The 72089-nt window shown below is 42.0% G+C and overlaps 2 protein-coding genes across 3 annotated transcripts; one reads left to right on the forward strand and one right to left on the reverse strand.

Annotated features, from left to right (window-relative positions):
* Window positions 1-12905: 12905 nt before the first annotated feature.
* Window positions 12906-13988, reverse strand: GPR15 (G protein-coupled receptor 15). The gene has a single exon (XM_075543415.1). It carries the CDS (start codon window positions 13986-13988, stop codon window positions 12906-12908), a length of 1083 nt encoding a protein of 360 aa, XP_075399530.1.
* A 9593-nt stretch (window positions 13989-23581) lies between these two features.
* Window positions 23582-31977, forward strand: CLDND1 (claudin domain containing 1). Of its 2 annotated transcripts, none has more exons than XM_075542430.1 (5): window positions 23582-23710; window positions 25088-25397; window positions 28829-28939; window positions 30308-30445; window positions 30603-31977. In XM_075542430.1, the coding sequence occupies exons 2-5, from the start codon at window positions 25106-25108 to the stop codon at window positions 30821-30823; spliced, it is 762 nt and encodes a 253-aa protein (XP_075398545.1). In that variant the 5' UTR covers window positions 23582-23710; window positions 25088-25105; the 3' UTR covers window positions 30824-31977. The 2 variants fall into 2 exon arrangements, with proteins under 2 accessions (XP_075398545.1, XP_075398546.1); XM_075542431.1 differs by lacking the exon at window positions 23582-23710 and adding an exon at window positions 24815-24858.
* Window positions 31978-72089: the final 40112 nt, after the last annotated feature.

Here is a 72089-nt window from a genome sequence, read left to right on the forward strand (position 1 = left end):
TCTCAAGCTGAAATAACTAAAGAAAAAAGTTCAAGTCTTGAGTTCAATTATTGAAAGTTTCTATGGACTAAATAATGAACGATGCAGGAAGCATCCAACAGAGATGTAGAGAATGCACAGAGTCTCTGTACCAAAAAGACCTAGTCAACATTCAGCCATTTCAAGAGGCAGCATATAAACAGGAACTGATGGCATTGAAGGAAGAGGTCCAAGTTGGACCGAAGGTACTAGTGAGAAACAGCTCCAGGCGTCGACTGTTGAAATGTTTCCACCCACTGAGGTAACTTTTGAAGACAGCTTCAAAGGTCAACCAACTGCAAGAGATCCTATTTGTGCTCATTCCAAAGTAAGGTGTGCAGAAATTATTAAAACAATATCATAAAGATCACATACAAAAAATTGCTGAAGAGAATCCAACACAAGTTACAGGCACCTCATCAGAGCGCTGTGAGAAATGCAAGCCAGATTCAGAAGAGCAAGTGGATTTAGACTGAAAACAGAGAAGGCCCGAGCAATGTGTGCTTGTCTTTTATTGCCTATGCAAAGGTCTTCGATGGTGTGGATTAGAATGAACGACAGGTAACATGGAAAGGAATGGAAATTCCAGGACCTCTGCTGTGCGCATTCTGAACTTATACACAGGCTAAGAGGCAGTCATTCTAACAGAACAGGAAGTAATACTAAGTGGTTAAAAATCAGGAAAGGTGTGTGTCAGGGTTGCATTCTTTCACTATATTTATTTAGTCTGTATGCTGAGGAAATAATCTGAGAATTTTGACTATAGAAAAAGGAACAGGGCATCAGGATTAGAGGAAGACTTATTAACAACATGCCATATGCAAATAACACAACTTTGCATGTCGAAATGACCTGACACATTTACTGATGAAAAAAAGAGAACAGCTGTTAGTATTACTTGTAAAGAAAACCTAAATCTTCACAACTGGATCCATAAGTAACATCATGATATGTAGAGAAAAAATTTAAATTGTCAATGATTTCATCTTGGTTGGATCCACGTTCAATGCTCATAGAAGCTGCAGTCATGAAATAAAATGACATACTGCACTGGGCAAATCTGCATCACAAGACCTCTATTAAGTGCTGAAGAGCAAAGCTATCCCTCTGAGGACTAAGATATTCTGTGTTAGTCTAGGTACTTTAGAGAAACAGATCCACAGAAACTCATATGTGTAAGACAGAAGTTTTTTTATATAAAGGTTAAGTTCATATTCAGAAAACATCCCAACCCAGTGCTTCCCAAGCCCACAAGTCCAACATTAACCTATTAACATTTCCAACAACAATCCACAAAGTCCTCCTCCATCTCACAAAACACACACCATGATACAACTGCAGGAGGAAAGCCAGTCAGTGAATGTGTAAGCATCTCAGCGCTGGCAGGGGTCTCCACACGGCTGCTCCAGCACCCAGGCCTGCATTGGAGTAGGTCCATGTGGCTTCTCCTCGGGGATGTCTTGCAGGAAGTGAGCCTTTCCAGCTGAAGCAGGGACTTGGCTAAGGCACCTGGCACCCTGGTCAGACCATCAGAAAGCAAGAGACCTGAGAACTAGAGAGGCGAGGCTCACTGAGTCATTTATCCCGCTGCCCTTCAATGAACCCCACATGTGTTTATCAGCTAGGTTGGCACAATAAGCTAACAACCTCAATCCACCCCTTGCCAACCTGGCACCTGTACATAATTCTTCAGCTTCACTACTGAAATTAAGTAACACCTACACCTTAATCCTGGGAATATGTTCCCCACCTATGAAAGTTTGTAAGCCAATGACTTCATGCCTTTATACCCCCAATTTTGAGTACCCAATTTATAGACTGCCCACTTACATCAACCCAGTTCTCTGAGAAGACAATCATATTTTTCCACATCAAGAGTCTTCATTCCAGTTGGAACCTTGTGAAGTCTGTATCCATAAGCAAAGTCAAATCCGGACAGGCTGTCCATGTAGTCAGCAACAATATGCACCAGTTCACAGGCTCAAAATCTCTATCTGGTCGGGTTCTGGTCAACTAAATGTAAGCTCTCTCACTCAGTCTCTACTGGGTTCCCATTGGTCGCCTTGCCTTTAGACCATGGGTTATCACCAATACTCAACAAGCCTAGCCTCCTCATGCTAGGTCATGAACTTTAGACCAGTCAACCTGCTCTCATCTTCTCTCTCTTTTTTTTTTCTTTTCTGTAAACCAAGCCCACAGGTGTCAGTGGCCAAATTCAAGCTGTCTCTTTATTGATGCATTTCTCCCACTTCCACTCAACAAGTAGATCCAGGTGGTCACCTAGCAAGCATTTCAGCCTGCTCTCAGGCTCCCTTTAACACTCAGTCCCAGAGAAGACTTTTCTTCATGGTTCCAGACTTTTTCCAGCTTCTGACAAAGACCACTGGTTCCTGAGTACTCCAAAGCACTGGGTGCAGCATATCTTTCCAAAGCTTTCTTTGCAGCCGTGCCCTAACCCCATCTAAAGATCAAATTTTAATGGCTGAAAGAAAGTGGATTTACAAACTTTCTATTTTAATACTTCCCATATACCGCCCCCCTAAAAAGAAAAACCAAACCACACACAAAAAAAACCAACAATGGAGTAAACAGTGTGGCTTTATCAGACCTCTGGCCAGACAAAAGAAGAAAAACTCTTATGATTTCTTTCTCCAGTGCCCCACTACCAAGGTACCAGAATGTGTTAGTCTGGGTATATTAGAGAAACAAACCCACAGAAACTCATATGTGTAAGACAGAGGGTATATATATATAAAGGTTATGTATATATAAAGGTTATATATATATAAAGGTTTATATATATATAAAGGTTTATATATATAAAGGTTTATATATATATATATATATATATATAAAGGTTTATATATATAAAGGTTAGGTGCATATCAAGAAAATATCCTAACCCAGTGCTGTCCAAGCCCACAAGTCCAACATTAACTCATATGTCCAACACCATGTGGCTTATCCTCAGGGATGTCTTGCAGGAAGTTAGCCTTGCCAGCTGAAGCAGTAACTGGCTAAGGCAGCTGCACCCTGGTCCAACCATCACAAAGAAAGAGACCTGAGAACTTGAAAGGTGAAGATCACTGAGCCATTTTCCCCTCCGCCCTTCAATTAACCCCACGTGTTTATCATCCAGGTTGGCACAATAGACTAACTACCTCAGTGCCTGCCTCCAGCCATTGTATTTCCCATTGCCTTATATGCGTGTGAAAGCTGAACTGTGATTTAGGAAGACAGGAAAAGAACTGATGCATTTGAATTATGGTGTTGACCAAGGCTACTGAAGATATCATAGACTGCTAGAAAAATGAACTATCAGGAAGGCCCTGACCTTGGCGAAGGGTAATATGATTGGTAGAGGGACAACGAATAAGGACAAAGACTTGAAATGAGATGCATTGATCCAATGGCTGAAAAGAATGGGCTAAACATAGCAGATGTGTGGATGCCACTGGACAAGTTCGTGTTTTATTCTATTGCGCACAGAATTGCTGTGAATTGAAGCAACTAGCAGGTACCTAACAGCTGCAGCAGCATTTACAACCACTGCAGTGATAAATCTGCATTCCCCTGTATTTGCCCATGGCCATTTTCCCAGGGTAAAATCCTCAAAGGGCAATTATTTTTGACATATGTTCTAAATTTCCTCTTGGAGGTTTAATCATTTCATAATCCATCAATAATTCAAGAAGCCTCTTCCATATTCCTTATCAGCAATTCTGGTCAACCTCAGTATTCAACATTTTAAGCTCTGTCAATTTAATGGGAAAAAATTTATTTAAAATAGTTTTTTTGTTATGGTTGATTAAAATTGTGAACTGCTAATGAGTGCACTGCCAATATTTTTTCATTGTAAAAATGAAATGATTGGGTTTTAAAACCTAATGATTGAGTTAAGTTATGTGGTTTGGCATTAATGCTTTCTTCCTAACCTCACCCCTAATTCTTTAATAAGTTTCTAATTTTAGACTATTTTTAATTAATGCATTGATGTAGTTAGCTTATTGTACCACCCTGGCCGATAAACGCATGCGGGGTTAATTGAAGGGCTGAGGGATAAATGGTCAGTGAGCCTCGCCTCTCTAGTTCTTGAGTCTCTTGCTTTCTGATGGTCAGACTAAGGTGCAGCTGCCTTAGCCAGTTGCCTGCTTCAGCTGGCAAGGCTAGCTTCTTGCAAGACATCACTGAGGAGAAGTTGCATGGACCTACCCTGATGCAGCTCTGGGCACTGGAGCAGCCGTGTGGAGACCCCTGCCAGCGCTGAGATGCTTACACGTTCACTGGGCCGGCTTTCCTCCTGCAGTCGGCGTCATAGTGTGTGTTTTGTGAGATGGAGGAGGACTTTGTGGATTGCTGTTGAACATGTTAATGGGTTAACGTTGGACTGTGGGCTTGGGAAGCACTGTGTTGGGATGTTTTCTTGATGTGCACTGAACCATTATATGAAACTCTCTCCTATCCATGTTTCTGTGGATTTGTTTCTCTGAAGTACCCAGACTAACACATGCATGTAGGTCAGACCTACATTTCGTGAACATCTTTCTCATTAGAAATACGCTGGTTGTTGCCATTCTCCTTCACAGACAACGTCTCTGAATCGGAATGTTTGCCTTAAACATGAAACCACAGGCCAAGTTTCATTTCTCATTTACCACTTCTCCACCTGAATCATAAGTTTTGGTTTTGCTCCAAACTGAGGGTAAATGAGAGGGCATCTCATTAAATCACTGTCTGTAGGCAAGGTGGATGGGAGTTACCGACTGCTTTGCATGCCTTTTTTTCAGTTGGCCCTTTGAAAATAAATTTAAGCTAAAATCCTGTTCAAGATATATACTTGTGTTTAAGTAATCTCTGGAGCTAGAAAATCTGCAGGGCAATTAAGGAATTTTCTTTGGGAGAGTAAGGTAAATATTTAAAGAATATGCTTTCTAAATAACTATATCAGAAATGAGTTACACTTATTAAGTGACTTGTATATGAACTACCCACCCACTGCCAGCAAGTCTATTCTGACTCAGAGGGACCTTCTATAGGATTTCCAAGACTGTAACTCTTTATAGGAGTCAACAGCCGCATCTTATAACTAGGTTAAGCCTTTGCCTAAATACTGAAAAAGACCAAAGAAAGTTATTTGACAGGATTTTCTTTTTATGTATCTCTGGTGCCAGGACTCATTCTTTGATTCAACAAAATATTTTATGGATTGTAAATTCCATGATGACTCAGGTCCTACATCTTTACTTAGAGCCTACTTCAAAACCCATGCACTGCCATCGAGTTGATGCCGGCTCATAGTGACCTGATAGAACAGAGATGAATGGCCTCTGTGGGTTTCTGAGACTGGCTGTAAATCTTCTTTAGAGGAGTAGAAAGCCTCATCTTTCTCCCATAGAACATCTTGTGGTTTTGAACTGTTGACCTAGTGGTTAGTACCCCCACAAACTACCACTATGCCAACAGAGGAAAATAAAGCCTAATACAGAATAATTGACTGTGAAGACTGCTATATGTTCAACCTCTTAATAAGAAATTCTAATCCATTTTGATTTCTGTTGTTATTGTTGACATGCTTACACTTTAAAAAAAGTTTTGTTTTCTATTGAATGTGTTTTTACATTTCTGGACTTTCTGATTGTCTGATTGTTGCAAAATAGCCATATTCCAATCAACTGCTTTAGACTTTATATTAGCAATAAATTCAATATATAAGCTGTGTTTGCATACCATGCATTTGCCTGTGTGTGTGTGTCTCTGTGTGAGGGAGACAGAGACAGAGATAATATGTGCAGACAAGAATAGAAGCATGAGATCATGTGAGTGCATATGTAATAATGTGCATACAATATGCTTGCCTCAGAATCCATCTGTAAAATAAGGAAGTTTCACCAAGTATGGCTGTCATGAGGAGTTTGGTGTCACAGTGGTTAAGCACTTGCCTGGAAACAAAATGTTGACATTCCCATCCAATGGGGCAGTTCTATTCCGAATCTACTTGATGCAGGAAGTTTTTGCTTTGTTTTAGTTTTGGTGAGGTTGGAATAGTGCATATTTGATGGCTACTTTTTATTCACCACACAAGAAACAACCCAAACTCACAGCCATTGAGTTGATGCAAACTCAGAGCAACCTTACGGGACAGGGCAGAGCTGCCCCTGTGAGTTTCCTACACTGTAACTCTTTCTTTCAGAAATAGAAAGCCACACCTTTTTACTGGGGAGCAACTGGAGGGTCTGCAGTCAGCAGCCCGACATGTAAGGTGACCTAGGACAGGAGAAAGGGATGATGTGTAAGGTGATCTAGGACATGAAAAAGGAATGACTGAAGTAGTCACTTCCATGCTCAGGATCGGCGTCTCCCTCACTCTGCTGTTGTCTACACATTATGCAGTAGCTGTGAAGAGGCCACTCTGTACGACTGGATACTTTTAAAGTTATACTGCACTTTGAAAATTTAGAGACTTTTGAAGGTTTTTCAAAGGACAGGTCTTAAATGTCAAAGTTCTATATCCTACAAAGGAAAAAACTTTCATTTATTGGAAAATTGTATCTATCTATCTATTTATTCTCAGACAAATTCCTGCTTTATTCAAGTGTCTACTTTAACAAGTTTTACTGAATAAAATACTTAATAGTTTCTAACATATACTCAGCTATTATTAATCTTAACTTTTTCATTACATTTGTAGGTCTATAGAAAAATTATTCAATTGCTTTGGATTCCAATTTTTTTCTTTATTTTTTATCATTTTATTGGGATTTCAGACAACTCTTACATAAGTCCATACATCCATCCATTGTATGTCTAATGCACTTGTACATTTGTTGCCATCATCATTCTCAAAACATTTGCTTTCCACTTAAGCCCTTGGTAACAGCTCATTTTGCCCCTCCCTTCCTGCTTCTCCCTCCCTCATGAACCCTTGAAAATTTATAAATTATTATTTTGATATATCTTACACTGTCTTATGTTTCCCTTCACCCACTTTCCTGTTGTCCATCCACCAAGGAGGAGGTCATATATAGGTCCTTGTAATCAGTTCCCCCTTTCTAACCCACCCTCCCAGTATCACCACTCTCACCACTGGTCCTGAAGGGATCATCCGTCCTGGATTCCCCGTGTTTTCGGTTCCTACCTGGCCCAGTGTACATCCTTTGGTCTAGCTGGATTTTCAAGGTAGAATTGGGATCATAATAGTGGTGGGGGGTGGGAGGGGAGGAAGCATTAAAGAACTAGAGGCAAGTTGTATGTTTCATTGTTGCTATACTGCACCCTGACTGGCTGGTCTCCTCCCTGTGACCCTTCAGAAACAGCGGCGTCCCATTACCTACAAATGGGCTTTGGGTTCTCAATCTGCACTCACCCTCATTGACAAGCTTTTATTGTGCACTGGGGAGGGGGTTTTAGAATTCAGATGATCGATTTTCTATTGCATAGTTTAAACTTCTCCCAATCCTGCCACTAATTTATCCCCCCACTCTTCAATCTCTTCTTCTTGTGGATTATTCATCTCTTTCACTCAGGTTAATACCTGTCAACCTTCCAGTTTATCGCTTCATCTTTCCTCTTACCCTGCCCACTTTGGTACCCTCTGAAGTCTCTTCCCTGTAGCATGAAAATATTTTGTTGTTTTCCCCCCTTGTAGCTGTGGTCTCATACAATGGTCTTCCTGTTGTGATTGACCAGCATGCTCTCCAGCTTCACACATACCAGAAGGTACTTCTTGGTTTCGTGTGTGTACATAGCAACGATTCTTTATCCATTCTTCTACTGATAAGCATTTGGGTTGTTTCCATCTTCTTGCTATTGTGAACAGTGTTGCGATGAAGGAACATGGGAGCACATGCTTGTTGGTGTTATGACTCTTCTTTTGGGCATATGCTCAGCAGAGGGCTGTATGGGATTTCTACTCCTAGTTGGTGAGGTAGTGCCATAACACTCCCCACAGTGGCTGTCCATATTGACAGCCCCACCGGCAGTGTGTGAGGTGTGTGTTGTTTTCTGTTTGGTTTTCTTCAACATTTGTTGTGTTCTGTTTTGTTGTACTTGGTTGTCATTGCCAGTGCAAGGTAGGATCTCATGAAAACTCCTTTAATATTTCATTTATAACTAATACTAACATGGAAATGGAAAGTTTCTGATTGGTGTTGCTAGGAACAAACAAAGAGAAATATTTAATTTCTCAGTAACATTGAGAAGCATGAAGCAGGTCAGAGATGAAGCCTAATTCTCTTTACGGAGAAAATGACAGGAAATGAAAAATGTTCTTAATAAGCATTGGAAAGTGTCAGGCAGGTGAAATCCTTAATTAGCTTTTCAAAAGGCTTATAAACATTATGCAAAAATTGTACTGTTGATCTCTTAAATGTAGCATTTATTTTTATTATCTTCAATTCAACCTAACCACATGCAGCCAGCTAAACAGCTTCACTCCAGTTTTAAATGATACTTGGTTCTTAACAATGTGTACCCACAAAACTTAACCAAGAACTTATTAATAGTGTCTGCCAACAGAATATCACCCCACAAATGTGGAGCTCAATAAGTAGACATTTTTTGTGAGTTTAGATTTTAGTGTGAGTTAACTTATCAGAAAATCTGATTAATAGTTCGATACATGGATAACTGAAGTTGGGTGTTTTTTATGATGTAGAAGGTTTATGTTATGTTTAGATGTAATTTCCACTACAAATAAGTTTAGAAGAGCATTGTTATTAAGGGACTAACAAAGAGAGCAGGAAGGTTGCAAAGGCAATGCCTCCTAAAGTGAATTTTTACATCTAACATAACATGAGGACACTGGAAAGACAGTTGCTCATTACTTGCTACATTAGTATATAAAATTTAGTCATAATTGTTATTCCTGAAATTGATCAAAACAAACATGTTGACTGGGGAAAAAAACCAAACCCACTTGAAATAAGACCAGGTTTTTTTAAAAAACATTTTATTCGGGACTCATACAACTCTTATCACAATCCATACATACATCAATTGTGTAAATCACATCTGTACATTCTTTGCCCTCATCATTTTCAAAGCATTTGCTCTCCACGTAAGCCCTTTGCATCAAGTCCTCTTTTTCCCCTCCCTCGCTGCTCCCTCTTCCTCTTGAGCCCTTGATAATTTATAAATAATTATTTTGTCATATCTTGCCCTGTCCGGCGTCTCCCTTCACCCCCTTTTCTGTTGTCCATCCCCCAGGGAGGAGGTCACATGTAGATCCTTGTCATCGGTTCCCTCTTTCCAACCCACTCACTCTCTACCCTCCGAGAATCGCCCCTCACAGCCCTGAAGACCAGGCATTTTTAAGGGACAGTCCCATTCATGCTAAGATCCTTGGCAGGCAAGTTGTAATCGCTTGCAAGTGCTGTGTCTTAGAACTACAAGTCACAGTGTCAGAGGAGAACGGTGCCCCGCCGGGTTTCTCTGGGCTGATTGTGTGGAAGCATCATCGCTGGGACTCTTTTCTGAGGTGTGCCTGGATGGACTCAATCCTAATCTTTCTGTTAGACACTACTCAGGAACCCCACCCTCCTGCTTTTGTTCTGATGGCCCGTCTCTGTCCCGGGAACCGGAGGCTGGCATCTCCTGAGCCGTCTACACCAGCGGCTCTTCTTGCACTGCATTTGTAACTCTCTTAGTGTAGCCTGCCTTTTGTGAATGAGCTCTGCGGGAGGGAAAAAAACCTTCCTGTTCTCTGTGGCCCACACATTTGACAATTCATTTCTTACTTCTGAGATCCCTGGGGCGAATAGAGAGTGCTTTGAGAGGAGGGATGAATCATAAAGGGAAGGTTTCTTGCACTCACTTTACCACCGTAGCGTGCATTAACTTGTGACCTCTAGTAACACTCGACCCGCAGTCACGCACACAGCTTCCCTCTAAGGCAGGTACCCTCACCGATGCGATGCTGACAGCAGAGGCGCTTTTGACTGTGTAGCGTGGACACGTGAAACGAGCCTCAGGGATGTCAGGTCAGTTTTTATCTTCTCAATATGGTCGAAATGGAGGAAATCGGTGTCAGCAACAAAGTGCCTTGAAAAAGTGTCTTTTATAAGTTAGTTACATAATCTGACATCTTATCCAGGGATTAATGAGAGAGCTCTTCTGGGGTAAGTTCCAGAAAAGTTGGGGGGCAGGGTTGAGAGCTTACTATCAACCACACGGCAGGTGGTGTTACTCTGCAGTGATTTCTTTAGCTCCTTACTCTTGATTAAAAATTTCTTCCAATTTAGGATGTAACCGGAGAGCACGATAGTATTCAGATTGCAGCCGAGACTAACCTTCTCCTTTCTGGACACTCTTGGCAATGTGCGTTCATTTTTCTCTATTAAAAAATAACACAAAGTAAGATAAAAAATCGAGTTTCTCTCCAGTTCATTCCAACTCATAATGACTCCACGGGTTATTCTAAAATTATTATAAAGTAATCCTTAGGGTGAGTTAATGTAGATATGAAAACTCATTAAAATTTGCAAATGTATGCTTGTTTCCACACATATGTTTTATGTATGTATATAAATAGAAACTGTTCATATTAAGAGAGGACTTCAAAAACTTTGTGTAAAATCCCATTTTAAAATATTCCATTTGTCTAAGCTTTTTGATGCTTACTTGTATTGGTACTATAAAAAATATGAGACAGGCCCAAATAATTGATAATAAATGCTTCAATGATATGCTGTATGAACATACCAGCAGAATATGCTACACATGAACATGGTCAAGTTATTATATATTTTTATCAGAGTTCTAAAATTGCATCAATTATTAGAAAACTGTGACATAAAATATACATATAATAGCTATATCATATAAAATATACTAAGGTTTTCTTAAGGCGCAAAATTACCATATCAATTTTAAATATTACAAAGGTCAATAATATGTATATTTGCATGCTAATTTAAGAATTCACAGTGAAAACCAAAGGGATAAAATGGTAAAATAGGTAATCAATTCATTGCTAAATGAGAATACTTAAATATCATTTGACATTCTAATCTGGGCATTTTAAAACAACATTCAATAGTTAGTCATAGAAATTTAATTGGCTTATATAGTCAGTTTAGGTATTTTAAAAATAAAATGTTGAATTTCTCAAAGACTGTTGTTATATGACTGACAATAATGCTTTTGTTGATTTGTTTTAAAGAAGTACACACCTTCCATTTCTGCTTTGTGTTTTTGTTTTAAACTGTGGAAATCTATTCAATTACTTTGAAATTAGTTTTAAAGTTTTCCAAAACACCTGATTTGTTCCCCCTGCTCCACAACCATAGTTATTTATTAATATGCTATTAGAGTGTTAGTGGTAGTTTTATAATACGGAATGATACTCAAAACATGTAAGGAATTATATAATTTTTAATAAATGATTGAGAAATTATCCAAGCAAAGCTATACTTTATAGGTTATCTGTTTGGCTGCTAACTGAAGGGCCAGCAGTTCAAACTCGCCCGTGGCTTTGCAGAAGAAAGATGAGGCAGTGTGCATTCTGTAAAGATTTACAGGCTTGGGAACTCTATTGGGACAGTTCTATTCTGTCGCTATGCCTTAGCATCAACTTGAGGATAATGCGTTTCATTTATATATGATAATACCAGAAGATGGTCAATATCTGAGATTTCTCTTACTGTGATGTTAATGAAATTTACTTGGCTCTGAAAAGATTCTAAGTTTCCTTTGGTTTTCACATTTAATATAAATACATTGATAGTTCTTTTGGGCCATCCCTGGGGGAAAAACATATACATCACCCACTTTCTTTTGAATTGAAAGATGTTTATAGCAGGGTGTTTGTGGTTGCTGCTAAATCCATGTTTTCCTGCTTCCGAGTTTTTAAGAGAGCTATAGGTCCAAATTGACTCAATCAGTATTTATTCGGTGAATGAATTCTGAAAAGTCTCTGGGTTTGGAAAAGTGAGAAGTCTCACTATCAATTTCTCTGGGGCTGAATACAGATAATGATTTTGTCCTATATTACTGAATCACTTCTCAAAATTTTACACACAGAACAAATGATGTTGTAGAGAATGTGTAACATTAGCATTTTAATTAAATGCACAAGGATAAATTTACAGGGGGGTGGAGCGAAACGTTTGATGGCCTCTAATTAGCTTAGTAGTAATAGTTTCATTTGATGAGTAGTTAACTGAATAATTAAAAACATGTAATTAAAGTGGAGTCATATCCTAATTTATAAACACAATGAAAACAAAAGAACATAGTAAAACCCCATTAAAAAGCAGTTACTACCCTAGTAAATAAAATAATTTCAACCATTATATCTTCTAAGGCGAAAAAAGGGCAAGCCTTGCCTTCTGTTTACTGGTTAAGATAATCTAGACTAGAAGGTGGGAGAATAAGCCCCACATCTTAAGCACAGTACAAAATGTTTGTCCCCAGGAGCTTTTCGCCAGTCCAAAGCATTGTGAATGGCATCAGATGAAAGCTAATGTTGGGTGACGGCGTCTTTCCCTTGTTGTTCAATTTGAAACCCAGTATGAAAAGTGGACGTGGTGTGCATCAGGGTACCAGGTTCTTGAGAGAAAAAGGCCAAGCTGTGTATTGACAATTATAAAGAAAGCAATTTATCTAGGCAGGAGACTGTGTCTAAATCAAAGGATAGATCTGTGTCATATTTTGCCTGATAAACCTGCTTGGCAAAGGTCAAATAAGATCACTTAACCAAAAAGACCAAACAAACAAAAAACCAAAAAACCCAACCCCAAACAGAACATAGTTTAATTATATCCACAAACATAGGGGCCCTTTCTTTTAAAAAAAAAAAAGAAGTCGTCCTTGTATTTTGTAAACACTGACTCCCATCATCAATCTTTTTCTTCTTTGTTGCTGACATAAAGCAATTCCCAACCCCCCCTTCAGAGGGACACAGATCTCTTCCTTCTTCTGGCAAATTCCTCTGTGTGGATGAAGTTGGAAAAAGCCTTCGTGAGGTGACTATCTGAGGTCTCTGTACCGCTCCCAAAGTCATAGTTCTTCAGACAGGGACACAGGCAGTGCACGATGGCCCGGTGGATGTAGCTGTCGAAGATATAGTAAATGAAAGGGTTGACACAGCTGTTGGTAAATGCCAGGGCGCCACTCACCTGCATGCCCAGCTGGAGAGTGGCTGAAGAAATGTAGACCTCTCTCTGTAACTTAGAAACAATGGCCAAGAGCTTGAAAGTATTAAAGGGCAGCCAGGAGCAGACGAAGGCGGTCACTACAATAGAGATGATCTTTATGGATTTCCTCAGTTTTTTGTTGTGTTTCCCTGACTGACGGTAGTGGGCACACAGTCTCCTAGTAATGCAGCAGTAGCAGGTCACAATGCTCAGCAGCGGGGCGAAAAAAGTGAAAATTAAGGCCACCAAGGCCCAGGTCAGCTTAGTCGAAGTGGCTTCCTTTTCTGCACATTGTAGCTTATCATCAATCAGGGTAAGCTCCCTGGACAGAAGCGTCGGCAGTCCCAGGAGGCAGGAGATGAACCAGATGACAGCACACGCTCCATATGCACAGTCTCTCCTTCTGAATCTCCTGGATGCGGCTGGGCACATGATGGCCAGGTAGCGGTCAATGCTCATGCAGGTGAGCAAGAAGACACTGCAGTGCATGTTGACCGAGATCAGGTAGGAGCTGCCCTTGCACAGGAAAGAGCCTGTCCTCCACAGTCCTAAAGATGCTTCTTTATCCACCCAGAGAGGCAGCGTGACGAGGAAAATGAAGTCGGCGGCAGCCAGGTTGACGATGAAGATGTCAATCAGTCTTCTGCTGCCCCGTTTGAAAAGCAAAGCACCAATGAGGACGAGGTTCCCCAACACTCCAGTCAAGAACACTACCGTATATAAGACGGGCAGCAAGACAGATGTGAAAGGAACCTGGGACATGGCATCCTCATGATCCGGAATTGGGCTTGCAGCATAGGAGTAATCCACAAAGGTGGAGGTTGCCTCCGGCTCCATCGTTAAAGGTCCAAGGTCAAATCTGGCAGGCTGCTTTACCTATGCGGTCTGTGTAGGAATTTTAGAAATCTCAAGGCAGTTTCTTATGCACAACGTGTCTCTCTCTCCCCTCTTCTTTCTCCGCCCTTTACAGGTCTTGGCACAAACACAAAAACATAGATCTAAAACGGCAGTTTCTACCAATCCTCAGAGGGGCCCTCCAAGGAACCCCACTCTGATTGGTGTTGGTTTGGTTGTGGTTGTGGTTTTATTTATTTGCATTTGCCCTTGAAATTGAGGTGTGTTTCAACTTCTTTCTTGAAGATACCCAATTTGTTTCTTTAAGTGCAGAAATTGGAAAATGAATTGATTTCTTTCTTGCCTTTCCTACTTTAAATACGTTTTGGTTGCTGCTGTTTTTTTTTTTTTTTCTCTCTCTCTCCTGACACCAGCTCTTTCATTGAACTTGCCTTCTGTTTCATATCCAGAGTGTGGTGTATTTCTTTAATTGTAATGGAATGGTGATGAACATACACTTTTAATTTACTTGTATATCTTTGGTGAAAATATTAAGGAAGCTGATCTTTCATTGCAAAAAGAGAATGGAACGTTTCTGAAAATACACTAGTTCACATCTGTGACAAACGAAAAGATTCCAAGGAAGGCATAACATTCTTCCCAGTTATTTGCTTTGTGTCCCCTGCCCTTCTCACAGACAATCGATCCTGCCTCACTCAATACCGTATTTTCAGAGCCACAGACGGCTGGATGACATCCTGTAACTGAAGCTTTTAGACTTCTCATTACTCCTAGGACAGTGCCGTACACATAGATTTCTTTGGAAATCTTAGTATATTTGCTGCAGAAAAATCATGGCTTTTGATTCAGTGTCACTAAGTTGGGATGAATCCAGTAGGGAGTAACTGCAGGCATCCTTGTTATTTAGATAGCTTACAAACCCGGGTTGAAAAATCACAAGCTTTGCCCTCGGATTCATTATTGTAATCAGGGCAATGAATTCACCTTTTGATATGAAGTAACATCCTTGATTAGGAGATCCCTCTTAGCTTCTCCCTTGCACTAGTGTTGGTGCTAGGTGCTACAGAGTTGGCTTCAACTTATAGTGAGTGGCCTTACGGACAAGAGAACAAAACATGCCCACCACACTCACTATCGCCATTTGATCTCATTGTCGAAGCCTCCGTGTCAGAATCATTTCATTGACTCTTTGCTTGTCTTTCTCCAGGGATTGGAGTCAAAACATGTTGTCCTTCTCCAGGGATTGCATCCACATGATGACACATTCAATGTAAGGGAGATGTAATCTTACGGTCCTTGGTTCTAAGAGCATTCTGGCTGTCCTTCCTCCCAAACTGGTTTACTCATTCTTTGGCACTCACTCCACGGCATCTTCCACACTCTTTGCAAACACCATTTCTTCTTTGGTATGTTTCATTGTCCAGCTTTGGCATGTATATGAGATTGAAAAGTCCCTGGCTTGAGCAGGTGCACCTTAATCATCAAAGAGGCGTCTTTGCTAAAATGTCTATGGTCTTGTCTAGCAGATTCCCCCCTTGAATTACATCATTTGATTTCTGGACTGGTGCGTCTATGGGAGGAGATTGTCAATACAAGTAACATAAAATCCTTGACAACTTGATGTCTTCATCCATTATCATGCCACTTATGGGTTCAGTTATGAGGAGCTTTATGTTCTTCAGGTTCAGGTGCAATCAACATTGAAGACCACAGTCTATTAGATTCATTAATTAGGCTTCATTTGGGGAAAGCAAGATGGTATCCTCTTGCACATCACAGGTTGTTAAGGAATCATTAGGAGATAGTCTCCCTCCCCAGACTATCCTTCTAGGTTCAATCTGATTTTTTTCCTTTACAGCAGTGACTTTTCAGCTTTTGACCCATGATTTTTTTTGTCTAAGTATTTCTGTATATCTGTGCAATTTGATTTTGGAGTTATTGATCTGGCAGGAGGCGTACCTATGCTTAATGATGCCACAGTGAAGTTGCCAGTGCAGGTACTTATAACAAGGGCGTTTCCTAATTCAATCAAAACTCTCAGAAACAGCTTAAAATGGAAGAAATACTATATCTTTTTCTCTCCTTTGTTTCCTTTTTAAGTTAGGAAGGCAATAGCAAAACATGATAAATTTTGAAACTGGTTTCTTCGAGTATTTCTCTACTGGCAGAATTAGGTCAAAACTCTCATTCTCTCCTCCCCCTCCCCCTCCTCCCTTTTTCATTTATTCTCTTAAATTGCGCTTTCAATAGACACCAGGGTTGCATAGAAGATTGCATGTTTATAGATAAATAAAACTGTTAAACTTGTGAAGTCCTCCTCAGTTTTTATGTCTTCTACAATGGATATAAGGGGCCCTGCTGGCACAGTGGGTTATGTATTGGGCACAAGATCACAAGATCAGGGGTTAGAATCCACAAGCCACTCTGCAGGAAAAAGATGAGGCTTTTTGCTTCTGTAAAGATTTAGTGCCTCCGAAACCCACAGGCACGGTTCTTTCCTGTCATATTGGTGGCTGTAAGTCAGAATCTACTTGATGGTAGTGAGTTGAATTCTCTGAGTAATTAATATATTCAGAAGAATGGTCCTGCCTTCTCTACTCCAATGCCCCTTAGCCTCAGGAATGTGGGTCTGGGTCATGGAAGAAGGGTCCCCTGATCAAGGGTGGCTCTCGGAAGTCACTCTAGGGGTTGATGTAGGAGTCTGAGCCTATATTCCTCTGGGTTCCTGGTGGTTCATTTAGCTCTTGAGTGACATGTCCTTCACTAATAAAGGTGGGCTGCAGATGAGAGCTACTAATCCACAGATTTGATATTTCTGGGAGAGAAATCTATCCCACAAGGTAAGACTTAATATTTATGAATGATTCATTTTGTTAAATAGTTTGAAGAATATATACTTGAAAAGGATTTGTGGGTAAATATAGCCCATTTAAATGCTACATATTTATGTGTATGGAGAGAGAGAGGGAGAGGGAGAGGGAGAGGGAGAGAGAGAGAGAGAGAGAGAGAGAGAGAGAGAGAGAGAGAGAGAGAGAGAGAGAAAGAGAGAGATTGACCTGGTGGTGCTGGGGATTAGACTTCGGGTCACTAACTGCAAAGTCCTCCGTTGAGCCCAAACCAACCAGTACTCTGAGGGGGGAAAGGAGGCTGTTTGTTCCTGTAATGATTTGTAGTCTTTAGGATTTCTATATGATTTGTAGTCTTTAGGATTTCTATGAATGGGAAATGGCTCGATGGTTTTGTTTCATTTCATATATATATATATGTATACATATATGCATTTTAATTGAAATAATGGAGTTTTTGACCTTGCAACTAGAAGTTCTTTGGGCATTTGAGAAAACAAGATGAATTGTGGGTCTAAGATATTAAAAATGAAGACTGTACAGATGTGCTTTATACAATTGATGTATGTATATGTATGAACTGTGAAAAGAATTGTATCAGCCCCAATAAATTGTTAAAATAAATAAATAAATAAATAAATAAATAAATAAAAATAAAACAAAACAAAACAAAATGAAGCACAAATACTTTTAGATATGACTCAAGAATTAAGCATACAAATATAATATAAAGGGAAAGAGCTCACGCTCTAGAGGAAAACATTGAGTCATATATTTATTCTGTAGAATTCAAATTTTCTTTGCATTTTCAAGTTGCATGTCTGCGAACTAAATCTGACTGCCTCAGCAAACTATTGAAGCAGGTTTGCTCTATCATATATGGTCGGTTTTAGAATATGCTATTTAGTGGTAGAATGCTATGATGAGACTACCCATCACAAAGCATTAACATCTTGGAACAGAATTTAGAAAAAACAACTCAATGCCTATGCCACCCCCTCCCCGCCCTCCCAAAGGAACACAAGGCATAGTAATAGGCCTTTCGTAATCCAAAGGGCACAATGCTATCAGAAGACTGAACTCTAATCGCTGACTAAATAAAACAGCAAAGGTCATATCACTAGTAACTAAGCTGGGTGCAAAAGTCATGTTAAGAACTTTGAAGCTCCTTTAAGTAAATATGGGGATAATAATAAAATATCCAAGTACACATATCATAAATCAGAATAAACAGTGATAACAAAAAAGGGATAAGACATTGATATTAAAAAAATCATTTACAACCCAAACAAGAACATCAACAGCAACAGAAACAAAAAGACAAAACTTCTTTTTCTGTATTCCAGTTCCTGAGATAGCTTCAGAAATGGCTTCGATGTTGAAAATTAGGCAAATGATGTCTTTTTTTTAACTAAGACATCTGGTCAAGTAAATCAACTATCACCCATTGGAGGGCCAGAGTGCTCCTTTGAGGCGAGGGTGGCAGGACTTCGTCTTATACACTTTGGACATGTCAGGAGAGACCCGTTTCTGGAGCAGGGCAGCATGTTTGATAAAGAGGAGGGGCAGCGAAACAGAGGAAGGCCCTCAAGCAGATAGACCGACACAGTGGCTGCAGCAATGGGCTCAGACACTGGAGCAATTGTGAGCAGGGCTCAGGACTGGGCCGTGTTTCCTTCTGCTGTGCAGGGCACCGAAGGGCAGTGACATATGTCTGTAGTTGTGGTTTGCAGCCTCTTGGCTTCACAGGCTGAAGTGACCTTTTAGCTTTTAACCCTTGGTTTTAAAGGAGTGACTTTGGTTTGTAAAGAACCATCCCAATTAGGTCGTGACCCTGGCATTCTCATCTAGCACTTCTGCCTTTTTCATACCAACTTCTCTGGCCCCCTGTCACGAGGGAATGGATCAGATTATGTGACAAGGCAGCGAGAAATCCCCGAGTCTGGGCTTCTGTTCTGATGTGCCAGGAAATGAGCAGGAAGCAAGCTGTTTCCCACTAACCTTATCAGCTAGGCAAGGTGTGATCACGTGCGCCTATTCATTTGTTGGAGAGAAGCACTTTCCTGTCCAGTTTTCCCTTGAGCACCATTTACATGATGTAGGTCCTTAGCCTGCACACTCGGCTTGTACGTGAGGACTAGCCTAAGGTTGCTGGGTAGAAGCCAATCAGCAGCTCCCCAGAAGGCCCGGGAGAAAAGAAAAACAAAACAAAACAAAAAAGGCTTGGTCATCTGCTTCTGTAAAGATTAAACGAAAAACCCAAACCCATTCCTGTTGAGATGGTTCTAATTGTACCCCCACCCACACCCCACTGCAAACAACTATGATTAGAAACTAGAAAACAGTGACATGCATGATACATTAGAAATGGTCTGTGAGCCCAGTGGAACTGGCTGGGATGAGCCCACTGGGGTCCTCTGTGCTGAGAGGGTGAGTCTGAGACACACTCCTAGGTTCGTATTATGTTGGTGAGCTCAAACGAGTCCTGAGGTTTTCTGGGCATTTTCTGAACTTGATAGTAAAGCCACCCCCTCCCTTGACATTCTCTCCAGGAAGTGCCCTCCCCTGAGGCTTGCTGCCTAGTACCAGATAAGAAATCGCTCTGCAGGGCTGAGCAATGATGTCTGAAATTCAGGGACTGGCAAGTCTTTTGGATTCATTCTTTAAAAAAAAATCATTTTATTGGGGGTTCGTACAGCTCTTATCACAATCCATCCATCCATCCATTGTGTCAAGCACATTTATACATAGGTTGCTATTACCATTTTCAAAATATTTTCTTTCTACTTGAACGCTTGGTATCAGCACCTCATTTCCCCCCCCTCCATTCCCCACCCTCCCTCCCTCATGAACCCTTGATAAGTTATGAATGATTACTATTTTTTTCATGTCTTACACTGACCGATGTCTCCCTTCACACACTTTTCTGTTGTCTGTCTCCCTGGGAGAGGGTTATATGTAGATCATTGTGATTAGTTCCCCTGTCTCCTCCCACCTTCCCCTTACCTTCCTGGTATTGCTACTCTCATTATTGGTCCTGAGGGGTTTATCTGTCTTGGTTTCCCTGTGTTTCCAGCTCTTATCTGTACCCATTTACATGCTCTGGTCTAGTCAGATTTTTAAGGTAGAATTGGGGTCATGATAGTGGGGTGGAGGTGGGAGGAAGTATCAAAGAGCTAGAGCAGTGGTTCTCAACCTGTGGGTCACAACCCCTTTGGGGATAGAACGACCCTTTCACAGGGGTCACCTGATTCCTAACAGTAAAAAATTACAGCGATGAAATAGCAGTGAAAATAATTCTATGGTTGAGGGTTTACTGTATTAAAGGGTCGCGGCATTAGGAAGGTTGAACTAGAGGAAAGTTGTATGTTTCATCGATGCTATACTGCACCCTGCGACCCTTCTGAAAAGGGATAAGGGGATGCCCAATAGTCTACAGATGGGCTTTGGATCTCCATTCTGCACTCCCTCATTCACACTGATGATGTTTTTGTTCTGGGTCTTTGATGCCTGATACCTGATCCTTTTGACACCTCATGATCACACAGGCTGGTGTGCTTCTTTCATGTGGACTTTGTTGCTTCTCAGCTAGATGGCTGCTTGTTTATTATCTTCAAGATGCTAGCTCTTTTCATAGCCAGGCACCATCAGCTTTCTTCACCACATTTGCTTATGCACCCGCTTTGTCTTCAGCGATCATGTCAGCAAGGTGAGCATCAGGGAATGCCAGACTATGAGAACAAAGTGTTCTTGCGTTGAGGGAGGACTTGAATCGAGGCCCAATGTTTTGGACTCATTCTCCACTTGATCCAGAGGGTTGGAAACCTGCTCAAAGGAACTCTGGCGCCTACTCCAATAAATGACTAATTTCCAGTCTCCAGGGGAATCCAGAAGTGTTGAATGGCTGTCCATGTGCTCCCTCCAGGAAGCACAGATTATAGGCATTCAACAAATATTTGCAAAGACGAATACTTGAGTGGCTCTTTCCTCTGCCTCAAGTTTTCTATTCATGCAGAATTTCCGTTTCAGAAACCACAGGGGTAGTTCTACCTTGTCCTATAGGCTCCTCCCAGTCCGAATGTCCTGGATGGCAGGCAGAGTGAGTGTGAGTTCTACTCTGCTTCCAGTCCTGTAGTGGGCACTTACTATATACGTTCTTCTTGAAAGCTCACAATGATCATATGAGATCAGTGCTGTTGTCAGCATTCATATACTGGAGACAAGAAAACTGGGCAAGGAAAGGGTAAGGAAATTGACCAAAGTCAAGAAGCTAGTAAATTCACTTTATTTAAGCTTGGCAAGACGGTTACCCTCTACAGGCCAGGTTCTTTTATCTGAGGTTATTTCTTTATCTTCCTCTTTTGAACTTCCCTTTTATCTAGGGTGGCTTACCCGTTTGATCCGTGGAGTTGTGTACTCCAAGAGAGAGAATTTCGAAGTAAGGTCAATGAATGAAAGCTAAATGCACTCAGGCATGCTAGTTCACACGAACCATTTGCTGAGCGGTTTTAGCTGATACCCTGAAGAAAGTTCCACTTTGGATACTTTGGAGAGGAACATTCAGAGGCATGTTTGAATATCATGAGATACTTAATTATTGCCTTCTGTTATGTCTGCACTGGAAATGAAAGCCACTTTACCAAGTCAGGTGAAAAACTTTAACTGTAGATAGAAAAATGGACAGATTATACCTCCCATCTGTCAGGGTGGTAGGAATTTAACCCTTTTGTGACCAGTGGGACAGCGTGCCCCACCTATCTTTTCTGCCTGTGGGCCTTAGTGAGAAGATCCTATCCTACTTTCAGTGCATGCTGCCATTTGGCAAGGGCCTGTATTACTCTGTGAATCTGAAGAGATGAGCCTCATAGCACCAAAGACCTCTTGGAACATGTATGTCCCACTAATTGTATAAAAATCCATATTACTTAAAAATGTTGTTGTCATCACATTCAAAATGCATCCCATTACTGAAATTAAAATCAGAACATCATACAGATTTTAAAGAGTTTGTTTGGATTTTCTACTCTACAGCCTTTGGAGATTGGTGGGAAGGGGCTTTTGAAGTTTGCTGCCCCTGTAGGTATCTCTTGAGAAAACTCACTTGCTGGTACTGAGCCATGCCACTGGTACGAATTCTCGTGCGATACTTGAGAGTTCAGAACCATTTGGCTTCCACTGTTTCACTTATTGTTGTTAACTGTCAAGTTGGTCCCTGATTCAGGGTGCCCAGTGGGATCATACTATTGTGATCCACAGGGTTTTTATAGATAGTCACGCTTGTCTTCCTAGTTTGTCTTAATTGGGAAGCTCTACAAAAATCTCTTCAGATCATAGCAGCACAAGCTTCTGATGGAAGGTGGGGGCTGCATACTAGGTGCATTGACCAGGATGGAATTCTGGTCTTCTGCATGGAAGGCAAGAATCCTACCAGTGAAGCAAATTATGGGAAGTCAAGAGGTCAGAGTAGAATTGCCTCGAAGATTTCCAAGGTTATAAATCATTATGGAAGTGATAAATGACTGGTGGGGTCGAACTCCTGACCTTTTTGTTTGGCTGGCAGAGAATCACTTAACCACTGTGCCATCAGGGCTCCTGGAACCACCCCGACTGAAACAAGCTGCCATTAGGTTGACGCCAGCTTATGACACACAAACTCAACTTGCTGCCATTGAGTTGGTTCTGACTCAGAGTGACCCTACAGGGCAGAGGATGTAAATCTTTATAGAAGCTGGTAGCCTCATCTCTCTCCACAAAAGCAGATAGATGGTGGTTTTGAACTGGTGACCTTGAGATTAGCAGTCCAATGTAACCTCCACAGCCACCTGGGCTGCTTCATTCATGGCACTAGTCACCTCCAGTCTCTGACACTTTGACCTCATTTGCATTGTTTTGCACACTATATTGTTATTCATATTTTGACATATACTTTCAACAGTATCATTAAGTCAGTATTCTTCTTTAATAGACCTGAATTTTAAAAGTAAACTTCATACTACTTCAGGAAATGGAGTTCTAATATCACTTGCCTTAAAGTAGCGGTTCTCAACCTGTGTGTTGCGACCCCTTTGGGGGTCGAATGACCCTTTCACAGGGGTCACCTGGTTCGTAACAGTAGCAAAATTACAGTCATGAAGTATAAAGGAAAATACTTCTATGGTTGTGGAATTACCACACATGAGGAACTGTATTCAGGGTCCAGGCAGTAGGACGGTTGAGAACCACTGCCTTAAAGAGCAAGTAAGCTAGGAAGATAAACTATATGAAACTCAAATAAGATCACCTTCTAGATAGACACAATCTGTTGGATCACATCCCTCTCTAAATTTTAACAATAAGACCAGAAAGACGATCTGCTCCAGTGGCAATGGAGTTGGGGGCAAGGGAGAGGAAGGCTAATATTTCCATAGGAGAGCCTTCGCATGTATTTGCAGAGCTGTTCGCGGGCATATTTAGATTTTAGAAGCAGGGCGGCGTGCTGGGAAGAGGTCACAATCACTAACCGACTGTGACGCAGGACAGGTCGCTGTACCCTTAGGACCCTCGACTCTGCCTCGTTAAACCCAAGGGCTGCCTTTCGCACCCCTGGGCGCTGACCGACCGGTCTCCCGGACGGAACCACATCCCCCACAATGCGCCGCGCGCGACCCTGGGCACGGCAACCCGGGGCGCCCGCCGCACTCTCCGATCTCTCCTACAACTCCCAGAAGGCCCCTCGGCCCCGGACTCGGGCCGGGCCCGGGGCGGAGGCGCGGGCGGAGGCGCGGGAGTCACGGAGGGGGCGGGCCCTGCAGGGAAGTGCGTCAGAGGAGGCGCGGAGCGAGGCTCGCGGGTGAAGCCGGCCGAGCAGGAGGATGGGCGGTGAGTGAGCGGGGCCGCCGCGGCGGGCGGGGGGCGCGTCGTCGCTCCAGGTTCCCGGCGGGTTGACGAGGGGCGCTCGGGTCGGAGCCGCGGCGCGGCGGCGGGGGCTTTCCCTCGCGGACGGTCTGGGGAGGGGCCTGGTGGGAGACGCGGGGGCCTCGGGCCGGGGTGGGGAGCCGCGCTTGGCCGCGGCCCCGCCCCCGCCCCGGTCCACCTGGGCCTCCTCGGTTCCGCCCGCGCTTTGGCCGCCGCGCGTCCGCCGCGCGCCCATCGGCCCGGCGAGCCTCCCCTGCTGGTGCCCGGCCCTCGAAGGTCACTTGAAAGCACGAGATGAAAGAGGATTTAAAATAATTACACGAGCCCAACTTGTGCACTTAGGGCCAATTATTGGGTTGTCCCGAGCTGTTCTGAGTCACTTCCCGTATTCCAAACTCAGCAGCCTCAGTTTGCGAGCCTGTTTTCGGGGCGCCCTTTGTAAGCTGGGTTGTGCGGCCCCGGTTACAGACGTGCAGCGTTGGGTCCGCCTTGAGTCATTTTACTGCGGCCATTTACCGCCGTGGCCGTGCAGCCTGTCGGCACGCCTTGGGAGCGGTCATGATGTTGCTTAAGTCAGAGTTTTCTCTCTGGGTGTGGAGGGATCACGGGGGTTTTGTGGGCTGGTGTTTCTACTTTAAGGAGCAAAGTTGCAGATGTTCTGAAATGGGGAGACTGACAGTTCAAAGAAGCATGGTTTAACTTCAGTGGACGCGCTTTAGTGAATTAGTGGGGAGATTGTATGTAGCGTTCCTTATGTTATTGGTCTCTTTGTTTTTCGTGCCTGTTCCTGGAACAACCCCTGGGTTTAGCCAACAATTACAACTGTCTTAACAAATAGCGCCGGATTCTTACCCTTGCTTTACAAGGCTTCCCAATTGCATAGGTAACTGAGTAGGCGCTGCTTCCTTTTCCTATGACTTTTTTCCGAGAGCATTTCGTTTTCTGCGACTTGCTAAAAATGCAGCCTGTGATTTGTAATGTGACCACCGGACCCTTCTGACTCTGGGCTTGTCTGTTTGTATCTGTAATGTGTATGTCCATTTCAGTGTTGTCTGTTTTAGTATGCAGGTGATAGACTAGAGAACAAGACCTCTGTCTCCGTAGCATCCTGGGTACGTGAGCATTCCATAAGTACTTTCTTGATATAATGAGTTTTGTTTGTAACTTAACCAAGACCTGCTTACCTTTTCTTTTGATACCTTCGTGATTCGATTATGTTACTTTTCAATACCAAGGGAGGGGATGGGGAATGGGTTTTTTTTGAGACATTCCTTCCAAAATCATCTTTCTTTATTTGTCCTTGAATTCTAACTTTCGTTATTTTTGCCCTGTTTTAAACAGAGCAGTCTGAGTGCCAGAATGGATAACCGATTTGCTACAGCGTTTGTAATTGCGTGTGTGCTTAGCCTCATTTCCACCATCTACATGGCCGCCTCAATTGGCACTGACTTCTGGTATGAATATCGAAGTCCAATTCAAGAAAATTCCAGCGAATTGAACAAAAGCATCTGGGATGACTTCACTAGTGATGAGGCAGATGAGAAGACTTACAACGATGTTCTCTTCCGACATAATGGCACAGTGGGGCTGTGGAGAAGATGCGTTTCCATCCCCCAAAGCACACATTGGTATAGCCCGCCAGAAAGGACAGGTATTCCTCTTATTTTAACGTCTCTCTCCTTTTCTTATTCTATTAAAAACAAAAACAAAAACAAAGTTCCACGATAACGGCACAGCTACATGTAAGCAGGCCTGAGAGTTTCCTCTGTGAAAAATAATGCTTAAACGTCTCCTTTTCTGAGCCTGCCCCCTTCCTTCCCCAACTTCCATGAATTACCGTGATAGTTCTTAGTACTGGTTGGACAATAATTGTCCCGTTGTGGGAAACCTGTTTAGAATATTTCTGTGCATTTATCCACTCACTGAAAGGCTTTAAGCTTATTTCACACATACTGCGGTGAAGTAGTTAGTACCATTGGAAGAGTTACATTGAGTACCCGGAAAAATAAGCAGTTTCCAAAGTCAAGTTGACAAATACAACTTGCTAGTTGTTTTATGGTCTAGGGGTATTATAATATGGAGCTCTGGTGGCGCTGTGGGTTAGGCATTGGGCTACTAACTGCAAAGACCATAGTTCAAACCCACCACCTGCTCCTTGAGAGAGGAAGATGAGGCTGCTACGTACCTGTAAAGATTTGCACTCCAGGAAACCCTGTGCAGGGTTGCTATGAGGTAGAAGGAACTCTGTGACAGTGAGTTTGATGTTCGTTGGGGTGATACCATAGATAACTATTATTTTCCCCTTAAATCATAGAACATAGCCTTTGACCAGCTCCATATTTATATCTGCATATGTTTGAGATTATTTTCTTACAATCTTGATTTCGATTATGTAGAGTAAGTGTGTGCATTACAGAAGGAGAAACAAATCTAAGAAGTTCTCTCCTGGGTTTATTTTACGAGCATTCTTACAGCATTTAGAAATTTTAATTTCCCGTTATTGAAATGAAAATTTTAAGATTTTGTATGGAGCACCTGAGCCGTTTTTATTTATGAGTCCTTTGATTGGACTTTCAGTGGATAAGCAATGCCATCAGCCCTGGTGGGAGAGCTGGAGTTGCCGCCTCTCAGGAGGATGATGGTTGTGATCATATGTAGGGAGAAGGAGTTAGTGTAGTTCAAGAAGAAAGTCCTTATTTGGGGGAGTCCTGGGTTCCCTTTGGGCTGCTAACTGCAGGGCTAGCAGTTTGAAACCACCAGCTGCTTCAGGGGGAAAGATGAAGGTTTTTAATCCTGTACAGAATTTAAAAGTCTCAAACCCACAAGGGCAGTCTTAACTCTGCCCTGTAGGGCGGCTCTTTAAGTTGGAATACACTCCGTGTAAGTAAGGTTTTCTTTTCTTTGTTTGAGTATTCTAAGGGTTGACAAGCAAGAATTAAAATAAGTAAATTGTGTAGTATGTTAGAAGAATCTTTGCAATGGAAAAAGTGTCAGATACGGAGCTCTGGGAATCATGAGGATGGAAATGTTGGCTGGTGTAGGTTATGCTTTTAGATAGGATAGTCAATATGGACATCAAAGGTACCATTTCAGTAAAGTCTTGATGTAGCTGGGAGTGAGTACCTGGAATTTGGGAGCATGTGTAAAATGTTCAAGCATCAGCAAGGAAGCTACTGGTGGGAATGAAGGGAGAGAGACAGTAAAGAGAAAGGTTTTTGGAGTGGTAGTGGGAAAAGTCATACTGGGCTCTACAGGTGAGGTGAAGGGCAGCAGAGAGGGCATATCTGACCTCTTCTGGCTTCCCTTTTGCCACAAGGCAGGGGTCAGATATAACTCCATTGTTCACCCTTCTCTACCTAGTCTGACGCCAACTGTTGCTGCCATGCCATCCTTGCTGAGCTCGACAATCCCGTTGCGGTGGTCATACAGAACTCATAGGCAATACTCACAGTTAAGGGGGTTTCTTAGAGATGTTAGCAGGTTTCCACAAGTCAGGATCAGCACACACTAAGGATCCAGTCATTGGTCTGCTCAGCAGCAGCCAAGTCTCTCTGGTTCTCAACCTCTCAGCCACATGGTGGCCTGTTCTCTTTCAGGTTCTTAGTCTTTGTCATGTGGTCCTTAGGCCTTTGCCTCCATGGGCCAGGAAGTCAGCTCACCTCTCACTCTGTCCCATAGTTCCATAGTCTTGGGCCAGATACGGAGAAGGAACCCCGTAGTCTCAGTGCTGGTCCTCTGAGTCTCTGCCACAGTGTGGTGCATCTGTTCTTGGTGGCCACCACTTCAGACCGAGGTCTGCAACATGCTCTTCCCAGCCCCTCCAGGATTTTCTCTTCTCTACTGCTGTTTGAAAGGTGCCTCGTGTGTAGCCAGCGGAGTGGTAACAGAAACTGACCGGTTCCCTCCATTGGTGTTCTACACTCCCTGTTTGCGTGCAGCTGCTGTTAAGGTGCCATTGAGTCAGCTCAGACCGATAGCGACCCACAGCACCACAGGGCTATTTGAACCAAGCCTTATTTGCAGCTCATTTGTCAGACTATTCAAGTCATAGAAAAGGCAACAAGCATATGCTGGCGCTAACCCAACCAATCAAACTCATTGCCATCAACTAGATTGCAACTCATGGCGGCCCTACATAGGGTTTCCGAGGCACTGCCTCTGGTTCTGGGAGCAGACAGCCTGACCTCCTGCCACGGGATGGCTCGTGGGTGTGAACCATTGGCTGTGTAGCTAGCTTCCCAGCACCACCAGGACTCCCTTTGCACCACAACAGTGTTTCCCAGAGTGGGCAGCACTGCTCTTGGGGTGCTCTGGAATGATCCAGGAGACTGCAAAAGCAGGTATCTACACTTTATTCTGGATTGTGGGCTATAGTATAAAAGTTTTTAATTGCTAGGTGGGTGCTGAGTAATTTTTTCTTTTTCTGAAGTGGGAGTAGGCCAGATCAGTTTGGGAACCGATACAGTAAGGCTGAAAGAAAACGGTATGCTCTTGTTTCAACCTAACTATGAATTTGACATACAGGCGCACATGGGAAGTCTTGGGTACCTCAGGGATGCCTGTAATCCAGAGGAGAGATCGCTGTTACTGGGGCAGTAGCACCCACAAGTCGGGCCATGGATTCTGAATATGTCCTCAAGGTGGAGCCCATAGGATTTGCTGATTAGGTGGACCAGGGGGCACTGTAGCGTTTCTGGTCTTGAACTGGGAAGGTGGAAACACCATTACCTAACACAGGGAAGACTGCTAGTGAAGTAGTTTACAGGAGATTAAAGTTCCTCATTATATCAGTTTTTGTCTTTTCCCCGTCTTTCTAGTCCTTACGGTACCTAGTCTCTCGATCCTTTCACTGCCTCCTTCCCCTCCACTGGGCTTGTATGTTTTAAGCGTTATGCCTTAACGGTTGCCAGTGAGAACCAGGGGCTTCCAGTGGGCATCTTTGAGTCCGTGTCTCTCTCCAGAATAGAGGTTGCTCACTCTTTTGGAATCATCTTTCTTATATTACTTAAGAGAAGCAAACTACTGAAAGAGATGATTGTTAAATGTTTATAATTAAAACAATCATTATTGTTCTTATTGCAGAGTCATTGGTTGTGGTCACAAAATGCACAAGTTTCACACTAAATGAGCAGTTCATGGAGAAATTTGTGGACCCTGGAAACCACAATAGTGGAATTGATCTACTTCGGACCTGTGAGTACTTTAATCTTAGCAGGAAAATTGGGGTGGGAAGAATTGGGCAAACAACTTTATTTTCCTTGTGTTTAATTCTGCTTAATGAGATCCCTAACATTATCCAGTGTACTCTGTCCTGTGGAGAACATATTTAAGAATTAGATATACTTAACCAAAGTGAAACTTACATGAAGTTGAGGGCGACACAGAACACTGGATGACAGAATTCAGCCCACAAAAAATAGGTTATGGATAAAGAGAAAATTTGGTGGGGTAAACGTAAGTTTATTTGCGTTAAATACCTTTGAGCTATTGAAATTCAGAAAAGGAGGGTGTGAAAAGCTGACAAAGTGCTGAGAGTCAGTAGAGCATCAGGCCAGTCAGGCGAGTTCATCCAGGCTGGGCTGGTAGTAACGCAGGTGTGTGTTTTTTTAAAAATAAGGTAAGATTAAGAATAAGAACAGTCTGTACCTCAATGGTCAGGCTGTCTAGGAAGTCCTGTCTTCAGCTTTCAGTTTTCTGAGCTATAAAAGCACTAGAATTTGCCTGGAGGAAGAATTACTTTGTAATGAGAGGGAGCATTCAATGGGATCAATTCGGTTTTGCAATTAGAGTGCATAGGAAAATGTTTATTATTTCCAGAATTTGAAGAAAGATTAATTAGAAACAAACTTTTTTGTAGTTCCAGACAATAAAACCAGCAGCAAGGGTAGAATTGGCGTTCAGATTGGTATGAATACATTGCTAATAGTTAACTGACCATGGAATGCTATGCTCTATAAGGCCAGCAGCTCTCTTTCTGTCTTGCTGAGGAAATAAATGTAGGATCATTGAAACTGCTCTTTCTTGAGTTCTTGGTAGATGCCAGATCCTGTGCTTTGAAAGGCTGTGCGTAATCTAGTCTTTCTGCAGCCCGGTAAAGCAGTGATTTATAACTACCATTCATTTACCGTTATTCCAACTGTGACCTTCTGTAAGGACTTAGCACTTTGTGTGTAGAGCCTTCAGTGTGCTTTGCACATTATTTATCCTTCCTCTTTACCCGTATCAGGTAGTTGCTTACCTCTGTTTCTCCACTAATAAAAATGGAAGTGATAGTAGTACTCGCTTCTTAAGTTTGTTGGGAGGATGAATTTGTACCTAATTTGTGTAGAGCAGTGCCTGTCACATGTTAAGAGTGCATTAATTCTTAGCTGTCTGTCCTGTTTACTTTTATTTGGAGGAAGCATCCTTCTGCACAAGGTGTTTTAGGAAAGAGCCCTCGGTAATGAGATGCTCCTTTCTCACCTTTGGAGAATAGATCTAATTGGAAAGGAAGGAAATTGCCATTTTGAGAAAATGAATGGAAATCACCATAACATTTCTTATTCGTTCTTTTAAAACCAGATCTTTGGCGTTGCCAGTTCCTTTTACCCTTCGTTAGTCTAGGTTTGATGTGCTGTGGGGCTTTGATTGGACTTTGTGCTTGTGTCTGCCGGAGCTTATATCCTACCATCGCCACGGGCATTCTCCATCTCCTCGCAGGTGCGTGTTTTCATCCTACATAGTGTTTCGCTTCCTCCTCACTCCTTAGCGTCCAAAGAGTTACAACTTTTAATCATCCACCCATTCCTGCTTTGTTGCCTTGCCTGGAAAGTTCTTACTGTGTTCTTTTTTGCTTTGTTTCTTTCTTCCCCTCCAGGTCTGTGCACCCTTGGCTCAGTAAGTTGTTATGTTGCTGGAATTGAACTGCTCCACCAGAAACTGGGGCTGCCTGAGAACGTGTCAGGTGAATTTGGTTGGTCCTTTTGCCTGGCTTGCGTCTCGGCGCCCTTGCAGTTCATGGCTTCCGCTCTCTTCATCTGGGCCGCCCACACCAACCGGAAGGAGTACACCTTGATGAAGGCATACCGAGTGGCCTGAGCAGGGGCCTACCTCTGCTCCACGTGCCGTTCCCCTTCTCCTCTGGATAATACTTTGCCCTTGCCTCCCTTCCATATGTTTTTAATTTTATTCTTTTCTGGAAATACCATTTTATCCTGAAAATAAATTTTATTTATATAGAAATGCACTTAAATACACAAACACACATATGAAAAATAACATAATAGCTGTTTTTTTTAATACCACCAAAATATAGACCACTGACTGAGAAGGAGTCTATCAGTCAAACCCATCTAAAAAGTAGAGAGTAGGCACACCATTGTGAAGGAAAATAGGTAGTGAGACACTGACCCAAAGCAGGTTCTGCTGATGTCTGATACTGATGTCGCTTAGACTTTCACATAAAAAGTGTGTGTGTTCAACTAGGAATGCTTTAGTTTCTTTGGAAAACCTATTATTGTGTTCACCTCAGATTTCCTCTGTTGTAGATAGCCAAGCAGGGAAATTATCAATGATGCTTTCCCTCACATTGGCCTATAGTGATAGATGACAGCTGTTTACATCTACACAGCATCTGGCTGCAAGGGAGTGAAAAATGAAGTGTTTATTTGAAATTTTAACCCTGTAACTAAAACCATTATAATGCATTCAGAACAAGAGAATTAATCTTTCATTGTATTTCATTTCGTTTAACTCTTAAATATGTCAATAGGCGCTTCAGTACCACCAGAACATTTTGGATTTTTGTTTCTTTCACATACAGGTTTATTGAAGGAGTGCTTTCATTTTTTAGCATTACATTGGAGTCACAGTAACATCCTCTAATCGTTGTCTATTGCAGCTAACTACCATAAAGAAGGTCCCACTATTATGACCCTCTAGAGCTAGGAAAACAACCACAAGATCTAAAGCTTTGGCTGGTTGTTAACCTCCAACTGTGGTCTTTATTTCTTGTGGAAATGATGTGCCTTTCCTTGCCTAAGACCCTTTGTGGTGTATTGAAACATTTAATGTGTTCTAATTCAGTCATTTTTTTATAAATATGTCTATAAACATTGAAAAGAAAAATCTTATTTATTTATTCCATTACTATAGCTCTTGGCAGATTACAAAAAAAAGTAACTTAGTAATTTCTTACCATATCTTAAATCTGTCTTTTTAAAAAAAAATAAAATTTGAGAAGATAACTCAAATTGTGTTTTGTGTCTGAGTTTAAATCTCCACTCCTTTAAGATGAACAGGAACAGGGTTCAGAATGAGGATCTCTGACTGTGGAAAATATATTGTTGCTCTGTAACCCTATCTCTATACCTAGTGTTTGGGCCTCTTGTCTTCCGCAGAATGTTGGAACTCTTTCCTCCTTGGGAGGTGGTAGACTCTTACGTCTTTGAATGTTAAGACATGCTTTCAAACTATTTTTGTGACCTCTTAGGCTTGTTTTCCGTAAAGTCATTTAATTGGTAAGGGTGTTTGTGTACTATATTTAAAAACAACTAATCAAGCTTCTGACCTGCTTGAAACAAAGCCAGCCTTATTCTGCAGCACTTCTTGCCTGTGATATGGCTGGTTATCTATCCCACCTCTTGGTTTCATTGCCTTTTAGCACCTCTGGAGGGTGAACAGGAAAACAGCCAAGCACATAAAAACACATCGGAATGTATGGTATCAGTTAACATGACAGTTTTGTAACAGAGAAATTGGTTTTGATTTTGTTGATAGTTATCGCTGCCTGGCTCAGTCGTTACCGTGCACGTTGAAAACACCATCAGAATTGGCCCTTGCTGTTCTGGATTGTCTTTCTGGGAAGGTGGCACCGCAGGTCGTGGTGTGTGCTGCCGCTGGCACTTGAAGCGCGTCGCAGAGCGGCTGAGGCCATCCTCTTAGCGATGGTTTTCTTGGGAGTATGCTAACAGGACTGTGTTGTTTCATATGATGTGAAACTCTGTTTGCAACCGTGACTCTAGTCTGACTGAGTCATAGAAAATGTGGTGGGTAGTCTTGACCCGTTTTGGTTAACCCAATACAGTCAGATCAGTAGCAAGGTCAATCCTATTTCTTTTCAAAACAAGTTTAAAAGTGGATTAACTTTCCTGTTCACAACGGGAATTTTGTCCCCGTTAAAGAAGTGTGCATTGAGATTTTAACGTTCTGCTTCCTAATCTCACTAAATAGATGATCACCTTCAACAGTGGCGCTCACCGTTTGTGCCACCAGGAAGTCCTATCATCCTTTAAGCAAAATGCTCTTTTTCCGAATTTCCTAGGGATAGCCATAGAGCCACCAAAAAGTTGATAGTAAAAAAGGCCGTAACTCTAGGACACATCTAAATGCCTACGATCTATATCACAATGCCCACGAAGTTGATCATCTGATAGTAAGGTGGTGGTTGACGTTTTTACCGGCTCTGCAAGTGTTGGGGTGTGTGTGGGAGGGAGGCTGGAGATGACTCAGATGAGCTGGTTCGATGGAAAGACTGAGGAACACCACAACAAATCACTGTAAGTGGTGGTTTTCCGTTCCAGAAACATCAAGTGGCAGAAAAGCAATTCAAGCCTGGTAATCCCACAGATTTGCTCACGGTCAACTGCTGACCTGTATAGTGTGAAGGCATTTAAAGTTTCCATCTGCACGTAGACACCTAAATGAAAGTAGTCGCTAAATTGTCAGGGTATTTATTGCCAACTCTTGGAGTTAACTAGCAGCTAGAAAAGTGGCTAATGGGCACAGCGCAGAGTGCAGATTGCCAGCTCACAAGATTCATGTAGCAGCTCTGCCCTGGCACAGGTTGTCCTCCCAGCCCTCTCACGGGAGGAGGATGATTCATCTCTTCAAAGGAGAGGGAGAAAAAGGAAGCTCATTTGTGTGTCGGAATTCATTCCCTGTTGCTCATCAGGTATTCCCAAACTCTCGTAATCAGAGAATGTTTTTCCCCACGGGTCAAATTATGGACGTGAGCAAGTCCTGAAAATTCAATAGGTAGAAATCTGAATTGGTTAAAGAATAAATTAGAATGCTTGTATGCTCTATAGTAGAACTTAACATGTCAAAGTTAAAAAAACTGGATTTAGAAAAATGTACATACGAACTGTATAAATCTAGATCTACTATCAGCCTACCTTTGCAGACGCTTAGAAGTGTAACACAGAGAGAGGAAGACAGTTCTCTGTTCTGTCTTCACCGTTTGAAGTGTTCTTCACTAAGTTCCAGGGAGTGCATCACTGTTGATCCACTGACTCAGGGCTGTGTGTCTCAGGATGTGAACTGCGCTGCACCTGTCTTGCAGCCTTGCTGCCCCTCCCAGCTTCCCAGCCTTCTCTCCTGTTCCTTAGGATTGTCATGGGTTTTTCCACGGCGTCTTTGATTCTCTGACTTTCGAAATTGTACACACCTTTCACCAGCCTTAGTCCAATCTTGACATCTGCCATGTGCTTAATCTCAGGATTCCCAGGATGATGCTTAAAGCTGTAGAACTGAATCTACATTAAAAAAAGGTGTTCTCTGACTCCAGTTGCTTGACAATTCTAATGACAGGCTTTTGTTATCAGTTCCCCGACTGCCACCACACATTTTCTTAAGGAGTGCTGGTGGTACACATGAATTGGCCGGCTCACCTCAAGGTCAGTAGTTTGAAACCATTAGTGACTGTGGGAGAAAGGAGGCTTTCTGCTCTCGTAGAGTGACAGCCTCAGAAACCCACAGGGACAGGTCTACTCTGTGCAACAGGGTTGCTATGAGTCACAGTTCACTTGATGGCAGGTTCCATTTTAACCACACATTTTTCAAATGTCTAGAGAAGCGTTGGTAGAAACTTCCTAGGCCGTCTCATTTTCCCTGGAGGGACTTAAATTCTTTTCCTTTTTAAGAAGGGAATGTTGAAGTAGAACTTCAGTTTTCAAACACTTTTACTTCTCACACAAAGAAGGGATGTATTATCTAACCGGAGAGATTGCCGGGATCCTGGGCCCTCCAGGATGCAGCATAGTGTGTGGTAGGGGCCAGAACACTAAAGTCTGTCACTTTGTCTACGCATCACTGTAGTTGCTACTGGCTTGAAAGAGATGCCGTGCGGCTTCCATAGTCACTCAAAAAGTGCCAGTCATTGCTGTCTTCAAAGCTATAGAGTGATCCTCAGCCCAGGCTGCGTATTGGGATTTACACATATATGCCTAGATCCTCTTCTAATATTTTATTTAGTTTAGGGTACAACCAGATTATGGATTTTAAAAAACACTTTTTCTAGGGATTCAAGTAGGTAAATAGCACTTTCTTAAGCAAATTTTCATACCCACGTTTAAGCAAACCGATAATGCTTGCTCCGGTAGGCAGATTGTTAAGAGAGATCGGAGGGGTCCCTTTGTGGAATAGACAGATCCTGCACAATCTGTCTTGTATTTCCCAGCCCTCTGCTGCTAATGTCTGCAAGTTTCTATCCACTGCCTGCACAGTAGTACACCCCAGTGGCTGGTCTTAAGGTTTAAATTTGTCATTTATCGAGTCAATTCCAGCTTCTAGTGACTAAACAGAGCAGAACTGTCCTATCGGTTTCTCAGAGTTACCATCGTGGCAACAGCACACAGTCACGTTTGCTCCTGAAGCCAGTGAGTTCCAGGTGGCAGGTCTAATGGACCTGCGCTTAGCAGGCAAGCGCTTTAACCACTGCACCACCAGGGCCCTTCCTTCGCGTCCAATGTACAGTTTTCAGTTGTGCTGCCTTTTATTCTTTATTTCTGGAATACTGTTCTCCCACCACGTGTGGAGATCCTAGCCATAGCTCTGAAACTAATTTCAAAAATCACAGTTTGGGTGCTTTTGTCTCCTTCACCAAACAGTAATTTAAGGCTCTTCTCTTTCTGAACAACTAGTTCACTGAGTAACACCCCCCCTCCCCCAATTCTGTTAGGTCTTCGGCCTGCTTGCACCACCTCTCCCCTCTTTACATGGCTTTGCAAATGTCCGTCACTGCCTACGTGCAAGAGGGTTGCTGAGAGGTAGTCCTTGACCTCACTTGGACCCTCATTGTGAGGGCTGTACCTGCTGTAAGGTGCTCTAAGTTGGCTGCGTACTCACAGCCCGTCACAACAATAGGTAGATCTTACAGTGAGGGGTCTTCGTGCAGAACAAGGAATAAGACGTTTTTGTATCACCCATAATCGGCACCACTTCTGAGGGCTGTGTCACAGCCACTCAGTGATGTTGAGCTTCTCCATTGTCTCTTCCCACAGAGAGAGTCAATTAGACTCCAGGTTATCCCGTCTGGTGAAGTTCACATGTATGCTCACTGCTGATGTTTCAGAAAAAATATTTTTCTAAATAAGTTTATATTTTCTGAATATATCCTAAATAGGCACATTTCTAAATATGTATATTTAGAATACTGTATAAAATAGTATTTTTTAAAATATGCAGTGAAGTTGGTCTTTCAAAATTCTACCCCGTGATTTCCAGCTTTGTTTCTATCACCCAGGCCATATTTTCCAAATATTGTCCCTTTCCCTTTGTTTCCAACTTTTGCATCCAGTCATGATTAATTATCAATGCATCTTTTTTTTTAACAATTTATTGGGGCTGATACAATTCTTTTCACAGTTCATACATATACATACATCAATTGTATAAAGCACATCTGTACAGTCTTTGCCCTAATCATTTTTTTCTCTTTTCTTCTTTTACATTTTATTAGGGACTCAAACAACTCTTACCACAATCCATACATATACATACATCAATTGTATAAAGCACATCCATACATTCCCTGCCCCAATCATTCTCAAGGCATTTGCTCTCCACTTAAGCCCCTTGCATCAGGTCCTCTTTTTCCCCCCTCAATGCATCTTGATTACATGTTTGAACAATTTCACACTGAAGAAGTTGGTAGAGTTATTCAGTTTCTTCATCACTAGCTTTAGTGATTGGTGCTTGAAGTTGAATTATAGTCGTATTAACTGGATTTCCTTATGTGCACTGTTATCTTCCTATCACAGATAGCGCTGAACTAAAAGATATCACAAATGCTTTGCCATTCCTCTTGTAGTTGTCATTCCTGGTGTAATATACCATCTGATTATCTGATTTGAAATGGCCAATAGCAGTCATTTCAGCTCACTAATATCTAGGCTATCAATCTTTATGCCTTCCATTGCTTTTTGACACTTTCTAATTTCCCATGGTTATTCTATGTGTATTTTTGTTCTGATTCTTAATGAGTGTTTTCAGCATCCCCCCCCCCCATTTTGAGTTCTAACCCATCAGCAAATGAAGGCTCCCACAGCTTTATTCCATCCACTACATTAAGTTGACTCAATAGTGAGAGGGCAGCTCTTCCTCGGTCATATTTTGAGTGCCTTCCAACTTGCACGGCTCGTCTTCTGGCATGTTTCTGCCGTTACTCATAAGGTTTTCATGAGTGAATACTCTATTCCTTCTTTGTGTTCTGTTCCTAGTCTTAACCTTGTTCACCCTGAGTGATCCTACAGGCATTTTAAATACCCAAGGCATAGCATCCCAGCATGCAAGCATCCCAGCATGCAAGCCACCACTGTGTGACAAACTCTCAGGTGAGTGATGGGTGACATAGGGGGTATGGAAAAAACCCCAGAATTTTCTCAAAGCTATGTATTTATTCATTTATTTTTACAAAACAACCTTATTACCTTCAAAGCACTCTCCATTACACTTAATAAAGTTGTCAAAGCTGTGATTCCATTCTTGGAAACATTTTTCAACTCAACTGTTTGGATGACTGACCGCTCAAGTTTTTTTCTTCACCTCTTCTACGTTGTCAGATCTCTGTCCATTCATGTCCTTCTTCATTTGCGGAAACAAAAAGAAGTCGCACAGAATGAGGCCAGGTGAGTAAGGTACGTGGCAAGAGAGGCATGCTGTTTTTTGCCAAAAACTGGTACACTGAAATGGCTGCATGTGAAGGTGCATTGTCCTGGTGCCAAACCAGTCCTCCAGAAATGAGGCCTTTTTTGTTATATCCTGTTATGCAATCTTTTCAGAAGCTCTAATTAGAAATCTCGATTAGCAGTCTGACTTGGTGGAACAAACTCCACATGCATACGAGTCCACATTTTTGTCCATTCAGGAAGTTGACGATGTCCAGAATGAAGTTTGTCATCAATACACATGTCGCTTTTTTGAAATGAGAAAACCACTTGTACACTTGAGTTTCCCCCATGGCGGTGTTGTTGTAAGCTATATTCAACATTATACAGTTTCTGCGGCAGTTTTTTCTGAGTAGGAAACAAAATTTCATAGCCACGTGATATTCTTTTAAATCAGCCATCACAAAAAATGAGGTTCGAGTGAAACAGCTTTCATGAAAAACTTCACTGTGACCCGAGAGAACCTTCCCAGGCAACACCTCTGGGTGCATAACTCAGAGTGAGTAGGTCAGTACTCACATAGCCAGAAAAGCGCATTCTAGGAAAACTCCGCCCAGCAGAGCTTTTTGGCTTTTTTTGGGGGGGTGGGGTGGGGGTTATAGTCCCTCATCTATAGATCCTAATACATAAGCAGCAATGTACTGAATGGTGAGAATGCAGGCCTCTGCCAAGTCAGCCTAGTGTTACTGCATTGTGGCTTCAGGCCCATCTGACACAGGTCTTCCATCTTTGAAATTTTCAAGGGTGATCCTGACATTGTTCCACAGATTTCCCAAACTCCTGCAGACACATATCAAGCTTGGAGTGAAGCTCTTCTCAGTTGGCTTAGGACAATGCAGAACCCTCCCACTTGCTGACCGAGACTGGGAAAAAGCCCACAAGTCTCCTTTCTCCCCAAGGAATTACTCTACCAAATCGTCCAAACTCTGATTTCATCCCCAAGATGCTCACTGATCCTAAGTGGAACTAAAGTTCTCACATTTTGTATGGGGATCTGACCGTGAATCAGATATTCTGATAAAACTGAGATCAAGGGCTAAGTTCACTGAAATGTGGAACACCTGCTCATTGTAAAACCTTTTCTTAAGGTCTTCCTATCCTGTCCTGGCCTACTGGGAGGGTCTTGTCTGACATAATGTTTAACACCGTGCCAGGTATATAATAAAGATTGCTCAGTAAGTATTGGCTGAGGGAGGAATACAGAAATGCATTTAGATTATATAAATGTTTGACTTTTTTTGTTCTCTGTGAACTAATCTTGAAGTCCGGTTACCTGAATAAACTCATTTCTCAGAAGTTCAAGTAGATAGTATAAACATGGAGGGCAATACCTGACCTCTCCTGGCTTCCCTATTGTCATGAGGTAGGGCTCAGACATGACTCCATGCTCCATCCTGCTTTATCTACTTTGAAAGCAACCATCTCCCACTCTGCTTCTGTGCTAGGGTCGATGATTTGTTGCTGTGGCCACGTAGAACTCACAGACAAAACTCCCAGTTACGGGGCCTATTGGGGGAAAGGTCAAGAAAGGATCGGTATACAGTAAGGATCCAGTCATGCGTCCAAATTATCACCTCTCCTCAGCCAGCAGCCGAGTCCCCCTCCAGTCTCGAACCCTCAGCTACAAGTTCCGTTGACCTCTGCCTCTGTGGACGAAGAAGCTCGCCTTGGCTCAGCCTTCCAGTCCCACAGTCTCTGTGGCTCCTCTGTTCTGAAACTCGGTTTCTGGTCTCAGCCTGAGCCTTCAGATACCATACGTTCCGGTGCGTCTTGTCTCACCCTCTGACATGCTAGGCAGAGGTCTTACACTTGTTCTTTTGACATTTCTGTCCGAAATGGCTCCTAATGCAGAGGGATGGCTTTGAGGTGTGGCTTTTGTTTTTGAGCAGATGAAGGAAACAAAGAGTGTGACTCAGTTTACACCCTCTACTAAAGACAATTTTCCCTAATCCAATCCGTTAGCATAGCAGAACTCCTCACACAATGGACTCTAGCCAAGAAGTCCAGAATTATAACACATCACATAGAAAATTATGGCTAGAAGGGAAATATTAATTGACTATAACCCTCATAGATATATACATACTTATTAAATTTCCAGCTTTTTTAGTTCTTCCCAGTAATTCCCCAACAAACATTGTTTTCTAGGTTGCCTCCAGAGGAAAATTATACATCTTTCTATTTCAAAATTAATATTTCCCTTTGAGCAGGGCTTACATATTTAAATAGGCATTACTTAAATAGTTAAGATGGGAAGAACTGTGAGGAATTAATTCCTACTTATTTTAATATTAGCCAGTTATTTAAAGTTCATTATAAATATCCTATACCACCTTCTTTCCTTTTATTTTTGTAATAGTCTACATTATGATCTTTTTTAAAAAAAGAAGGAAATGTGAATGTTTAATTCTTTTTATAATTTATAGCCCTGCATTAGAAACTCTGTGTTGAGCTGAGTAGGCTAGAGTAACATATCTGGTGACACATATGTGCAAGAAAGAACTTTATAGCAAGAAGTAATTTTATATCAAGTAAACCTCCCAGCCCAGTCCAACTCAAATCCGTAAGTCCAATACGAGTCCATAAATCCTGTAAACTCATGCAGGCACAAGCAATGATGCAGAACACAGGAAAATCACAGGCCGGTGGGTACAAAGTAGTGTGGATCCACAGTCCCTGGAAACAAGGGACGGCTCTGGCAGCTCTCTGAGTGACCAGCAAGCAGGAAAGTGAAGGCAGAGGGGTGGGAATGGGGTTCCTCAAGTCCTCCTTATGAGAAGGCCACACCCTCAAGGAAGCACCATCAAGTTGTGGCCTCATTGACAGATGAGTTACACCCCTACACTTTTACATATCTTTAAGTTGACATAACAGTATGTAATGACCACAGTGATGGTCCAATGACACAAAGTAGGCAGTAGAAACCTGTTGTGGGTTCGGATAAAAGAAGACCACTACAATGTCCAATTAGAATTATTGAAGTCATTTTTAATATCAGGCTCGCCTGGGCTGCAGTGGAATGTTCAAAGGGGAACCTCTCTCCTGACTGCAGCCCCCTCTTCCCTGGCCAGTTTTCTTGTATATTGTTCAGGGAGGGTAGACTACAGAAAGCAGAAGAAAAAGCAAGTTAAAATACATATATCGCTAAGTAAAACAGAAGTAAAACAAAAGTATGTTTAGGTAAAGTTTCAGGTGTCTTGTTTTATGAACCCAATCCTGGATTTTGTCTCTGGCCTGTCCTCCTAGCAGGGGAGGGAAGTGAGCACTGCTGTCCCTGAGAGAAGGATTCACAGCATCTCTAGCTAAGGGCGAGAGGGTCCTTCAACAAGAATTACTCTAAGGGCACTTACAAACCTGGATTCTATTGTGGTGTCCGAACAAATTACGTCATGCCACGCCTAGGCTGGTCCAAGGCAGGTGGGGAAAATGCCCTCACGGAAAAGTGTTCTCAGGACAGTTCTGCTTAAATGTGGTGACATGGACTGGTCTATTTCAAACCCCCCAATTGACCCATGGGTGAAGAGTGCGGCAGTTTGCTTTCCTTAAAGACTGACTCACTGTCATCAAGTCAGTTGTGACTCAGCGCAACAGTGTATAGGGTTTCTGAGGCTTATGTAAGACTGCAAAAGGAGCTCAGACAATGGACTGTTCAAAGTGGCACACCCCTAGCCATGCATGCTGCATGTTAGCTAGCCGCCTCCTTTCTTCCAAGGAGCAGCTGGTGGGCTAACAGGCCAATGCTTCACAGACGCCACCAAAGCGTGAAGTCCTACGGTGCGGTCCTAAGGATGGCGATCCTACAGTTTACATTGTTAGGACAGGTCGTCAGGAGAGACCAATTCCTGGAGACGGACATCATGCTGGATAAAGAACAGGGGCAGCGAAGGAGGGGAAGGTCCTCGAGATGGATTGACACCGTGGCTCCAACCAGGACACTTAACGATAACAGCACAGGGCCACAATGAGCTGGAATCGACTTGCCCCACAGCAAGAGACCTGTATCTTTCCTACACTAAGATGAACTGCACTCAGTACGTGCCCTTCTGGAGTTGACAGTAGGAAAGATGACACGCATTATAGGAGGAGCTGAGGGGGGCATATGGAAGAGTAGTGACAAAGAAGGAAAACCGTCAGTGTTGAAAAATCATGGTAATGATTTCATTATTTCTTTGGTACTCATAATCAACATCTGGGGAAGAATTCTTATCGTGACGCAAAATGTGTGTGTGTGTGTGTGTGTATGTGTGTAAGTTCAAGACTACAACAGCAGCTCAGAAAATGGGTTCTTAGAAGAGGCGCACCCCTAGTTATTCACTCTACATAGAACTGGGGACAAGGTCATTTATTTCAGGGCCTTCCTCCTACCCACCTGTAGGGCTGCGCTTTCCAGGGCACCTACTGTCTTCAAGTTGCCTCCTGCCTTCCTGCACATTCTCTGGCCTTGGAGACTCATTCGCTTGCATTCCACTCCTCTTGGCTGTTTCCTGCTAAGTAGCATGCAAAACAAATACATTTTGTCACTGAGCTTACATGGTACACCTTCTGGGTGGCTTATTTCCACTGTAACTCTTGAATTTAGAAGGACTAAATTTTGTTGTTGCTTATTGTTCCTTTCCTGCTCTAGTGAACAGCCGTGCACGGTATTGCAGTTGGCTCCAGTGAGGCCACTGCTCTGAAGGAATAATGCAGAATGCGGGTTGTCGCTAAACCGCCGCCACCCCCAAATCACAGAAATCCCTTTTCTTTTTGCTATTGATGCTCAACACATTTTAAAATATCCTTATTGACATAGGATTCATAAGTCATAACATTTCAATAGTTTCATCATATTAAAAAGAGCTGTGCAATCCGTTCTAGAACATTTTCTTCTTGTACTCATTGTTACTAGCGCCCCATTTCCCTCCACCTCCCCTCCCACACTCTCATTAATCCATTAATCTGGGTAATGTCTATAGATTTACCTGTCTTGGATTTCATATACTGGAAAACATACCCAAAGAATCCAACAGCAATAACAAAATAAACCAGAGAAAAACCTCAATTGAAAAGAAAGCAGGAAGTATTAAGAAGTAGAACAAATTTAAAATGGGTCACAAGGGAGATCCAATGATAAGGTGTTAGATTTTAACCCATCTGGTTCTGTAACCACTTTCCATTGCACTCTGCACGATAAATGCTCAAGACATTTTGCTTCCCTATATAAGTAAACCTGCTTATCAGTCAAAGGGAACCATACATGCTTGATTGGCAGGAAAGATAAAATATATTTGTCACATATTTTTTCAACCTAACATTCTAACAAAAGGAGTATGTAGTTGCTGTAGGGATGAAAAAATATTTAAACTCAGAATATAATTTAGATGCTCCTCGATTTACTTTATTTTACTTAGTTATAGAATAAATCGTCATATACTTGCATTCCAGGGATGATTTCCCCTTCCCACTGCCCTTGGGAAAGGACAGCAAGGTCAGTCAAGTAGACGGTCAGGCAAAAAGAGGAAGACCTGAAACGAAATAGATGGACCCAGTGGCTGTGACAATGAACTCAAACACAACAACTCTTGTGAGGACGGTGCGGTGTTTCTGTTGTCCAAAGGATTGCTGAGTCAGAACTGACGATGGTGCCTAACAAGAGCAGCAACATGTCCCTCAGTGTGGAAGTAAAGTAGCTAATTGAGCTTATATGTTCCTGATTTGCTATAACATGTAAAATTATCCAGATCTCTTCTTTGTTTCTCTTTTGTCTTAATATAGGACAACACACCAGTGAGCTTGGCCCCGGTGATTATAAATCCCAAGTTGCCCCTCCTGGTGACAGCCAGAAGGTGATCTTCCCACTTCTACAGTTCACACTCTGATTCAATGAAGCACTAGTTCCACACAGATACATGCCTCTGTATGAAGTCATGTTAAATTCAGAAAAGAGTTTCCACTACATTTCCTCTTTCTTGAAATATTTGGCACTTTATCTGCTTTCCCTGATTTCACACATATTACTTCCTCCTCCTCCTCTAAAATGAATATCAAACCAAATGTAAAGGTAATATTAGTGAAGAATAATAATTTAACCCCAAATTATCATTTAGCAGTTGGAGTTCACTCAATGGCAAGTATCACAAACAATTTGATAGGACACGCTATCAAAGAGTATTATTTAGCCTTCTTTCCTTTACTAAGGAGAATTATGTTTCCTGTTAATGCATTAAACAGAACTAACCAGTTTTGGGTCTCCTTATTCTATGGAATTGATATTTTTTTCACCTTCAAAAACAAAACATGCAATTAGAATAATATGAAGGTTCTTAAAACTAAGTCAAATAGTATGAACATAATTAATGAAAAGGTGTTTTGTATCAGTGATTATTTAACTATAGCTTATGAAGGACCCAATAAAGCAGAAATAACTTAAAAAAGGACTCTACGACTCAGTGTACCGTGTATGGTATATGTACAAACGTGCTTGACACAATTGATGTAAGGATTGTTAAAACAGCTGTAAGAGCCCTCAATAAAATGTCTTTTTAAAAGAGAAAATTAAAAACAACAAAAAAGAAAATGCGTGCTCCAGGACATTCCTTGTTCTACGGTTTTCACTCTCCTGTACTTCACAGGCTGTGTCTCTCAGATTGAAGGCTGGGTAGCCCTGTGGCCCAGCCAGTCCACTGCTGTCATTGTATCTGACAGCGTGTATTCACTTTGTGTGTCTGTGTCTCATCTTGATAATCAATATTTAAGACATTTAAATGATGATATTTAATTGACTATGATATAGGGTAAAGCAACTTTCACATGGCCTGGGAAACTAAAAAATGCATGCGGCTCACTTTCTCTTGATATTTACTTTGCTTGCAGTGGTCTGGAACTAAACCCACAATATCTCCAAGGTATGTCTATATTTCATCTATTATTTAATTATTTTGTTTATCCATATCCCCGCGGGTCACATGCGGCCCCCTGAGGACATTTATCCGGCCAGTCTGGTGTTTTTGCCCGTTTGCGTTTTTTTTGCCCTAATCATTTTTTTCTCTTTTCTTCTTTTACATTTTATTAGGGACTCAAACAACTCTTACCACAATCCATACATATACATACATCAATTGTATAAAGCACATCCATACATTCCCTGCCCCAATCATTCTCAAGGCATTTGCTCTCCACTTAAGCCCCTTGCATCAGGTCCTCTTTTTTTTCTCCCCCTCCCTCCCTATTCCCCCCTCCCTCATATGCCCTTGGTAATTTATGCCTCGTTATTTTGTCATATCTTGCCCTATCCGGAGTCTCCCTTCCCCCCTTCTCTGCTGTCCCTCTCCCAGGGAAGAGGTCACATGTGGATCCTTGTAATCAGTTCCCCCTTTCCAACCCACTCACCCTCCACTCTCCCAGCATCGTCCCTCACACCTTTGGTCCTGAAGGTATCATCCACCCTGGATTCCCTGTACCTCCAACCCTCATATGTACCAGTGTACAGCCTCTGTCCTATCCAGCCCTGCAAGGTAGAATTCGGATCGTGGTAGTTGGGGGGAGGAAGCATCCAGGATCTGGGGGAAAGCTGTGTTCTTCATCGATACTACCTCACACCCTAATTAACCCATCTCCTCTCCTAAACCCCTCTATGAGGGGATCTCCATTGGCCGACACTTGGGCCTTGGGTCTCCACTCTGCACTTCCCCCTTTATTTAATATGATATATATATACATATATACATATACATATATACATATACACATATATACACATACATACACACACTTATATCTTTTCTTTTTTGCATGATGCCTTATACCTGGTCCCTTGGGCACCTCGTGATCGCACTGGCCGGTGTGCTTCTTCCATGTGGGCTTATTTGCTTCTGAGCTAGATGGCCGCTTGTTCACCTTCAAGCCTTTAAGACCCCAGACACTATCTCTTTTGATAGCCGGGCACCATCAGCTTTCTTCACCACATTTGCTTATGCACCCATTTGTCTTCAGCGATCCTATCATGGAGGTGTGCAGTCAATGATATGAGTTTTTGTTCTTTGATGCCTGGTAACTGATCCATTCGGGACCACTCGATCACACGGGCTGGTGTGTTCTTCCATGTGGACTTTGTTGCTTCTGAGCTAGATGGCCGCTTGTTTATCTTCAAGCCTTTAAGACCCCAGTCACTATCTCTTTTGATAGCCGGGCACCATCAGCTTTCTTCACCACATTTACTTGTTCACCCACTTTGGCTCCAGCCGTTGTGTCGGGAGAGTGAGCATCATAGATTTCCAATTTAATAAAAGAAGGTATTCATGCATTGAGGGAGTGTTTGAGTAGAGGCCCAAGGTCCTTCCGCCACCTTAATACTTGACCTATAAATATAGACACATAGATCTATTTCCCCATCCTCCTATATATATTTGCATGTACATGTCTTTGTCTAGACCTCCATGAATGCCCTTTGACTCCTAGCTCTTTCCTCCATCTCCCTTGACCTTCCTCCTGCCCTACTACCATGCTTCATTGCCACCTGGGCTAGAGTATACCTCTTCTCTAAGCAACCTTACCCTTGATCATTTCCCACCAGGCCTGCCACTCCCCCTTCTCTACCATTTGGGGTCCCATGTTTTTCCCTTGTCCCTGGGTTTGTTAACACCACTTCCTTACCCCCCCTACCCCCCCACCCCAAGTCCCCCCGGAACTGTCGGTCCCGTTGTTTTTCATCCAGATAGTTCATCTATTATTTAATTATTTTGTTTATCCATATCCCCGCGGGTCACATGCGGCCCCCTGAGGACATTTATCCGGCCAGTCTGGTGTTTTTGCCCGTTTGCGTTTTTACTTCAAAATAAAATCTGTGCAGCATGCATAGGAATTTGTTCATAGTTTTTTTTTAAACAATAGTCTGGCCCTTCAACGGGTCTGAGGGACAGTGAACTGGCCCCCTGTTTAAAAAGTTCGAGGAATTATATTTGATTGCCAATGAATGAATGAAGTATTCTTTCTGCACCTTGCTGGTCATTTCTTTCTTTTTTTAAAAAGAAAGAAAATTTGAAAAATAAGCTGAGACAGTAAAATGTTATTCACATTATATCTTAAAATTTATATTTGCAACCTGGTTTTATTAAATGGAAAATAATCCTTAAAACAACTAAGTATGATGAGAGGCACGATTTTGCAATGCAAGGTTATACATTCAAAGCTTCAGCTGGTGTAAAACCACCAATTGTCACCCGATTTCTCATCTTTTCTAAGAGAAGTAAACATTTCTTCCTGTTTACAAAAGCTTCTCTCAGTTTTTGAATCTTGGAAGTTAATTGGGGAAAACAAACTGTTCTCTGCTGTGTGGACTAAACTAGGGAATTGTGTGCAACCCTTGCGTGATCTTTTGTGAGTTCTCCTGCAAGAGTTCCGAGTGCATGTTGCAGTTCACGTGGAGTTCAGAGCAGATCACACAAGTGATGTTAGGAGCCAGCTAGTCAATTCTGACTCACAGTGAAGCTGTGAGAAACAGCTGGAAACATTGCTTGGCCCTGCGCCAACAGATGAAGCATGCTACTGTGTAATGAGCAAGTGATTCAACCTCACAGTTGGAACATGTGCATGATTACCATCCCTTTCCCATAAGACAAGCAGAGAGTTAAATGAGGCCATAATTATGTACAATTTTGCGTAGGACAGACAGATAGTAAATATCCAAGTAACCATGATGCTGATGGTGACGGTGACATTTTTAGAGTCTGTCATGACTTAGATCAAGAATTGACTTATTGGAGGGATGGGCATATGTGAACATCTGAGGAGCTCAGACATTGAAGACTCCAGTCACTGCTTTACGATAGACACCTTACATTTACTCGGGAGGAAATTGAAGTTTATAAAGGGAAAATAAGTCACTCCATCCCTAACACCTTCCCTCCCATTCTGGTTGCTCTCTCTCCTCATGGTCCTGCTGCAGTCTTCTTCAGTTTCCTAGGCTGTGACAGATTTTATTTACCAAAAATGGCCGTATCTCCTCCCACGGGCGCTCTTATTACGGTGTGATGTTGACACTTCTCCATCAAGCAATGTGTCTGTTTCCACTTTCTTATCGTGAATTCCAAACCTGCATAATGAAAATGCTGAGCTCCCTTGAACATTCGCTCTTGCAACTCAGTGACCATGCTGTAAGGTGACTCGGGCCACAAGGGAAGATGACGGCCTTTTGACTAATTGATATGCCATCTGGCAGCTACCATTAATGCCAGTCATGGACACTGACCAGGGCTGGGCTAAAAATCAGTGAGGTGCTGAGTCAATGAAATATCTGAGAGGAAATGACAAGTGTTGCTCCAAAATCATGCCAACTTTATTAATCAAGTGTGACTATCACAATGTAAGCTGCTGTTTCCTCAACAGATTGTCCATCGAGGTCTTCACTCCTCTGAAAGTACAGTTTTCATCTCTCTAACCCTTTTCTCTAGGAGCCCTGGTGTCATTGTGGTTATGACTTGGGATGCTAACCAAAAGGTCAGCAGTTCAAAACCACGAGTTATTGAGGGAGAAAGATGGGAGTTTCTATTTCTGCAAAGAGTTACAGTCTAGAAAGCTCACGGGGACAGCTGTACCCTGCCCTGTAGAGTCCCTACGAGTTGGCATCAGCTCCATTGTAGTGCGTTTAGTTATATTTAACCCTTCCATGAAGAATTCTCCAATCTTCAGTGCAGTGCACATCAAAATGGCAATCTTGACATCCTTGAGTGTCTCAGATCATGATCTTTTTCAATGTCATTTGAATTTTGGGAACGAAAGATGTCTGACGGAGAAAAATCCAGGCTGTGGAGTGAGTGGCTTATGGCTCTCCAATGAAATTCTCAAAGGACAGCTACACTTGAGGAATGGGCGGGTGCATTGTTATGACAGTAAAAAATTTCTGGTATTTCCGGATTTTTTCTCATCAATGCAAGTTTCAGTGTTTTGTTTTTTAAACCTTCATTATAAGCTCCTATTATCCTGTGTCAGAAAAGAATTTATCAAGATTACTCTATTGGAATTAACAAAAAATAGCCTGCCTCCCCTGTTTTGAATTGAAGTAGCCTAGCTGATTTTTTAGCACTGAGGAAAATGGGAATTCCAAAACACTCCTTTGTGCGTATGCATAAAGTGTACCCTACCAATACTAAGAAGTCTATTTCTGATAGAACTTATCTCCAGCCATCCACTGATAGCAGACATTAAAATATACTTTCATTGGCGGCTCTTTAATCTCTTATCACAATCCATACATTCCTGCAATGTGTCAAGTACATTTGCACATATGCTACCATCATCACTTTCAAAGCATTCTCTTCCCACTTGAGCCCTGGATATCAGCTCCCCATTTCTTCCCTCTTCCTCACACACCCTCCCTCATGAACCCTTGATAAGTTATAGGTTATTTTTTCCATATCTTACATCGTTCTCCATCGCCCTCACCCACTTTTCCATTACTGGTTCCCCTGGGAGGGGGTTCTAGATTAATCCATGTGTTCAATTCCCCCTTTCTCCCCCACCTTCTCCTAATCCTGGTATCTCTATTCTCTTTGTTGGCCTGAGTGGTTTATTTATCCTGGATTCCCTACGTTCTGGGCTCTTATCTGTAGCAGTGCGCATGCTCTGGTCCAATCTGTTTTGTAAGGTAGAATTGAGGTCATGATAGTGGGGTGAAGGAAGCACCAAAGAGCTAGAGGAAAGTTATGTGTTTCATCAGTGCTATACTGCACCCTGACTGGCTCATATCAGGGACATTTTAAAATACATTTTTGTCACACACAAAAATACCTGTGCATAGATGAATTTACTGTAATGCGTGTGAACTTATTCTTGTGTGTGTGTGTGTAGTATTCAATGAAATGGCTCACAAAGTAATGGAGAATAGAAAGTCCCATATCTTCCTCTTGGCTCATGTGGTTGCAGGGGCTGACAGATCTAATCTCTGTAGGTGAGGCAGACTCCTGGTTCAAATCTCAAGAGCTGGAAGTCTGAAGATGGGGAGTTGGCTCCACAGTGAGAGTGAGCCTTTCTAGAACATCCATTCATGTGCTGGAGGCAGGCCACATCAGCAAGGGAACGCTTGGCTCATTTCAGATCTCATCATGGCAGTGATTACACCATATTATATCTCATTATGTAGAAGGTTACATTTATTGCATGATGGAAGAGCAACCAGCCCGGTGCCTAGCAAACCACTGAGAGTCATAGCCTAGTCAAGTCAACACACAATATTGACTATCAAAGACACAGCAAAGTCAGAGCCCATTGGTAGGCAACTGGACACCCCCTTGCTGCAGGGGTGTAGGGAGGAGATGAGCCAGTCAGGGTGCAGGGTAGCAACAATGAAACATACAACATTCCTCTAGTTCCTAAATGCTTCCTCCCCCCGACTATCATGATCCTAATTCTACCTTACAAATCTGGCTAGACCAGAGGATGTACATTGGTACAGATAGCAACTGGAAACACAGGAAATCCAGGACAGATGACTCCTCCAGGACCAGTGGTGAGAGTGGTGATGACTGGAGGATGCCGATGACTGGAGGGTGGAGGGAATGTGAGGTAGAAAAGGGGAACCGAGTATAAGAATCTACTTATGGCCTCCTCCCAGGGGGATGGGCATCAGAGAAGAGGGCGGGGGGAGATGTTGGACAGTATAACATATGACAAAATAGTAATTTATGAATTATGAAGGGTTCATGAGGGAGGGGAGAGGGAGGGGGAAAATGAGCAGCTGCTATTAAGGGCTCAAGTAGAAGGCAAATGTTTTGAGAATGATGATGGCAACAAATGTACATATGTGCTCGACACTGGATCTATGCATGGATTGTGATAAGAATTGTACAAGCCCCCAATAAAATGATTAGAACAAACAAAAATCCAAGGATACAGCAAAGCATTTGAGATGGCTCTGCCATCTGATTTCACCTGCATGAGATATCCCTAGGGAGAACTGAGTAGTAATGAGCACATCAACCCCCAACCTTGAAAGGTACTGAAAACTCAAAAACCAAACTCACTGCTATCTATTCAAATCTGACCCATTGCAACCCTATAGGACAAGGTAGAATTGCCTCTGTGGGTTTCTGAGACCCCAACTTTTCATGGGAGTCCAAGCCATGATCTTCTCCTGAACAGGGGCTGGTGGTTTCAAACTGCTGACCTTGCAGTTAGTGGGTGCAATCACTATGCAGCCAGGGCTCTTGGAGAGGTATGTAGTTATTTTGCTCTTAAGATTTAGTTCCATGCAGCAATACATAATTAGATCACAAATCATAGTGAAAGGATAACACTTCTACAATTCACTAGCCCATCCTGCAGTGGCAGGTATCACCTTGGGTCTACCTCCCGTTTAGATTTACTCTGGTGTTTTCACAGATGGGTATGATCGTCTCTTGCCTTCTATCTGTTCTTGAAGACTATTTTCTACCTGTTGCCAATAATTTTCTCTGCATGTGATTATTAATATATTTTTAGGTCCCATCTTTGCATAAATCGCGATATGCTCTTCCCACTTAATAACATTCTTTTCTCAAGAAGTTTCTGTTTATTTGATACAGCTAGGAGCCCCAAGAAGCTTGAAACTTTCAATATTTGTAACTCATATATAACTTTTTTCAAAAGTTATTAGTTTTCTACTCTAAACATTGCAATAGAGAGAAGCAAAATATTCATGATCAGTATCATAGAATGTACCACTGCTGATATTGTTATATTTAATTTTTATCAAAATAATTTGGAAGTCAGATAATTTTACAAGATATATACACCCTCACCTCTATTTCTGTCAACCAAAATCCTCAATTACTTTTAGCTGCTTAATCTGGATTTACTTTCATTTTTAAAAATAATGAGTGTATTGTTATTTCATATTTTATTTAGTGATAGGCATTTCTTTTAGATGTCTTCAATGTGTGGGGAGTCTATAGTGCTTTCAATATGCAACATGTATATTCAAAATATACCTGTTGTGTTAATTCAATTTGACTAGAGAAACAAATTCAGAGATACTCATGCGTGTGGAAGAGGGAGCTTTATATCAAAGAGTAATTGTATATTGAGAAAATATACCAGCCCAGTTTAGATCAAGTCCACAAGTCCGATATGAGCCCATAAGTCCAATACTAGTCCATAAAATTCCTCTTCAGGCTCATGTACCACATGCGATGATGCTGAACACAGGAAGATCACAGGTAGGTCGGTAGAATATCTTATGGATCCAGTGGCGGTTGAAGCATCTCAGCGCAGGCACGGGTCTCCACTTGGCTCCTCCAGCTCTCTGAATGTCCCAACAGTTGGAAAGAGAAGGCAGAGAGAGAGTGTGTCCCATCTCCAGGGAGGAAGAAAGGTATCAGAGGGCCACACCCATAAGGAGGCATCAGGCTATGGCCTACCTGATTGACAGACTAGACTCCACCTCTTCCTCCTTATTTATCAAATTGACATGAAGTGGTGTCGCTGCCACACCTATTTTGTACACTTATTCTCTTAATATTCCTGTCATGTAGTCAACATTCAATATTTCTGTCGACTAGATGTGTCCTTTTTTTCCCTTACTGAACTTTTATTTCTAGCAATTTAGGTGAACAAATGATGTTTCCCCTTTATTTGCTTATAATTTTTACTATTTCGACCTCAAATTATTTGCCAGAATCATAGATCTTTCCTTAAAACAGTAAATGCTTCAGATGACTTAATGAAACCAGGCCCTTCTCTGGAGCCCTCTATTGCTTTCACTCACTCTCAGTCAATGCTACTGTTTCCTGGGTTTTCATTTCTCAATCATCCTTGCTGCTCATAGGTCTCATTCCTGGATCCATTTCCGTTTCATTTTTTAGTTATTTCCTGTTTAACAATACTTTGTATATTAGTAAGCTTCTTTAATCATTTGACAGGTCCTGAAGTCCATCCAAATGGAATGAACTTCTAAAAATGCACTTGGGGAAGGGAGTCAAGATGCAGACCAGGTAGAATCACCCACCTGGCACTCCTGCTGTTAGACTAGAGAATTAAGAGATAAGAAGGCTACTACTGGGAGGCTGGCTGCTAAAAATGGATTCTGTTTACTAGGGTCTGGTTCAGACTCCTCTCTTTGATTTCCTCCAACAAAGCCATTTGAGAACTTGATGAAATGATCTAAATTTACTGCAAGGGGTCCACTAACCCCTCTCTAGGTCCAGCATCATGGCGTCTGCCACTATACCCTAGACCTGCAGGGAACAGTAACTTTCCCAGGCTTCTGTATAAAAGTGTTCATAATCCCAGCTCACAGAGAGCCTCCAAGAGCTAGCCACAAGACCTCACACCAGCGTTCCCCTCGCTGCTGTGTGCCCTGCACCCGCAGTCCAGGGCTTTGCAACTCCCATTCACAGCCAGAAACAGAGTGACTATCTCAGCCATCCTCTTTCCACCTCTCTCTAGCTCCGTTCATGCCAGCATGGGTAACGCTAATTAGATGATAATTTGCAGCAATTGAAGAGCTGCTGGGATATTTGCCTGTGACAGAACCCAGTTCCCTAGAGCACAACCAGGTAGAGCCGGGAGTGACACGGGAGTGCAGCTGGGGCGAATTCAAATCCAGTGGGCCCCAAGCCCACTCTGCTAAGCTAGTCCCCTTCCCTGGTGGACAGTGCAGCACAGCCCCAATACCAGGCACCACAAAAGCCCTTCTAAAAAGAATTTTTAAAATGCTTTCCATTCCAGGCTGTGGTCCTTTTCGTAACTTTGAATATAAGCCTGCAGAATTCTGTCCATTAGCATAACATTAACATAACAAGGTAGCCAGAAGGTTAATATCCACAGTATAGCCTAGTATTTTAAAATGGGAAAGGCCAACAGGTGCTGATAACCACAGGCCAAGGCCAAAACCTGATAGACATTTATAGAGCTTTCCATTCAAATGCCCCCCCCCCAATCACTTTATTTCAAGTGCAAATGGCTCATTTAAAAAAATAGAGCACATGTTCAGACACAATTCAAGCCTGAGTAAATCCAAACATATATTGATTACTCAGACATCCCTATCAGATCACCACACCTTAAAGCTGGAGATCAATAAAGGATGATCAGAAAAATGAGGGTAAATAATTGCAAGATGAATAATGATCTTCTGCAACCCAAATGTGTCCTGGCCCCGATTAGAGAGGCAACTGGGAAGTTTCTAAGGAGAATGAGAATGCATTGTACCAATATCTATGGGGTATAGCCAAAGCAGTGATGAAAGAGAGCTTGATAGCAATTAGTGCACATATAAAAAAGGAAGAGAGATGTATGACTAATACTCTTATCAAAAACCTTCCAGCAACTTGAACAGAGTCAACAGTACAACCACTCCAACAGCAAAAGAAATCATAAAAACCAAGACAGAGTGAAAAAAAAAAGTGGGAAGACAAGAGAATATACAAAAAAATAAGTGCAGCTAAAAAGCTCATTCTTTGAAAGGATCAACAGAATCAACCACCCGCTGGCAAGCTTATCCAAGGAAAGGAAGGAGCAAACATCAATAGCTCAGATGAGGGAGGAAATGGGGGAAATCACCATGGACCCCAAGGAGATTAAAAGGATAATCATAAAGTACTTCAATGAGTTCAACAATAAGGAGACATGGACAAATACTTGGAAAGACAATCCCTCCCTCGATTTTCCCAGATTGAGGTCAAGAACATCAACAGTCCCTTAGGAAAAGAATAAATAGATATGGTTAACAATGAACTATCAACACAAAAAGCTCCTGGTCCAGACAGATTCACAGAAGAATTCCACCAAGTAGTCAGGGAAGAGCTGACATCAACCCTCCACAAATTAGTCAAAAGCATAGAAAAAGACAGCAAACACCCAAACTCATTCTCCAAAGCCAGTATAACTTTGATACCCAAACAGTGCAGGATTCCACACAGGAATAGAGAACTATAGACTAATATCTCTAAGAAACATAGATGTAAAAATCATTAACAAAATATTGGCCACTAGAACGCCCCGAAAGCCCTTTCGTGAAGGAGGGGTCCCAAGTGGCCGCAGGAAACTGAGCAGGTTGCGACCAGGAAGCCAGCTCTCCTGTGCATGTCTCCATAGCTGCCGCCCCTCTCTGTGCCAACCCGGGCAAGGCTGAGCCGACAGCAGCCACTCCCCCAGAGTCCCTTGTGTCCGTCTTTCAAAGGCAGCACACAGACCATTCTCGGCTGCGTAGAGGTGGGGGGCCTGCCCTTCCTGCACCTGGGGGTCCAGTGGGAGCTGAGGGAGCCCAAGACGAGGAAGTGCGTGCCTTTTTCCTCTGAGTTACGGTTTCAGGTTTTTCCCACTACAAGGGTCTTTTCTTACTCGATTCTTTGGGGGGTAAGGGTAACACACTATTTATGGATTCGTAAAGAATTTGATTTAATACCCATAAGGTGGTCTAGCCTCCTGGGCAGAATTTTACAATCTTCATGAGGACTCTAAATTTTATGAGACCCAAGTCCCTCGGTGGCAAAGTGCCAGCCTTTGGCTCAGAGGGGGTGGGGGTTGGCTTCAGAGAGAGGAGATGCCGGCCTTCGTGTCCTTGGACATAGGTGGACGTGCCTGCACTTTCTCGGTGCTGACAGGCGCCTCTGGTTGGCTCCCTTTACTAGCGCTTCGTGGTTCCAGGTCGCACCGGAGTACTATTAGGACACGGGATTGAGTTTCTCTAGGTACCTCAGGGAAAAAGAGCCTGACTATGCTGCATTTTGTTTCTGTGGGCTTTGACGCGGCGCGCTGCGTTCTCCCTCTGTTCCTGGGGTCTGTGCTTCCCGGACCCCGGTAGACTGTTGAGAGGAATTGTTGAAGTTACTCTTATAGGAATATATGGTATCCTCTTTATTATTGTTATTACTATTATTATTTTAATTCATTTTCAACCATTTTCCTTTCAAAAAGTAGACTCTACTATCTGGTTTAAAGGCTGTCCTAAATCCCAATACCGAGTTGACCCCAGTAGACCCTGCGAGGCAAAGGGAGCGATGGGAGCAGATGAGAACGTCCCCAACCCGTCTGCTCCCGCTGCTTTCTCAACTCCGCACTCCCCCTCGTCTCCGGGAGGTGCAGGCCTGTTCTCGCGCTTTCAACAAGCACATGGGCAGCGCCAGGTTCTCCACACAGCCGTCTCCAGCAAGGGGTATGATCCTGATGGCATTGCAGACAGCGCACTGCCAGCGAAGGAGAGGGAGCCCAGGGGCCCCCAGGGAGCAGGGGCGGGGCGGGGCCTGGAATGACAGAAGAGGAAACAGGTGAAGAGAACTGCTTCTGCCCTGTTGACGCTTGGCCGGGTCCTTTTGTGTGTGTGTTTGAGCTTATTAGGTTAAATAGTTTGCCCTATTTTTGCAATAAATCCATGCCCCCCCCTAACAGTTGCTTGTTTTGTTTCGTACTGTGTGTACATAAACTGATACTAAAACATATGGCATAGTGTTTTCACCTCCTTACATAACCCTAACATGCACAGAATACTGTAAAATCAATAAAATATGTTGTGAATGATATTTTATAAAGTTAAAAAAATATTGGCCAATAGAATACAAAAGTATATAAAACATACCATCCATCATGATGAGGTGGGATTCATTCCAGGAATGAAGAGATGGTTTAATATCTGAAAATCCATCAGTATTGTTCACATTGATAAAAGGATAAGAATCACATGATAATATCGACAGACGCAGAAAAAGCATTTGACAACATCCAATACCCTTCCTATTAAGACACTCAAGAAGATAGGAATGGAAGGGAAATTCCTCAAGTTAATATAAACTATCTACGAAAAGCCAACATCATAGACAAGGGAGAAAAGATGAAAATAACCCTACTAATAAAGGGGACCAGACAAGGAGGCCCTTTGTCCCCACTTCTATTCAACATCCTACTGGAGTTCCTAGCCAACAACATAAGACAGCGGAAGGACATTAAAGGTATCCAACTGGCAGAAGAGAAGGTGAAATTATTGTTATTTGTAGACGACATGATTCTATACATTGAAAAGTCCTCAAAGCTTCACAACAGGAATACTGGCAGCAGTAGAGGAATATGGAAGAGTGGCAGGATACAAGATCAACAAACAGAATGTCTATTGGTTTGCTGTATCCATTGGAAAAGATCATGGAAGAGGAGATCAAGAAGGCAGTACCCTTCACAATAGACAAGAATAAATTGAAATATATAGGGATATATTTAACCCCAAAGGACTTATATAAGAAAAATTACAGGACCCTATTACAGGAAACCAAAAGCAAATTTCACAAATGGAAGAATATGCCATGCTCATGGATCAGAGGACTCAATCTAGTAAAGATGCCAATTTTACCCAAGGCACTGCATAAGTTTAAGGCTATCCTGATTCAAATACCTACAACCTTCTTCAAAGAATTGGAAAAACTGACCACTAATTTTATATGGAGAGGGAAGCCCAGAATTATCAGAGAGCTCCTCAAGAAGGAAAAAGTTGGAGGGCTCGCTTTACCCAACTTTAACACCTACTACACAGTCACAGTGGTCAAAACAGTGTGATACTGGAATAATGACAGATACTCAGACCAACGGAACAGAACAGAAAATCCAGAAATAAAACCATCAACATACAGACAGCTGATCTTTGACTAGGTCCCCAAAAGCATCAAGTGGGAGGTGGACGCCCTTATTAACAAGTGGTGCTGGAAACAATAAATATCCACTGGTGAAAAATGAAATGAGATGCTTACCTCCCCGCATGCAAAGAACAAACTCAAGGGGATCACTGATCTAAAAGTAAAACCCCAAACTATCAGGACCACCAACGAAGGAATTGTGACAAACCTAAGAACCTTGGCTCAGGGAATACACAGCCTAACTGCAATAGGGAAGGGTACCCACACAGGCGAACCTAAAATCGACGAGTGGTAGATACTAAGAATAAATCACCTATGTGCATCGAAAGACTTAATCAAGAGAGTAGCAAGAGAACCCACAGACTGGGAGAGGATTTTTAGCAATGACAAAACAAACAATGGGCTTATTACTAAAATCTACAATACCCTCCAGACCTGCAAAAAGAGGACAACAGTTAACCCTCGGAGGAAGTGGGCAAAAGACCTGAAACATTTGGGGAGACCCAAATGGCCAATAAACAATAAGAAAATGTTCCATAGCAACCATTAGCTATTAGAGAAATTCAAATGAAAAGAACCACGAGAAACCATCTAACACCCTTTAGGGTACCCCAAATCAGAAAATCAGAGAGCAACAAATGTTGTAGGGGATCTGGTGAGATAGGAACTCTCATCCACTGCTGCTGGTGGTGTAGCTACAGGGTCTATGGAAAGCGATCTGGTGATTTTTAAAGGAAATTGGGTTACCTTATGACCCAGCTACCCTTCTACTGGGCACATACCTAGAAAAGGTAAATAATACACCACGACCTGCACTCCAATGTTTCTTGCAGCACAATTCACAACTGCAAAGAATTGGAAACAACCTAAATTTCGATCAATAGGTAAGTGGATTAGAAAACACTGACACATACACACAAAGGAGTACTATGCATCACTGAAAAACACTGGTGATTACATGAAGCATGTCGCTTCATGGGAAGAGTTGGAGGAAATTATGCTAAGCGAACTTAAGCCAATCACAAAAGGACAAGTGCAACATGAGTTCCCCGAGGTAAGTATAATCAGCACTGTTGGTATAGATGAAAAGCCACTTATCTCACACTATATGGGTTGAGGTACAGGCATTTGGAGGAAGCCAGACTAAACCCAAGGATGTACATGTTATTCCAACACAGTAAAGGAGAAAGGGGGAAGGTGGATGGAAAAAAGGAGACGGAGAGGCGATGGCACTGGGGGAGCAGGGCACTAACCCAACAAGGGGGGAGAGTATTGGTTATGTCTCCACAGAATTGGTAGTGTCCATGTAGACCCCACCACAGCACACCAAACCTTGAGGGCAACAGAACCATGAGGAGCAACTCATGAACAGAGTGGGGTTCAGGGCTTCCCCACAGAGTCGACCTGACCCCTTCCCTAGAAGTATGTGCCACAGAGGACAACACTGAAACTACAGGTGGGGGAGAGGGGTTGGCTTTCCACGCCCACACGGAAGCAAACCAAGAAGGAAAAAGAGAGCGGGGTGATCTAGACCCCATATAGGCTCACCAAGCCCTAAGGACGACGTCCCAGTAGGGCGCTGCCTAGGCACAGAGAGGACTATAGGGTGGACAGCAACAAGAGAGACATGATGTGCCCTCATTGGAGCATACCGTGCCAGAGGACAATACTGGGGACGCATGACGGGGAGATAGTCCAGTCTGAACCCCCCACAGTGGGGCAAACCAAGAAGGAAACATAACAGATCAGTACCGGGAGCAAAGCTAAGCCACAAAGCCCCCGAGGAAACCCCAAAATAGACTTGAGGCTAGGAGGGGCAGTTCTGGTATTCCCCCAGGACCAGTGGGGAAATAATCATAAAAGTCAGCAGACAGATCTGGAATTATGTATATGCATATGTTCTTTTTCTAGTTATTATCTCCCACCCACCCCATTTTCTCTTTTTATTCAATCTTTTGTTTTCTTTCTGTTATTGTTGGTTTTACCTACTCATATGAGATAGGCATAGGAAGCAAGCTCCAGGAGAAAGCAATGGAATCGATGGTTCTGGAGGGACTGGTGGTGGTGGTGGGTGAGACAGGGGGAGGGAGCGGTGAGCGAACAAAACCATAGACAGGGTAGCACCTAGGGAATTAAAGTAAACAACGAGGAGGACGCAGAGATCCTGGGGGGGTTGGAGCAACAGCAATCTAACAGAGAGGACTTACTAAGAGGCAGAAGAAGGGCAAGTGTGATGGTGGGTTAGGAAGAAGGTGAAAGGAAACAGAGGAAATATCTAGGAAATAAAGACATGGATAGAGGTATAAACATAGGTGTGTACATATGTAAATATACTAATTCATAAAAATAGGGATATTGACCAATATTTATATCGCAATACACTGCAGTAGTGGATGAACTTTGTGCCTCTGCTCAAGCCCCCTCCCCCCCTGAACGCAAAAACAGTTTTAACAACCTGGCATTCTGTGATGTACACCCTCCCAACACAACAGCTGAAGACAAAATATGTGCATAAGCAAGTGTGGTGAAGAAAGCTGATGTTGCCCAATTATCAAAAGATGTAGCATCTTGGGTCTTAAAGGCTTGAAGTTCCACAAGTGGCCATCTAGCAGAGAAACAACAAGCCCACATACAAGAAGCACACCAGCCTGTGTGATCATTAGATGTCAACGGGATAGGGTGACAGGCATTAGAAAACCAAAAACAAACAAACACACCATATTGGTGAGAAGGAGGTGGGTCAGAGCAGAGATCCAAATCCCACCTGTAGACAATGGGACATCCCCTCACAGAAGGGTCACAAGGAAGGGATGAGTCAACCAGGGTGCAGTATAGCACCGATAAAACACACAATATTCCTCTGATTCCTTGAGGCTTCCTCACCCCCACCCCTACCCCACCCCACTATCATAACCTCAGTCCTGCCTTTCACTGTGGGCTAAACCAGAGCATCTACATAGGTACAGATAAGAGCTCACGACACAGGGAATCCAGTAACAGGAATGGGAGGAGAGATACCAGGAGGGTAGGGGAAGGGGGAGTGTAGAAGGGGAGGAAGGGGAACAGATTGCAGTGATGTATGCATAATTCCGCCCCCCAACCCAGGTGGGGCAAACAACAGAAACTGTGGGGAAAGTGAGACAGTGGTCAGTGTAAGACATGAAAACAATAATAATTTAAAATTTATCAAGTGGACACAAGGATGGGATGGGGGGAGGGAGGGTAAAAAGAGGAGCTGACACCAAAGGATCAAATAGAAAGTAAATGTCTAGAAAATAATGATGGCAGCATATGTACAAATATGCTTGATACAATTGATGTATGGGTTGTTATAAAATATGTAAGAGCCCCCAATAAAATGATCTTTTAATAAAAAAAACTAGTTTGAAAGTGTATAGAGATTAATATGGAAAATCTTTAAAGGGCTTCCTGAATCTCTTAGGTTTCCATTTACTATTACTTGATAACTCTAATCTCATTCTGATTTCCTGAATATCTTTATGAAATTAAAAAAAATGTCTTCTTGAAAGACTTTGGGCTTTTTAAAAATTTTACTTTTTGCATTTTTTGTGGAGTTATCTCTCTTTACTTCCTTCCTTAGTTCCTTCCTCTTTCTCTCCCTTTGCTTCCTCTCTTCCTTATTTATTTCCTTTCCTTATTTTTACATTCAGTGTACATTTGATGCCCACTAGAAAGTCTATGTCAAGGAGGAAAATAATTTTGCATTCTTTCTTTGATGACTTATTTCCTCCTCGTCATATTCTCATTTTCCCCAACCCTCTGAAACTCCTATTTTTAGAGTTCCTAGGTATAATCTTTGCCTTTTTAATTTAACTTTAAATTTCTTGTTCATTCCAGAGTAGTAGGACAATTTTGTCATCTAAATTGAATTTATTTTTAAAATTTCTATTTCTTTTTGTATTGGGAACTTAAAAAACTAGCTTCTCTTCTTGTATTTTGGATGCAAAATCTTTTCATTTTTTCCTCATAGTTTGAATTAGAATCATGCTCAGAGTTGTCTTTGGTTGTCCTTCGTGCTCTTCTGTTACCTCCTTTGTTGGGCGTCCCTCGCCCTTGTTAGGTTTGTTCGTGGGGAGTCTGGAGCACTGCTCCCCCTAGGGTGTCCATGGCATTCTACGCTTCATTGTGCTTTCAACCCAGGCTCCTTTTCCCTTCCCCTCCCTAAACGTATATCCCCAATGCATTTTCTAATAAATGCTCTACACAGTACACAGCAATCAGAGTCAGTTTTCTAGGGACTGCAATACACAATAATTCGTTTTGATAGTGATGGTTTAACCCTGAAGAGGAGAACATGGTATGACCCTTAGACTGGATTTGACCACTGGGTCTGACGGTGGGCTAAGCTGCTGCTCAGACCCACCGGCTCCTCTGAGGGAGACAGCTGAGACTCTGTTCCCATAAAGAGTTACAGACTTGGAAACCCTATACTGGTTTACTATGAGTTGGGATCGACTAGCTGGCAGTGCGTACAAAGAGGGATGAGGGGTTTGGTCTTACAGTGGGCCAAGTGTTGGACTGCAGAGGAGAATATTGAGGCCCTCAGCCCGTGTGAAGGTTCAATTTCAGAAGCCTTATGAAACAGTTTCTCTCTGTCTTGTCTGTCACATTGATGGGAAATTGACTCAATAGCAGTGGGTTTGCTTTTGGGATCAAAGAAGATCAGTGAGTCAAAACCTGAAGTTCTGAAGAAGTAAGACTGTGAGCACATACTGAGGAGCAGAAGGCAGTAGACTGGCTCATAGGAAAGCTTAGATTCTGCCCATGAATAGAAGACCTTGTACAGTGTAACCAGTGAATATGCGTGGCTCCTAACTGAAAGGCTGGAGGTTGACATTCATCCAGACATGCCTGAGAAGAAAGACCTGGTGTTTAACTCCCCCCAAATCAGCTATTGAAAAGTTGCAGTTTTGCTCTGATAAACATGGACTTGCCATGAGTTGGAATCAACCTGATGGCATCATATTTATTTTTAAAGGAAAATCCAGGTATAAATTTTAATGATATTTTAAAGGAATTTTGTTATGCATGAGTTGAAATTTACTTATAATCCTGTAAGCTTTCCCACATTTACAATAGCCCAAATATATTATTTTTAGTGATATTTTAAATAATACCATTTTTTTTGGTCTAACAATTTTATTGGCATATGTGGTAGTTACATAATCTGGTGTCAATTTGGGACTTGAGAGGATTAAGAGTGAAGGGGTGGAATCTAGTTTGTCAATTGGGTCATAGCCAATGAGGCCTCTGTGCGGGGCATGGCTTTCTCCTGAGAATTCTCCTGGATTTCCTCCTTGGAGGCCAGAGAGACTCTCACTACTCACTCCCTTCGAGACTGTCTTTTGGATCACTCCCTGAGGATGCTCTACTGACAAGCCACATGACACTGGGAGCTGGAGAAGCCACATGGACCTACCCTGATGCAAGCAGGCCTCTGGAGCCTGCCAGCTCTGAGATGCTTACAACACCACTAAATCGACAAGACTTCCTACCCACTGGCCTGTGATCCTCATGCATTCAGTGTCTTGCCTGTGTTTCGTGAGTCTGAAGAGGACTTTTAGTTTGGTATTGGACATATGGGCTAATATTGGATGTATGGACTTGATCTGGACTGGACTGTGACGTTTTCTTAATATTCAATTGTTGTTGTAAATAAACTTCTTCCTTATACACATGAGTCTCCCTGGATTTGTTTTGCTAGTCTACCCAGACTAACACAGCATACAATTCACATATCATACAATTCATTAGTTCAATCACATCAAGAAGAGTTGTGCAATGATTGCCACGATTAATTTAACAACAGTTTTCTTCACTCTCGCGCTCACTGTTATTAGTTTCCATTTCAGACAACCCATTGTAGAGTTTGGTCTGCAGGCTCCCCTCTCTTGCTCTTTCTCTGTGAATTCTCCAGTGGGTTCTTTGACTTCCTTTTCTGTAGGGCACAGTGGAGCAGTTCTGCTTTGCATACATGGGCCGCCGTAAGTCAGCGCTGACAACTAGCAACAGCAACAGAGGAAATTAGTAAGTTCCTTCGTTTGGTGAATACATTTTATGACCTCCTACCTCTCTAGAATGCTATCCTTGGCAATAGTTTATTTAGCAGAAATTCTTTGATTTCTTCTCCTTACTCTTGGGATGAGCATAGACTGGGTGTTAAACACGGACACAGATACTGGAACTAATGGTGACATGAAGAGATAACAATATATCTTCTTACAAAAGATTTTCAGTGTTTTGTTTTATAACACACACACACACAGAAATAAAAGCTAATATTGACTCAGTAATTTGCATAATTTTAAGCAAGTAAAGACTCAGTTTTTCCTATTGAGAAATAGGAAATTTCTCAGTTAATATTCCACTAGTCATTCTGATTGGAATTAGATCAAAGAAAAGCAAACACGTCTATGCATGTTGCCTACTACTTCCTTTTTCCTAATGAGGGCATTCAATAAGTAAGCATGTCTCTTTCCTGACAGTGCTGATCAGAGAATTGCAGAGGATAGCGATCAGGGTAGAGTTCAATCCGCAGCCTGACATCTGCCTTAAGTGTCGTGATATGAGGGGAGTATCTATCCATTCAATTGCAACCAAAAGAGGTTGGAGGTAGAATCAGGTAGAACTTAAATCTCTAGGGCTTAAAATTGAAACAGTTTTAAGTTGTAACAATATTGGTGTTGAGTGGTGAAATTCTCGCCTGGGTTTGATTTCCAGCCAATGAACGTCATGTACATCCACCAGGCATCTAAGAGTGGATGGTTGCAGGTTGCGAACATGCTGAGCGGTTTTAGTGGAATGTCTAGACTAAAGCAGGCCGAGGAAAACCTGATGATCTACTTTCAAAATTAAGAGAAATTCAAAGCCTATGGAACACAATGGGCTAATGGTTAACAAATTACAGGGATGGTTCAGAACTCATCATGAATGATGCACCACAATGGGAGCCAACAACAAACATGGAAGAATAGCTTGGAATATTTTAGTGTAATTAGAATGAGCTAGACTAAGCTTTCTATAAAAGCAAGTTGATTGACTATTTTACTTTCAAGAGGCAGAGAACCAAAACATTGTATTTATATTTTATTCCCACTATTTGCTACAAATAAAATGTTTAAGAGACTCAGTTACCCCATTGAGTTGATTCTCACTTGTGCTGATTCCATGTGTCAGGGGAGAACTAACTGTGCTCCATCGAGCTTCTGTGTTAGATCGGGTTTTCTAGATAAATAAAATCTGGAATATATATAAACATTATAAATATTATTATATATAAATAAACAAAATATTAATTATATTAAAATAATTTATACCAAAGCGAAACTCTTATCAAGTAAGTGGTCCACATAGCCACACAATGGCAGTCCCAGTCCAGCACAAGATTGTGAGACAGATGTGAACTTGAGGCCCTTCCTGATTCACATAAATGCTGTCACTGGCAAACCAGGAAGTTGGGCAACAAAGCAGGAAGTGGGAAGACCACAGGCCAGCGTAGACAGAGTCAAGTGGATCCAAGGCTGGTTTTGTTCACTTTTGCACCTTAGCCCCTAGAGCAGTGCTTGCATGGGATGCTTACCTCTGACCCAAGGAACCAGATACTGGATCCAGGCCATAATGAGGATGAAGAGAGAAATCTAGTTCTCCACCATCTATTTTAGATATGAAATAGGCCACACCCCAAGGAGGCTTTGTCAGGCTAGGACTTGCACCTCATGGGAGAAGTGTTACTGTTGCACTACTGAGAATTCCAGGGCAGGAAGGTTGACAGAAAATCTAACTATCAGATGTGCGTATGCCTCATAGTTTGGTTATAGATTGCCAAGCTATTTTTCTGAGACATCTTTAGGAAGAGTTACACCCAACTCTGATTATCAGTCTAGCCCATTAATCATTTGGACCATGCAGGGACTACATACATGCTGTACTGTGTTGATTTTCAACGTAAAGTGTTCTTCCAAGTTACCACTTTGCCTGGGGCATAACTACAACTGATTTTCAGGAAATTGGATGTGATTGGACCACTTCAACGTGTTAAGAGAAGAGATGGGAGGTAGGTTGGGAATTTTTCTGTTACTTATTATGAACTCCCTTGATCCAGAAATAATTAAAATTATGCTAATCTATTTTTGAAGTACATTGAAACACTGGTGCTTTGTTCACTTATGCCCATTAGCAGCTAGCGCTGCATTTCCTTGTAGCAAGTTCTCAACAATATATGTGGAATGAATAACTAGACAAGTAGTTCATTTAGCATCTCCATCATTTTCTGATTATGTATCTTATAGTATGTTTTAAATATATTTTATTATAATTTATGCTCATTCTGCAACTTCAAGTTTTGCAATGGTGAAAATAAAATACAATGATTTAGATACTCCAATACATAGTTCAACAATCTTATTTTACTTCATGATTTCATATCTATCTATAACAATATACCTAAGATATTGTCACCATTGTCCACCCCCATTTTTCACCTCTCAGGAAGTAGGGCAAAGAAGTTTATCCTAACTCATTGACAATGAAGACTTTAAAAATCCTATATGGGTTTGACTATCTGCAGTTTGATTACTGGCATCCTGGCCAATGGCACTATGGGTTTAAACAGACTCATTGCCATTGTGTGGATTCTTACTCATCATATGCTGTTGGAGAGAGCAGAACTGACCATACGGTTTTCAAAGCTGTGACGTTTGGAAGCAAAGTGCCTCATCTTTCTCCCTTGGAGCTTCTAGTTGTTTTTGACCACCAATTTTTTGGTTAGCAGTTGTGGTAGTTATATAATCATTTTTGAGAGGATCAACAATATAGGGGTGGAGTCTATCCTGTCAATCAAGATATAGCCAATGAGGCCTCTGTGTGGGCATGGCTTTCTCCTGAGGATTCTGGAAACTCTTGTATTCCTCCTTGGAGGCAGGAGACACTCTCTGCTCACTCCTCTTGAGACATCTCTGTTGAGAAGACACATGGAACTACGCTAGTGACCTGAGCTGGAGAAGCCATGTGGAGACCCCTGCCAGCGCTGAGATGCTCATAACACCACTGGATCCACAAGATCTCCCACCCACTGGCCTCTGATCTTCTGGCATTTGGCATCATTGCATGTGTTTCATGAGTCTGAAGAGGACTTTATAGATTGGTATTGGGCATATGGGCTAATATCGGACATATGGATGTGATCTCATCAACTGGCCTAGGATTTTTCTCAATATTCAACTGTTCTTGTGTGTCCATGAATTTGTTTCTCTAATCTACCCAGACCACCACAGCAGTACAGTGACTAACCACTGAAATACCAGGGCTCCTTATTGTTAAAATCGAGCCATTCTAAAATCCAATAAACGTCATCAAAAAGACAGGAAAGAAAGAAAGGACCAAAGCGGATGCCAGAAGAGAGTCTGAAACTTGCTCTTAATCACAGAGTAGCCGAAGCCAATGGAAGGAAGGATGAAGCCTAAGGGCTGAATAGAACGTGTCAAAGGGCAGCTCGAAAAGACAAAGAAAAATATTATCATGAAATATCTAAAGACCGAGAATCAGAAAAACAAGTGGCAAGAACACACCCAGGATATCTTTAAAATAATTCAATAAAAAAGTCAACTGTCCAGTTGCAATCTTGAAAGGTCTTGTGGGGGAAATATTAAATGATGCAGGAAGAGAAGATGGAAAGAATCCTGATTCATTGTCCCCAAAAGAACTAGTCGACATTCCACAGGCTCAGGAGGTAACATATGAGCAAGAACCAATGATGCTGAAGGAAGAAGTCTAAACTGCACTGAAAGCACTAGCCCCAAACAAGTCTTTAGCAATTAAGAAAATACCAATTGAAATGTTTCAGCAAGCTGATGTAGCACTGGAAACACTCACCTATGCCAGGAAATTTGGAAAACTGCTACTTGGCAAGCTGACTGGAATAAATCAATATTTACACCGCTTCCAAAGAGAAGTTATCCAACAGAATTTTCAAACTATAGAATGATATCAAGTTCCAGTACAGTTTTGCTTATGATCATCTAACAACAGTTGCAGCAGGAAATTGACGGGGGGCTGCCAGAGGTGCAGGCCAGATTCAGAAGAGATGGCATTGCGGATGTCAGACGGATCTTGCCTGAAGGCAGAGGGTATCAAAAAGATGCTTACTGGTGTTTTATGGTGTTTGAAAAGCCCTTTGACTCTTTGGATCATAACAAAATATGAAGAATGAGAGGACTGGGAATTCCAGAACACTTCCTGGTGCTTTTGAGGACCTTGTCCGTGGATCAAGAGGCAGTTGCATGACACAACAAGGACATACTGCATGGTTTAAAACCAGGAAAGGTGTGTGTCAGGCTGGTATCCTCTCAGCATATTTGTTCAATCTGTATGCTGAGTAAATCATGCCAGAAGTTTGATTATCTGATGAGGAACAGTGTGGCATCAGGTTTGGGTGAAGACTTATTAACAGCCTCTGAAATGCAGACAACACCTCTTGCTTACTGAAAGTTAGAAGAACTTGAAGCCCATGCTGAGGAAGATCACAGACTGCACCCTTCAGTGTGGTTTACAATCCAATATAAAGAAGGTCCAACTCCTCACAGCTGGACTACCAAGTAACAACACGAGGCATGGAGAAAATGTTCAAATTTTCAAACATTTTGTCTTGCTTTAATCCACAATCCATGCTAATGGAAACAGCAGTTAAAAGAAATTAAATGATATGTTACATTAGGTAAATCTGCTGTACAAAATCTCTTCAGGAGATTGAAGATCAAGGACATTACTTTGAGGATTAAGGTACACTTGCTCCCAGGCATGGTATTTTCAATTGCTTCATATGCATGTGAAAGTTGCTCAAGGAATTAAGAAGACTAAAGAAGACTGGGTATGTTTAGAGGGATCTGCCTTGGAAGAAATAGGGCTAGAGTGTTCCCTAGAGGCAACAATTACAAGACTTTGTCTTACATTCTTTGCACATGTCCCTGAAGAAGGTCATCATATCAGGTAGGGAAGAAGGGCAGCGAAGAAGCAAAAGGTCTTCAAGAGATGGGTTGACACCATGGATGGAACAACAGACACAGGCATAGGAATAATCGTGAGGATGGCAGAGGAACGGGCAGTGTTGTGCATAAGGTCGCTATGGGCCAGAACTGACTCACTGGCCCATAACAACAGCAAAAGCCATATCCAGTAACTCATCCTGAGAGCTGACGTTCTGTGTTTGCTGTATATACTCATGTATAAGCTGAGTCTTTCAGTTTTTGTGGTAAATGCAGTTTTTAATTTTTTTTGCGAGCTGCTACTAATTTATAAAGGGGAGTAGGAAGGAGGAAGAGGAAATAGCGAGTGGGAAGGGAAAGAAGAAAGGAAAATGTGGGAAGCCGCAGCTCTCGCGAGATGTGGGAAGCCGCAGCTCTCGCGATGTGGGTAGCCGCAGCTCTCGCCGCCATTACAAGATGGCGCCGGGCAGTCAGGGCGGTGGCCCAGTTAAGTGGTAAACAACCACTTAACGCATGCGCACTGCTTAGATGACGTAGTCACAGCTCCACCCTGGAGTATGCAAACGAGGGTTCTGGCGAACGCACCAATCAATGCATGGCACGTCCCCGTAGAGCGTATATAAGCAGCAGTAGTTTGGGGCTTCGGGGTCTTCTATCCGCCACAGCAATTGAACCCGCAATAAAACGCCTGTGGAAGAATCCTGTTGTTATGCGTCTTTTCTTGCTTGCGAGACCTGGCGCGACAGGAAAACAGCAAAGAAGGAAGAGGGGGTGGGAAATATAGTTCTTTAAATGCAGTTTTTGTGGTAAAATTAGGTGCCCCTGGATGATATTTGGGTCAGTTTATACTCGAGTATACATAGTAATTATTCAATTTAATTAGAAGGTAATTGAATTAGAAGGCTAATTGAATAGTAATTATTCAATTTAATTAGAAGGCTAATTTTTGACACTTTCATTTCCTCATTGGCTCTGGTCTAAGAAAAGTAATCTTCCCTAAAGGCTATTAATTGATTGTTCAAAATTCACTGGACATAATTTTGGCACTTACCCAAATTCGTAAGGGATTTCACTGGTTTAAGGCTCACATAGCCCTAAATCTTTTCACCTTAACTGTAATGCTCATGTGCCAAGCTATAAAGGGTTTTGGTTATCAGTGCTGCCTTTGAATTAAGTGGTCTTGTTCTAGTTCTCGAAGGTGAACACTTAAAGCACCAGTTTTGCATCTTCTATTCTAATATATGCATTCAGTGCTATAAGTTTCTATTTAATCTGAGGGGTGATACTGGGAGAGTAGAGAATGAGTGGGTTGGAAAGGGGGAACTGATTACAAGGATCCACATGTGACCTCCTCCCTGGGAGATGGACAGCAGAGAAGGGGGGGGAGGGAAACTCCGGATAGGGCAAGATATGACAAAATAACAATCTATAAATTATCAAGGGCTCATGAGGAAGGTGGGAGCGGGGAGGGAGGGGAAAAAAAAGAGGACCTGATGCAAAGGGCTTAAGTGGAGAGCAAATGCTTTGAAAATGATTAGGGAAAAGAATCTACGGATGTGCTTTATATAATTGATGTATGTATATGTATGGATTGTGATAAGAGTTGTATGAGCCCCTAATAAAATGTAAAAAAATTTTTTCTCTTCAATCACTTAAAAAAATTTTAAAAACATTTTATTAGGGGCTCATACAACTCTTATCACAATCCATACATATACATACATCAATTGTATAAAGCACATCTGCACATTCTTTGCCTTAATCATTTTCTTTTTTATTCTCCTCTTCTGTTTTTTTACATTTTATTTTATTGGAGGTTCTTACAGCGCTGTCACAATCCATACATATACCCATTATGTCAAGCACATTTTTACATATATTGCCATCATATTTTTCAAAACATTTTCTTTCTACTTGAGTCACAGGCATCAGCTCCTCCTTGTCTCCCTTCCCTTCCCTCCCCTCCCTCCTGCCCCAAGCCCCCCTAACAATCTATAAATTATTCTTTTATTTATTTATTTTTAATGTTTTACACTGACTGCTGTCCCATTTCATCCACCCTTCTGCTGTCTGTCTCCCTGGGATGGAAGCCACACGTTGATCATTGTGATTGGTTCCCCGCCACTGCCCCGCCCTTACCCTCCTAGTTTTGCTTCTCCCCTTATTGGTCCTGAGGGGTTTTCCTGTTCTGGATTCCCTGTGATTTGAGCCCTTATCTGTACCATTGGTAAGATAGATTTAGGGTCATGGTAGTTCCTGGGGAGGAAGCATTAAAGAACTCGAGGAAGATTGTGTGTTTCATCAGTGCTATATTGCACACTGACTGGCTATTCTCTTCTTATGGCTGTTCTGACAGGGGGGAGTCCAATTGACTACTGATAGGCTTTGGTTCTCCACTCTGCTCTCCCTGTCATTCCCATTGATATGCTTTTTGTTTGTTTTGTTATGGGTCTTTGATACCTGATGACTGATCCCATCAAAACCTCATGATCATGCAGGATGGTGTGCTTCTTTTATGTGGGCTTTGTTTCTTCTCAGCTAGGTGGCCACTTGCTTATCTTCAAGCTTTTACGACCCCAGATGCTATATCTCTCATTAGCTGGGCACCTTCAACTTTCTTCACCATATTTGCTTATGCACCCATTTTGTTTTCAGTGGTCAGGGAAGGTGAACATCACAGTGTACCGTGTTAGTAGAACAAATTGTTCTTGCATTGAGGCAGTACTTGAGTGGAGGCCCAATATCCACCTGCTACTGTAATACTTTATAGATAAATATATGTACATGGTGTTATTCCCCTGCCATTGTATATAACTCACCCACAATATTAGAGACATTCTCTTTTCATTTTCATTTAGTTCAAGATATTTTTTAACTGTCTTGCGTTTTCTTTGATCCACATGCTATTTAGAAATGTGTTAACTGTTCAAACACTTCTACATGAGTTTTTAACCTTGCTGATAGAAATTTCTAGCTTAATACACATATGTTCTGAGAGAATACTTTGTATAATTTTTACTCTTTAAATGCATTAAACTGTGTTTATGGCTTATGTTCTTTTAAATTTTTTAATTAAAAGATCATTTTATTGGGGGCTCTTACAACTCAATGGCTTATGTTCTTGAGTATTCTATGTGAGTCTGAGAAGAATGTGTTTTATGCTGGTGTTGGATTAAATCTTCTACAAATGTGATTTAGAACTAATTGACTTGTGAATTGTCCAGTTCAACTGTATATCTACTGATTATCTGCTTGTTGGATTTTTCAATTAGTAAGTGATGAATGTTGAAAATTTCAACTAAAATATTGGATTCATTATATATTCTTGAAAATGAACCAATAAAATGGAAAACAAATTATTAGAGAAGTCAATGACATCATAAATTATCTTTTAAATACTTGAATAAAATTGATCTTGTGTACGTACAGATGATATAAAAATGCAAATAACTCTATGTTCACAAATTTGGTCATTGAAAGGCAATAGACCAATTCAATAAAAAGGCATAATCTACCAAAATTCATACAATGAGCAATAACCTGACTAGGATAATCTCTCCTAAGGAAATGAATAAATAATAACCTCTGAACGTAAAGTATTAAGCCCAGAAAATTTTACTGGTGACTTCTTATAAAGATTTAATAGACTTTAATTTTTTAAAGCAATTTTAGGTTTACAGAGAAATTGAGCAGAATTCTTTTGAACTCCCTTATAAATCCACCTTCCTTCCTCAGTTCACAATTAGTAATCTCCAAGTTACTAAATTACTAAATGTGATACATTTCTGAAAATTGATGAAGGAATATATATATACAGCATCATAAGTAGAGTCTGTAATCTCCATTAGAA

Source organism: Tenrec ecaudatus, chromosome 2 (genome assembly GCF_050624435.1).
Source record: "Tenrec ecaudatus isolate mTenEca1 chromosome 2, mTenEca1.hap1, whole genome shotgun sequence".
NCBI lineage: Eukaryota > Metazoa > Chordata > Mammalia > Afrosoricida > Tenrecidae > Tenrec > Tenrec ecaudatus.

What these genes read in the sequence shown, in the direction of transcription:
- GPR15 (XM_075543415.1), bottom strand. Translation starts at nt 13,988, where the DNA reads ATGGAGCCGGAGGCAACCTCCACCTTTGTGGATTACTCCTATGCTGCA.
- CLDND1 (XM_075542430.1), top strand. Translation starts at nt 25,106, where the DNA reads ATGGATAACCGATTTGCTACAGCGTTTGTAATTGCGTGTGTGCTTAGC. An exon ending in AATTGATCTACTTCGGACCT is followed by an intron (nt 28,940 to 30,307) that starts GTGAGTACTTTA and finishes TTTTAAAACCAG; the next exon opens with ATCTTTGGCGTTGCCAGTTC. An exon ending in CATTCTCCATCTCCTCGCAG is followed by an intron (nt 30,446 to 30,602) that starts GTGCGTGTTTTC and finishes CTTCCCCTCCAG; the next exon opens with GTCTGTGCACCCTTGGCTCA.